Source organism: Rhinoraja longicauda, chromosome 12, assembly GCF_053455715.1.
Source record: "Rhinoraja longicauda isolate Sanriku21f chromosome 12, sRhiLon1.1, whole genome shotgun sequence".
NCBI lineage: Eukaryota > Metazoa > Chordata > Chondrichthyes > Rajiformes > Arhynchobatidae > Rhinoraja > Rhinoraja longicauda.
The window spans coordinates 36,866,677-36,938,765 of NC_135964.1; the positions used below are offsets into that span (position 1 = coordinate 36,866,677).

Sequence of the window (72,089 nt, forward strand, 5' to 3'; positions counted from 1 at the left end):
CTTCAATAGTGTGTTTTTGTTTTAAACATATTCTGCCCAATGCTTTGCATAACAGGGACTAATGTGGAGCGCAATTTTAAACTTTACCTGCCGATTATGATTGACTCAAACAACAGTCCCAGTGCCAAAATCATAAGATCAATAGATCATTAGTGAAAGGGACAGAATTAGGCCATTCGGCCCATCAAGTCTACTCCGCCATTCAATCATGGCTTATCTGTCTCTCCCTCCTTACCCCATTCTCCTGCCTTCTCCTCATAACCTCTGACACCCGTGCTAATCAAGAATCTATCTATCTCTGCCTAAAATATATCCATTGACGGCCTCCACAGCCTTCTGTGACAAAGAATTCCACAGATTCCACTACCAAAATGACAATAAAAAATGAAAACGAGACACGAAACCCTGGGTTCACGAAACCCAATAGATTGTGTGAGTGAACTTGGCCAAATGTAAACAAAGTTGAATGCTTTTATGCCAATACATTTCTTCAGAAGATTCTATTTAAGAGTTTTTTTTTTTTAAACTGCTGTCTTTGATATTTTTAGCATCTCCTTTGAAGCCAAAGAATGTATTGTCGTGGAGCACACTTCAGGACTGTAAACCAAGTATAAATTGGGGTTTTGTCTCTGATTACCCATCATTCAATCACACCTTAATTATATATTTAAGATTAAGGACAATTATGCATCTTTAGTCTTAATTTGCGTGAGTGGAGTAGGAAAATCATTTACCATTCTCCTGATATTTATTTTGACAAATAGCAATCAAATGTTGAAGGATCTCATTCCACAGGGCTTAATGCACCAAGCTCCCTTTGCAGATGAAATGTCATAGAATCATATATCATGGAATGAAGCCCTTCTGCCCAACTCATCCATGCTGACCACAATGCCCTTTCTAAGCTAGACACATTTGCTCCTGTTGGACTTATGTCACTCAAAACCTTTCTGATCCATGTAACTGTCCAAGTGTCTTATAAATGCTGTTATAGTACCTGCCTCAACTATCTCCTCTGGCAGCACGTACCATGTGCCCATTGATTGAAGAAGTTGCCCCTCAGGTTCCCTATTAACATCTTGGTGAACACAACTCTGTGGATTCATCTTATTTAGTTGGCATAACAATTAATTGAACAAAGTGAAAGACTCGATTGGCAAAACCAGAATATTTAGCATGTCACCCCATTGATATTTAACTCTATATGTGAACATTCTGGTGTTTGCTGGAAGGCTTTACACCCATTTTCCTCCACACATTCGGCCTACCTGGACTGAGATTAATTCTCCAATGCAACACTATGAAATGGGTGTATCTTCATAGGCTTGTGTATCAGCACAAAACTGGGGTGTTGAGTGTTGCTATGAGTGGACAGGCCATGCATGTTGACTGGGATAAACATTAGTTTGGTTTCGAGATGCAGCATGGAAACAGGCCCTTCGGCCCACTGAATCTATACCCACCATAGATCAACTGTATACACTAGTTCCATGTTATCCCACTTTCATATCCATTCTCTACCCATTAAGGGCAATTTTACAGAGGCTAATTAACATGCACATCTGCAGGTTTGTGGGTTGTAGAAGGAAACCAGAGCACCTAGAAGAAACCCAAAGTTAGAGTTAGAGGGAGAACATGCAAACTTCACACAGGCAGCACCCGAGGTCAGGATGAAACTCAGTTCTCTGGCACAATCACCATCTAGACTGTAGAAACAAGGAACTGCAAATGCTAGTTATACCAAAGATGGACACAAGGTGCTGGAGTAATTCAACGGGTCAGGCAGCATCTTTGAAGAAAAAGGATGGGTGATGATTCATCCCGAATCTAGACTGTTGGCTTGTGCAGTGAATGCTGATTTACTGAATTATTTTGGCAATCTAATGGAGTATCTTGGATACCTCATTCTGAGCGGCTGGATCTATTGTGAATCTAAACAATTTAGCTCAGAGGTCATGCCACATATCACATTGCAGGTTGAGAGGGGCCAGGGGCAGTGTCCTTTTTGTGAAGGTACGTCACTTTACGTACACTGTCATGGACTGCTGAATGACAAATGACCAGGGGAGGATGAAGTTAAGTGAGTACTTTATCTGAAAATCAAAAAGCGGAAATAAAAACAGAAAATATTGGAAACACTCAGCAGGTCAAGCAACAGAGTTAACATTTCAGGTTTCAATTATTTAATCCATTGTTTCAGACCCAGTCTAGAAGTCTCCAGAGGACTTACTCTAATGCTCTAGAGTACTCGACCTACTCAATGCACCAACTAAGTGTTGCTCCATTTGCTGTCAAACCTTGCATTCTTCCACATAGTGCAGCACTGATTTATCGGATGAGGGAGAGTAATGGTAATCAAGAGGTTTCCTTAGCTACAGTATGCTTATCACTATGTCATGAGACATCCTGTCCTGAGATACTATGTTGGGTATTTTCAGACCAGTGGAAAAGGACTTATCCTTGGCTGCAGTGAGGAATATAACAATGTTGGCTAGAATAAAATCAGAAAACACCAGCAGTTTATTACAATTTTTTACATGCTACCAGGTCACAATTCTGAATTACATTCCAGGGGGTCAAACACAATTGCAATAGTCAGAAAGGGATTATGTTTATTTCCGTCAGCAGGCTTTCAAATGGGAAAACAACTTCAAGGGAAATGTACATGCACAATGCCCATGTTCCACTTCAGGGAAGTAAAAATGTAAAAAATCTTCCAAGCACCTGCTCACAGTTTATCCACTGCTCTGATGCTCTGAACCATCGATGCAGAACTCCATGTAGTTCCTTCGCCTCAGGTGTAACGTAAAAAGGGCGCAGCGGTAGAGTTGCTGCCTTACAGCGAATGCAGCGCCGGAGACTCAGGTTCGATCCTGACTACGGGCGCCGTCTGAACGGAGTTTGTACGTTCTCCCCGTGACGTGCGTGGGTTTTCTCCGAGATCTTCGGTTTCCTCCCACACTCCAAAGACGTACAGGTATGTAGGTTATTTGGCTGGGAAAATGTAAAAATTGTCCCTAGTGGGTGTAGGATAGTGTTAATGTGCGGGGATCGCTGGGCGGCGCGGACCCAGTGGGCCGAAGGGCCTGTTTCTGCGTTGTATCTCTAAATGTAAAAAATAAAATTTAAAATCTAAAAACACAGAATGAGAGCATATCATTTATCTGTTAGTGCTACTGAACTAAGCACAATTCATCCATGTTTACCATTTATCTAACCCCTTCTGAACTGTTCAACTAATCAGGTAGACTCTTCAGGACATCAGTATCCCAATGGACGTCTCTCCACTGTGACCAGGAATTGTGATCCACCTGTTTTATTCTCTATTTGATCCCCACAATGGATCAAGAATTTGCAGAGTGGTGGATGAGAGACTAGTCCATCACACACACTAGACTCCCCACCATTGACTCCCTCTGCACATCACGCTGCCTCCGAAGAGTGAACCAACATAATCAAAGACGTCCTATCCCGGTCATTCCTTCTATTCTTTGCTGCCGTCGAGCTTAAGATGCAGAAACTTAAAAGCGTGCACCACCAGACTCAGAAACAGTTCCTTCCTCTCTGTTATCAGGCTTCTGAATGGTCCTTCCAGACATTAGACTTTGTCTCTGGAACTGGTGCGTTATAATGCTGAGAACTATATTTTGCACTCTGTATCTTTCCTTTGTTCTGCATAATGTTCTTGAGTTTGGCTTAATTGTGTTTATGTATTGTATTATCTAATTTCATTCAACATGGTAAACGTGACAAACAATAAACTTTTGCGTAAAGAGGAAAAGCTGTTAAATGAGTTAAGGGTGTAAGACCCGTACCGTTGTGTTGACTGCTGTAGAATTTCATGTGCACATTTCTCTTTCAGTAGCACAATTTATCTAACTGGCCACCCTAAAAAATTATCTTTCTTAACGCACATCGTGAAGAGATCTGTAATTTATTTATTTTTCAAGAAAAGAATATACATTTATCTGCCATCATTCATATTGATTTCCTTTCCACCTACATTGGATCGACAATAATACAACTTAACACATCTGGTCAAGGATGAGATTTAAAGCAAGACCGAGCATCGAAGGATGCACTCGGTATATATGCTGTATCCAAATTTATGAATTAGCATGATCATCTTGAATTCACAAGGTCATTAAATATTACAAAACACCAAATAATATGATGTACAGGATGCTCATTTAAACGCAGTCTGGGACTGGTGGCACGGTGGTTGGCTTTGTTGCCTCATAGCTCCAGCGAGCCAGGTTCAATCCTGACCTCAGGTGCTGCCTGTGTGGAGCTTGGCTGTTCTCCTTTTGACTCTGCTTCCAGGTGCTCTGGTTTTCTCACACATCCCAAAGATGGGCAGCACAGCGGCGTAGCGGCAGAGCTACTGCCTTACAATAGACAATAGACAATAGACAATAGACAATAGACAATAGGTGCAGGAGTAGGCCATTCAGCCCTTCGAGCCAGCACCGCCATTCAATGCGATCATGGCTGATCACTCTCAATCAGTACCCCATTCCTGATTTCTCCCCATACCCCCTCACTCCGCTATCCTTAAGAGCTCTATCCAGCTCTCTCTTGAAAGCATCCAACGAACTGGCCTCCACTGCCTTCTGAGGCAGAGAATTCCACACCTTCACCACTCTCTGACTGAAAAAGTTCTTCCTCATCTCCGTTCTAAATGGCCTACCCCTTATTCTTAAACTGTGGCCCCTTGTTCTGGACTCCCCCAACATTGGGAACATGTTTCCTGCCTCTAATGTGTCCAATCCCCTAATTATCTTATATGTTTCAATAAGATCCCCCCTCATCCTTCTAAATTCCAGTGTATACAAGCCCAATCGCTCCAGCCTTTCAACATACGACAGTCCCGCCATTCCGGGAATTAACCTAGTGAACCTACGCTGCACGCCCTCCATAGCAAGACCCGGGTTCCATCCTGACTTGGGGTGCTGTCTGTATGGAATTTGTACATCCTCACCATGAACTATGTAGGTTTTCTCTGAGAATTTCTGTTTCCTCCCACACCCCAAAGATTTGTAGGCTAATAATAAACTTAAGCGTAAAGAGGAAAAGCTGTTAAATGAGTTAAGGGTGTAAGACCCGTACCGTTGTGTTGACTGCAGTAGAATTTCATGTGCACATGAAATGTAACTGAATGTAAAAATTGTCCTTAGTGCATGTTTGTGTCCTTAGTGTTAATGTTTGTGGATCGCTGGTCGGTGCCGACTCTTTGGGCCGAAGGACCTGTTTCCACGCTGTATCTTGAAACTAAACTAAACTAAACCCAAAGATATATGGGTAGTCATTAACTGTCCACTGTAAGTTACCCCTGGTGTTAATGGTGGCAGGAGAAACTTGATGGAGTTGATAAGCATGTCAGGGTGAGTGGATTACTACGAAATAGATGGAATGGGATTGGCTGAGCACCAGCATAGACTCGATGGGCCGAATAGCCTCTTGTACCATGAGAAGTATGAATATGAAAATAAGTGCAGGGAAGGTGACTCAGAATAGGTTGTAAATCTGCATTGATAAATCCTTTTCATCTTAAAAACTAAAATATTCACTTAACTTGCAAATATTCTGCTTATCAAATTAAAAACTACTTTTTGAGTAAGCTTTTACGTGACACTCTTTGCAGGTCATTTTGACTTTGTGTGAGTGTGTTGCACAGCTGATCCTGTGCAGTCCTGTTGCCTCTAATGCACTCTGCACACACTCTTAAATTTAAATTCCTGTTATTGCAATGGAAATCCAAACACGGGCAGGCACTGTCACCCAAAGTTAGGATGGTCTTCTTAAAGATCGTTTCATCTTTTTCTGCCCTCACTACTGTTATATATTTTTAAAATCTTTTAGTTTAGTATTTATTACCTTTTAGTATTTGCTCATCTTCCATTTGAACTGAACAGGGGTGCCAAGGTGGTATGTACAGTAGTGGAACAGATTATAATGTAGTGTTAATTGTTTTCAAATGCACAATTGCCAATTGGTCTTGCAGCTTGCAGTGTTTGAGCTGGCAACAAAATAGTGGGGCAGATCTCACTGAGTTTGTCAGTGGCCATAACTCCCAGTCTTCCCTGCAAGTTTCCTGACACCACACTGTGGCACAAACACACAGCCATGTGGCGCAGGAGAGGGGATCAGTCCCTGGCATAACTGACTGGCAGCTCTGAAGCATGTTGGGTGGCAGGGATGCACACAGGAATACAAATCTCTCAGCTTTAGAGGGTAATGCTCATTCATCCTTGAGGTTTGGGACAATGGATTTGAGACCTTCATCCCTAACGTTGTGCTATGTCTATTATTTTTTGGTCTGATCATTAACGGGGATGGGATGGGGGTGAGGAGTTGGTGTCCAAGAGAGTTAGGATCAATCTAAGATATTCTTTGGGTTAGAAATCTGTTTTTGATTGCTTGCAAAATGCATATTTTGAATGCATAATAATCTAGCAGCTCTGCGTTGTAATTCATTTCTGAAATTTCTGTGCGGTTCAATGCACAGTCTGGGCAATATTGTGACTTTAGAAAAGCAGCTGAGACTGAACTAGTGTCTGCTCCTGCTAAACATCACAAAAGCAACTAGCTGAAAATTTTACATGGCCACCTGAGATGCAGCGCTCTATTTAGTTCAGTTTCCTCCACGCTTATAAATCTGCTCAATATATTGCTGTACACATTGATAATTAACTAAGGGAACTGCAATCTCAGGGAAGAATAAATAGACTCAAAACAGTAATTAATTTGGGCAACCAGGCATGCACAACATTAGGAATGGATGGAATGAATGCAATGTTATTGAAAGCAACATACTTTATGGAGCAAAACTATGAGCTAATCCGTTGGTCTCTTGAACTACGAATATGTGGAAATTTAAAGTTAAATCTGTTTAATTGAAAGTTTAAGAATGAATGGGTGACAATACCATTGCTTCATTCATATATTGACATGGTGCAGACACGATAAATAACCCCAAACATTCCAAATAATCTAGCACATGGAAACTCATGAAAGACTTTAGGAAAGATGCAGCAGGGTTGGTTTTGCTAGTTTTATCCATATTGCTGGCCTAAGATTGTGTTGGAGGAACTCTGTAATAGGTACCATTGTCACAAAGGAATCCTGATGGACCTCACAGAGGCCTCCTGACTGATTCTGCTCTAGATAACTGCAAAGAAATGACATTATCAGGTGTAATGCATTCATTCTGATCAACTACCATCTGAAGTTATGAAAAAATAAATATTCAACCACACCACAAAACTAGTGTTGCAGTATCAACTTCATATATACATTTAAAACTCTGTGCAGTTTGTCAGCAATTGTGTCAAATCTCAACAACAGCCAGTGACTTCATAAACGGGCAATTTTCAACAAGGTTATCACAGTGATAAACACCAACTAATTGTCTTTTATCATTAAAATTAACAGCCACAAAATAACATAGAAAAGTTTGTCTTGTGCATAAAATCTCATTACAGCTAATAAGAACTGCACAATGTCACACTGTTTAAAACAGTTTTGCAGACACCATCCATTAATCTTTCATAGCCATAAAGATCTAAAGAAATGCAACAAAATGCAATCAAGTCTTTAGTTCAAACTTCTCTCTGGAATTGACTGCACCATACATTTCAACCTATATCCAGGAAGATCCAGTTTGTCATCTCTGTTATGTTGGGTACGCATTGGCATGTCATCTATGAAACTTTTGTTAAAAAATTATTTTGGGAACTTCTCATAGAAAGTTGGTTGGTTTCCACATTCATTCATGGTTCCTCAAATGCTGCCTTGTGCGAGGTCTATTTTGTAGTCCATGCCTCGCTTCAAGAACCACTTTTGTCTAGAAGTTCCTTGGCAAGTAGTGATGGGCATATTTTCTCAGTCACAGCAGCAAATTTCCTTAAATGAATCAGAGTAAAATCATTACATACAAACTGATGGTAGATTGCATCTGAATTTTTCATGCAGATATACACAAATCTGTAGACAAGCTGTGTGATTGATGCAATATATGTGCCTTTACTACTTAAAGGGCAAAATCCATTAAATAGTAGCATTTTGCTCCAGTTTAAATTACTGTAACTCGAAGATCTGAAATAAAAACAGAGTGAACATTTTGGGTCAAAGCCCCGTCTTCAAAACTGGGGAATGAGAGGTAGGAATAAGTTAGTTTTCAGTTGGAGAGAAGATGGGGGAAGGATGAATAGGAGAATAGTCATATACATTGGAAAGGTGCCTCAGGCTTGCCATAGAGATATGCTGCTTGAATAGTGTTAGGTTGGTAACTAACAGTAATATGTATTCCGGTTCATAGCATAATTACTATAATTAAGAAACACCAAGATAGACACAAAATGCTGGAGTAACTCAACAGGTCAGACAGCATCTCTGGAGAAAAGGAATATGTAATATTTCGGGTTAAGACCCTTGAAATAGTGGCATAATGCCCGGGTTCTTTTGCAATAGGATGGAGAACAACTGTTTGTGGGGAGGTAGTCATGAAATATTGCAAACAGAGATATTGCTGCATTTATTGAAAGAACTATACTGTATTGTCTTTTCTTTTACTATGTCTTTTAGACAAAAGACAGGCTCGGTGTCTGGCCATTAGTCGAGCTGGAGAGCCTAAGGTGAAAGTCCAAAGATGGAGACGATGAAGACAATGCCTGGCAACTGGGTCCCGTTGCAGGATGTTGGGGGTCATGATGATGAATTGGGGTATGAAGGGGGGAGTACAGGAACAAATTAAAAGTCAGGAGGATGGCGAGATCATGGATTTGTGAGGATTGGGGAGAATTTTCCCACTTGCAATAGCTGATTGGCTCCTCCTTGTCCACAAGCAGTGACTTCCATAGTAGTTGGACTTCCCTAGTTTAGTTTAGAGTTTAGACCTTAGAGATACAGTGCGGAAACAGGCCCTTCGTCCCACTGAGTCTGTGCCATCCAGTGATCACCCCGTACACTAGCACACACACTAGGGCCAATTTACCATTTTTTTAACAAAGCCAATTAACCTACTCTTTGGAGTGTGGGAGGAAACCGGAGCTCCAGGAGAAAACCCATGGGGTCACGTGGAGAATGTCCAAACACCGTACAGACAGGAACTCTATTGCTGCTCCATCATGCCACCCAAATGGGAAACTGGTTGGGGTTGCATTCAAACCTTTGAGAAAGTTTAAGGAAAGGGGAACTTTAAAACAATTATTCCCCTCCCTCTTCCCTCACTCACCACCACTCAAAATGGATTGATGATTTGTGTATGCATCCACAAATCCTCCATTGTCACCATACACTCAGATAAATATTGGATAAAGTAGTTCAGAAGGCACTGTAATTGAATTTTCCCTCATTCAAAGACACTGAGGAAGCAGCAAGATGCTGATCCAGCACGCTGAGTGGTGTGCCAATTACTGCAGAACTAAACCCTTGTTGTACTGTAATGTTCAGTGCCGCACATGGATTCCAACTGAGTACTGACAGGGTAAACAGGCTCTACGCCTTCTATACTGAATGAAATTCTTAGATCTTCCACTATTGCTTTCTCCAGTAAAAATCAAATTTAACAAAAGCTTCCTGAAGTCCTCACATGTTACTGACAACCCTTATCATTTCTTAATTCTCTCTCCTTCCTGTATCACGCTCCAGGTTTAATCACAGGTTTTTGTAAAACCCCATCCACTGAGCTACGGCCTTCCTAACCATGTTTTATTGGATACTTGAGTATTAAGATATGAATCTAATAAATCCAAGCAATTGTTTCAGTACATCTCAACCAGAATGAACTTACATGCTTGAGGCACTGTGAGTTGACTGCTTTAAAACTTAGCACCTGCGGAACACAACCAGAAAATCAAATCACTCATTGTTCAAATGTTGTTTCCTTACACACAGTACACATCTTCCCCAGTTTAAGATTGCCCGATTTATGTACACACATAGACACTCAGATTATTCATTCTCATGTAAATAACCTCAATACAGGTCCATCACCTTCCAGGTTCATAATTTTCCAGCACCTTTGGTTCCAGAGGCTTGCTGGATTATCAGTTTTGCTAGACCAATAGAGATCACGGGCTCCGAGAGGAGTCGAACAGTACCGGAACTGTATGCCTGGGCCATAAGGGTGGGGGGTGCCAGATACCGGCCCGCAAAGCTGGCCTCAGAAGTCGCCTATGAGAATGGATCTGCCAAAGTTCCAGAACCCCAAGCCGCAGAGGAATAGATTCGAACCTCCAATCAGCCACGGAAGTCCTGATGAGGTCTAGATCGGCCTCCTGACCCAGTCTAGCTGCCACATTTTCGGGGGAACCTGGTGGGGGGGGTTCAAGTGCACTCTCGTGATTTTCTCAGGATTAAAGGAGGTGCCGGACCACAAGTTGCTGGAAAATCGGTGGTGGGCCTGTACTAGATTAATGTGGTATGTATTGAACTGCAGCAAAGATGTTGAGAACCCCAATGGGTGTGTTGCATGCAAGAGGGGCCAACGGGAGAGGAAAGGTCAGACCAAATGACTTTCCCACACAATAGGCCCACTGACCAGGGTGTCACAGGGAGACTGCAACATGAGATGGAGTATGTGTAAGGACAAGAAGCAATAAAGAAAAAAAATTATGATGTTATTATAATTGGGCTTATGATTCTTGGAAATACCTTAAAACAATATATAATTTCAATCATTATAATAGTTAATAAACGTGGTTGTATGTGATAGAGCAAAAAAAAGAGTTCAGAGGAACTCAAGGGGTTAGGCAGCATCTGTGGAGGGAAATGGACAGACAACATTTTGGGTCAGGATCCTTCTTCAGACTGATGGGGTAAAAGTGAGAAAGCTGGTACAGGGAATGAGTGAGGAAAAACTGGCAAGTGCTGGGCGGATACGGGTGAGGCAGGATAATTGGCAGATGGGTGGAGAATATGTGATAAATGTGGGGTTTATGGTGGAAATTTATAAATAAGTGATTTGCATGTTCTTGGCTATATACTTTATTGCCTTCCATCACAATGAGGAATGTGGAGGAGCGCTGTGATGGATGTTTATGTTAAATTTTTATATGGTTGTGTGTTTTTTTGCTTTTTTGGTATGACTGTATGGCAAATCAAATTCCTCGTATGATTTACATACTTGGTTTTTTTCATACTTGGCAAATAAAATCAATAAAATCAATTACAATATACATTTAAAGGAGCTTTTTTACTTCAAAATGTAAGATTGAAACATCTTCAACATGTCATTTATTGGGTTTATCAGTGTTGGGGTAATACAGTAGAATTGTTAAATTTGTAGCTGAAAAGATCCAAAATGAATATAATTACATTTAACTAAATATAGTGTTGCTACCTATATATGCGTTTTAGTGTTTAGCCATTAATTATACATGATGTGGAAACAGTTAATTTATTAAAATAATATTTGTGGAGTTTTTTGTTGCAATGGGGTTGTTATGGTGTTGTGTACATTATGTGTAATTATACTTTTGAGAACCATGCATACTATGCGGTAACGATGTTATTGTAGCTGCAACTACTGTTAGCTGGGTGTTGTTCACCATCATTAAACACTGCTTGATGGCCAGCGTGTTAATTTGCAATACTGAACAGCAATATTAAGATAAAACCCACAGGCAACAATATCATTGATCTCATAGTTACATATCTGCAGGAAATCTAAACTAAAAATAGGGTTGTGTTCTATTCACATATTTCCGTTTCCAAAGAACATATATTCGGAATGACAAAAAATGTTAATTTGCGCAGCCTTCCTTTCACTAAATTTGTTCCATTAGATATAATTACCCTTACTCGCAGAAGGAACACCGAACCATGACTTGGCTGTGTTAATGCTCATTAATACCTACTCTACCAGTCCAAGTGAACTCAAATTCTAATAAGAGCAGTGAATTAAGCAGAGCATAAATTTATATAGCCCAGTTCATTGGCATGGCTGCCTTATAATCAAGTCAATGGAACCAGAGTATTTCCATTTGTTTCCAATTAACATCTGGGCTTTGACATAAACAAACCTTCAACTTTAAAAAGCATTTGAACACGGTATGGTCTGTCTGCATGGTGATGAGAAAATGGGACTTAACTTGGGAGTTATTTGTTTACTTTTGATGCTGCTTCTATGAATGTTAAATTTCAAGCATGGGATTTTTAATGTCCCTTGAGAAAAATAAAATGAAGCAGAGCAGCATCTTGTTTCTTTAACAAATGAACTGTAAACTGTTTATAGGCGCTGACACGCACAGGTGCCTTTTCTCACCCATGAGAGCATAGGATCACTGTATATAAACTGCAGCATATCCACGATGATCAGACTGGCAAAGTGCTTTGCAGCCCTTTTATTAAGCATTGCGTTCTATAGAAGGGAAGAATTGCCAGACCAGCTCTTTCTCTGTGTTAAATATATTTAGTTTATGTTACCTATGTAGACAATGTTTCTCAGTTGAAAGACCAGGTTTATGTTTTATGTGTTGGAGCAAACTGGGAATAAGAGTACAATTGAACTGACTGTTTATATTCCTTAGAACTAAGTGGCTCTTTCTCAGTTTAGTTTGGTTTAGACTAGTTTCGCTTAGAGGTACAGTGCGGAAACTGGGCCTTTGGCCCACCAAGTCCGGGTCGACTAGCGATCTCTGCACCCTAACACGACCCTGCAACCCAGGGATAATTTACAATTTACCAAAGCCAATTAACCTACAAACATCATTGGAGTGTGGGAGGAAACCATAGGACCCAGAGTAAACCCACACAGGACACGTGGAGAACGTACAAACTCCATAGAGACACACACACGCAGTCAGGATCAAAACTGGATCTCTGGCGCTGTAAGGTAGCAACTATACCGCTGCGCCACTGTGCTGCCCCATTTGATTTTTTTAAATTCTTAAAATCAATGAAAACTTTGTCTCTTAAGATTCATCAATAAGTCTTCTGTTGCTAACAAGTGACATCTAATTCATTTGCCCCTTTTTTGGGTGATACTGGAGAAAAGGAAAATATAATGTTCTAGGCTTAACCCCAGGAATTCTATCAGCTATAATATTCACCCCTAATATTGTTGGAGTCAGCAATAGAAAGTATCACCTCAGCATCATCACTGGAATACACCTGTCAAGGCCAATCATCCCATCATATCCATGTCAGCTCTCCAAAAGAGCTCCCGTCTGTTCCAATGATACTTCTATGTTAATTATCTTTCTACAATTGTATCCAATTCTCCTTTGAAAAGTAATTCTTGACTCATCTGCCATCATTTTAAATTTCTGCAAACAGATTTTTCCTCCCCTTTTGACAATTATCTTAAAGCTGTGTTCACATTCCCTCCAAAGCAGACAGGTCACCATGTTTCAAGCTATCAGAATGCATCATAATTCGTAGCATTTAGGTTAAATCATCGCTTTGTGCTTTCTACTTTAAGGGGAACAAAACAAATGTCTGTAGTTGCTTCGCCTAATGCGATTTTCACTGGACTGCCCTTTCTTAAAATAACATTTTCTGGCCGCACTTTAAGAATCACACATACTGAGTAGTATTAATCTTTCTCACATTAGTTCCAAAATTAAATACAAACCCATCATGTTTCCTAGCATTGTTATCGAACAGATTTGACACTGAGATTAATCTGGAAACAATCCAGGGCCCATTATTCTATTTAATCCACATAAACCCCAGGCCTACATAGTCAACCATACGCACCGTTCATTTTGGGGTGTTTGGCGTACTCTTGAACTAGAAATATGGAGGAGTTAGACTGTAAGGAGTTATTGGAAGTTGAGGACAATGACACGGCTTGGACCAGGGGCTGCAGCTTCTTTGTATTATTCGTTGCCGTTCTGCTCCAATCTACAAAACAAACCAGAGTATTTTAAAACAATTGATCAATGTATTGCTGCTCAACTTTACCAACTAAAAATTCCCACCTTTTCTGTTTTACCTATGTTCATTGGGGTATTTTAAACTCAGGGGGTTAGTTAATGTTAGATCAGTGCCTGAGTCTGCATCTCTCTCCTTTATTCCTTCTGTCAGAGAGACATGTTACAAGTGGGAGAATCACTGTTTGATTGTATTATACTCAAAGATCAAAACTACTCAACTGACTTCAAGAAATGAGCTTGAAAAAATTAGCTGAAGATCCAGGCCTCTGAAAATCGGACAGGAAATGCTTTGAAAGCCTTGGTGGCAATTTTGATTTATTCTAGCAGAGGTTCCTGTAATTTAGTTTGGACTTGACCTCATTTAAATTTGACGTGGAACCTGAAGGATGCTAAAATGAAAAGAAATATTGGTCGCATTAACAGTTTCACAGTTGAGATTGGACAGAAACAGTCACCACCAAGGCGTATCCTAAAGCGGATACCTATTAGTCTTATGCCAGATAACCCAATTAAAAGGGCTTATCTCCTGAAACAAGCTGGTGCTTTGGGCAGCCAGGGCTGTATCATTGCCACAGCAGCTCCAGACCTCATTTTGAGGCCAATACAAAACCAAAAAGACAAGCAAATCAACCCAAAGGATATGGAAGCAGCTCTCAATGCTCAATAACCATTTGTGAAATTTGTGGTCTTTCTTCCTTACCAGATTTTCAAAACAACTTTTACACTCTATTTTTGATTGATTGGTTGGTTGATTGAAAAATACAGTCTGAAAATAAGCCCTTTGGCCCACAGAGTATCATTTTTACAACTCTGAAACAGCTTCAGCCATTTTACTTCAGAGGTACAAAATGGAAGCAGGCACTTCAGCCCAATGAGTACATGCTGAGCATTGATCACCCATTCACACCAGTTCTATGTTATTCCACCTTTTTATCCACTCCCTACACATTAGTGCCATTTACAGAGGCCAATTAACATACCAACTCGCACATCTTTGGAATATGGAGGAGACCGGACACCTGGAGGAAATCCAGGAGCTCACTGGGAGAATGTGCAAACTCCACACACACAGCACCTGAGGTCAGTATTGAACCAGGGTCTCTGTCGCTGTGTGACAGCATCTTTACCAATCATGCTATTGTGCTGCCTAATAAAATATAACCTTTTCATTTAGAAGGCAGAGTACTGATATCAGTGAAGAATACCTCACAATCAGGGCTGCCGTTCACAAGAAATAATTAATCCATGCTCAACATGCTTTCTAGGATTAGCTTTCTATTTAGCTTTCTATTCGCTTTCTAGCCTTTATTGTTGTACAAAGGCAGGAATTAGCTAAATAATTGATGGCACCCTTAAAATTGCTTCACAGTATAAATTCAGGTGTTGATCCAGGTGTGAGGAATGCTTATCATGAAGTAGTTCTTCGTATTTACATGTAGTTAATAGTTAATAAGAATTATTTCACTGGTTAATTTTGATGCACAATATTTTCTTTACAGTGACTGCAAAGTTCACCTGATGAACTAATGGGCTTGGCTTGTTAAGCCTGCTACATAATTACATAAAGAGCAAGCATTTTCTGGAAGTGATAAGTATGATTTTTGGTGACAGGAATACAGATCTTGACATCACTGGTAATTATAAAAATGATGCCAAGCTTGAAGCTGAGCTTTGTCTGTGTGCCTGAAGATATTAAGTTCAAGATTTTTCAGCAATTAATTTGAAATCTGTGACAATACAGCCTTCAAAAATATTAGTGAACAAACCATGAATTAAAAATGCATGGGATAAGTTTTGAATAATTTATATCCAGTGTCACACACACACGCGTGCAAGCACACACACATACACACACACACATACATGCACACATACATGCGCACAAACACAAACATACGCATACATACACACACAAACACATACACACACAAACACATACACACGCACACAGACATGCATACGCATGCACACAGGCACAACCACACAAACACACTCCCATTGTAGGTGGTACAAGGTAGTTGTTGAACACTAATCGATGTGACCACTCTCTGAGTTTATGATCTGAGTTGCTTTTGTACCTGAATTTTCAGCCAACCTCAGCTTGCCGCAGCATAGATACCTCCTCCACTGTTTCTGAACATTTTCTTTGGCCAGGCAGTGAAAAACAAAGATAAAAGTTCCTGTGCAAAAATAAAACGTAAGGTAGTGAGCCTCTTGTCTGGAGACCAGCCGTGACTGACTTGATAGCATTCTTTCTGCCAAGTGACGAGATTCCCACTCTGGAGATGTGACCTCAAGAGCCTAAGTTGTCGAACCAGTGCAGTACCGAGGGAGGTCTGCAGGTTCAATATCATCACCTTTCAGGTGAGGCATAAACCCCACTCTCTTAAGTAATGTAAAAGCTTCCATGGCAATCTTTCAGAGAGCAGGAGTTGACATTCATAATATTTATCATCCTGTCAGCATTTACAAAAAAACAAATCCTGTTGGTATCAAGCTGCGTTCTTTGGAGTTTTCCTATGCTCGATTAGACTCCACCTCTGTCTCTTGTAAGGACACAACATCCCTTTCTCTAAGTTTATTTCATTCCCCAACCCGTTTCTGTTTTCAAGATGAGACACTTCCCTTCAGCTGTCAGAGGTGTAACACCCATCCCCACATTTCATCCCTCAGCTCCATAAGGAACCTGAATAGCCCTTCCAGGTGAGACAGAGAGTCAACTGCACCTCCTCCAACCTCATCTATTGCATTCAGTGCTCTCGAGATGACTTCCTCTACATCGGTCAGACCAAATGAGGCGATTGCTTCCCTGAGTATCTAGGTCTGTTGTGGCCACTTGGGTCTCCCGGTTGCCAACAAATTTAATTCCTCTTTCCACTCCCACACCAACATGCCTATCCTTAGCCTCCTCCACCGCCAGACCAATTAACCTGGTGAATTGGTTGTGGACTGCCTCTGACTTAAAAAAAATATTCTTAATGTTTTTTAATCTTCTTATCCTTTATTTATCTTTTATTAACGGTGGCATTGCGGTAGAGCTACTGGCTTACAACGCCAAAGACCCGGGTTCAATCCTGACTATGAGTGCTTGTCTGTATGGACTTTGTATGTTCTCCCCATGACCTGCGTTGGTTTTCGCCGAGATCTTCGGTTTCTTCCCGCACTCCAAAGATGTACAGGTTTGTAGGTTAACTGGCTTGGTGTAAATGTAAAATTGCCCCTAGTGTGTGTAGGGTGGTACTAATGTGCGGGGTTCACTGATCGGCGAGGATTTGGTGGGCCGAAGGGCCTGTTTCCATGCTGTATCTCTGAACTAAACTAAACTAATTAAATATGGTGACCAAAACTGCACAGACTCCACATGTGATCTCATCAAAACCTTGTACAATTCCAACATTAATTGGCTATTTTACCATCTCTAAACTGCTGGCAATAAAGGTCAATATTCCACTTCTCTTTATAATTACTTGTTACAACTGTTTGCTAACATTGTGTTCATTGCACAAGAACATTTGAGAACCCCCATCCTCCACTCATTACATTATCACAGTGGCTCTGCTTTTAAAGTTCTTCATTGGCCATCAAGTGCTTTGAAGCATTGGCAAAGGGATGAGAAAAATGGCACACATGCACAATAATTGGCACACATGCATAATAAATTCATGTTCATAAGTCGTAGAAGCAGAATTATGCCATTCATCCCATTGAGTCTACTCCTCCGTTCAATCATGGCTGATCTATCTTTCCCTCTCCCGGCACGGTAGCGCAGCGGTAGAGTTGCTGCTTTACAGCGAATGCAGCGCCGGAGACTCAGGTTCGATCCTGACTACGGGTGCTGCACTGTAAGGAGTTTGTACGTTCTCCCCGTGACCTGCGTGGGTTTTCTCCGAGATCTTCGGTTTCCTCCCACACTCCAAAGACGTACAGGTATGTAGGTTAATTGGCTGGGTAAATGTAAAAATTGTCCCTAGTGGGGTGTAGGATAGTGTTAATGTATGGGGATCGCTGGGCGGCACGGACTTGGAGGGCCGAAAAGGCCTGTTTCCGGCTGTATATATATGATATGATATGATAACCCCCATTCTCCTGCCTTCTCCCCATAACCCTTGACACCCTTACTAATCCAGAATCTGTGAATCTCCACCTTAAAAATATCCAATGACTTGGCCTCCACAGCCTTCTGTGGCAATGAATTCCACAGACTCACCACCCTCTGACAAAAGAAAATCCCCTTCTTCTCCTTTCAAAAGGTATGTTGTTTGATTCTGAAATAATGTTATCTACGCTGCATCAGCCCAACCTTGAATATCCCCAGCATTGATACATAGAAACATAGATTACTAATTAATCTCTGGAGTTACAAATAGAACTGAAAACTTTGCAGGGTTCAATGCATTAATTTCATCAATTATTTTAATTTTTACTGATGAGACAAGGTGGGGTTGAAGGGGAGGTTGTGGGCATAGAGACAGTACAAGTAATATTTGGAACAATAATATGTGGAGTGGCAAACATTATTGAGGTGCAGTGGATTGACTTGAGGACGAAGAAACATGTCCTTCAAGGATAATTCTGCCCAAAGGGAAATTGCACAGAGGACTAAACTTAGCGGACCCGATCAAAATTATAAGATACTTTGCTAACATGATCAGTATTGTGGTGCTGTCCTTTAAAACCCAGACTTCCCCCTCCAGGAACCAATGGGTCATTGAGACTACCAAATGGTTGTTGTTTTGATGAATCATATCATCTTGATAACAGAATTGGGTCCAATTCACAGTTAGTCACAGTTATTGATGAATGAAGATGAATACATATTAATACATACCTTGCAATGTATTGAAGATGGCAAAGAGATACATAAATGGAATGTTAACTTGTCCCCATGCAAAGAAGGCAAATCCCCAGGTTATGCCCAGCAAGAAGGTGAGGCCCGCCACACTTTTCATGTCCTGAATCACGGTCCTCTCTGCATTTTTATGCTGCTTCTGGTTTTTGATTCGGCAAAATTGAATCAACACGACAATAAATATACTAACGTTCAGGAGGAACATGACACAGAAATAACCGACTGCAGAAACATAGAACGCGGTGTCATCATTGATCCAACAGCTGAAACACAGAAAAGCACACCTTGCATATTAGAAAACAAGGTTTCAAAACTGTCAAAGATCCCCTTCATTTGATCAATCAATAAAAATATGTCTTTATACAGTAAAATGACCTAACCATCTTCAGAGCAACTTTATTTCACACTGAGCTACATATATTAGGATAAGGAAAGTTTTGGTAGAAAGATTTTAAAGAACTTCTAAAGAATGTACTGTAGAAAGGAGAGTCAAGCATGGTCTAATATGGTCAAGATGGATGAACTTACAATGTGGAGTAAAGAAATGGCAGAATAGCTAAATCAAGAATTTCTATCTGAATACATAATATCATAAGTGATAGGCCATTTGGCCCATCATGTCTACTCCGCCATTCAATCATGGCTGATCTATCTCTCCCTCCTAACCCTATTCTCCTGCCTTCTCGCTATAACCTCTGACACCTTCATAGAATTCATAGAAGGCACAAAAAAGCATTTGGAAATATTAGAAAACTAGTGGTCCAGAGAGAGTGAGGAACAGAGGGAAATAAATATTAGCAAAAAAAAGTGCAAGAGACTTTGGTGAGGTTCAACACCCTAGTATCTGATGAACTGTGCCCCTGAGAACCAAAAGCCTTCTTTCCTACTATCTCTCTCTGCAATATCACTTTCAGGAGAGTCAAGAGTCAGGAGTGTTTTATTGTATTATGTACTTTGTACTTGTACTCCTTGAACCCTCTGTTCTACACACTCGCATGATTACTTGTTAGTTTAGTTTATTGTCACGTGTACCAAGATACAGTGAAAAGCTTTTTTAGTGAGAACGTACAAACTCCTTACAGGCAGCACCATAGTCAAAATTGAACCTGAGCCTTTGGCACTATAAGGCGGCAGCTCTACGCCACTCTTACAATATATATTGGCAAGAAATCAGGTTCTCGGGCTTGGTTGCATTCTTTACTCTTTCTTGCTCAGGTCACTGGTGCCAATAGGTTAACCAATATTAGGTTTGCCTCTCCCCATTCCAGTCTATTTTCCAGGCAAGGTGCTCTGTTGCCTTCCTGGATTGCACCTTGTTAAATTGTAAATGGGTGTTTAATAAATGTGCTCATGAGGACATTGCATGTGGTAGAGAGAGGAAACATTTCACAAGAAAGGGCATAATGAATGGATAGAAATAATATTTCCAACACAAATTAATTGGACTGTCCAGACTGCAATCGTTGGGAGTGGCAAAGGAAGGTAATGTGTTTCCTTCCTCAGGCAGAGCCACTTACAATTCGTCGTAGGTGTAGTTGGTGAATTTGTCATAATTTCCATACCCATAGTTCTCTGGGCAAATGATGAGAACAATGGCAATCACTATAATGGGAGTACCTATTTCAAACAGAAAAAAAAATACAGTCATAAAGGTGCTTATAAAAACCAGTTGTCCAGCTGTAACTTACACCATGAATACTTCCTCAATTCAGTTTAGAAACAAACTATGAAAAAAGTCTGGAACATTTACTATTTAATTTATTAAATCATTATAGGGCAGTGCAATGGCATAAGAATTGGTGTTACTGACTCTTGTCTATGTGTCTGCTGCTTCTCCCTGTGAATGGCTGTTCCCGTTTCCTCCTACATTCCCAATGTTGCACTGGTGAGTAGGTTTATTCACGACTGTGAATCATCTCTAGTATAGGGGTGGAATCAGCTTGGACTTGATGGGCATGTGAGACAGAATAGGTTGCAGAGAAATAAGTGTGGGTAATGGGATTGATGGGACTGCTCCGAGAACTGGCATAGACTCAATAGGTCAAATGGCCTCCTTCTAACACAAAGGGTCATAGAAACATACACCATGGAAACAGGACCTTTGGCTCACCAAGTATACACTGACCTACTTATCATTTATACTAATCATAAACTAATCCCATTATTTTATTCTTCCCACATTCTCATCAACACTCCCCAGACTATACCACTTCCCCAGACACGAGGGGCAATTTACAATGGACAAGTAACCTGCCTACCAGAACAACTGTGGAAGTGAAAGGAAATTAGGGAATCTGGAGGAAGCCCATGCGGGCTTCACAGAGGGAACGTGTACATTATTATGGACAGCGTTTGAGTTCAGGAATGAACCTGGGTCTCCAGCATTGTGAAGTAGCAGCACTACAAGCTGTGCCACTGTGCCGCCCATTCTATCTTTATTTTAGATAATATGTTGAAAGAAATGGCAGAGTTATCTGGCAACTGAATTGTTCCTTACTATGCAAAGCCATTTTAAAGTTTGGTAAATGTCACCTTTAAAAAATATAAATACATTAGCAGTGAATGTTGGCACTAGCAGTTGTGTGCTCATCCGAATGGCTGCATCATCATCTTCAGAGAACAGACACTACAGAGCATCAGGTTGAAAGGTTTTGTCAAGTGGAACGTGTGTGAGGGTGTAGTGAGAAATGAAGATTGATCAGTCTCAATGAAGCTGAATCCAATCTTGTCAGGTCTGACAGCAGCTCTTCAAAGGACAAACGATACTAAAGGATACAGTGGTCATGGTGATTTTAGCTGTGTCTTGCCCAGAAAGATGTCAGTAGCACAGCAGAGAAAAATACACTGAGCAGGTTTTCCAGCACAATTGGTTATTCAATGTGCCCCACACAACATATACAATCAGACCATTCATTGATGAGAAGAATATTCTTCAACTATATGATTGTGAGGCTTTGAAATTCTTTCCCGACAGATGATTCTGGTAACCAATTGGTGACTATCTTCAAAGCTGAGTAGTGGATTATCTAATATTTAGTGAATTATATGGGAATGGGAAAAAATGAACTGTCCTCCAAGATTAGCCATACCTTGCTGAATGGTGGAACAGATAAAGGGGACCAAAGGCCGACATCTGTTTCTACTGCTTTTGTTCCATCAATCTTTTGCACATCATACGGAGTGTAGGAATTAACTTCTTTGTAACACGAACTAACATTTTTTTGCAAGATAAATAGAATGACTTTGAAGTGTCATGAGAAGAAATCGTAACTTGTCATGGACTCTAAGTGTTATATATGTTAAGCACTTATTCAAAGAGATGCAAGACAGCAATGACGTCAGCAATGAATGATTAAGATCTGACTTTACAAGCCCAGTGAAGGATTTGCTGATTGCAGCATGCAAGACAAACTAGTAATAGAGTCTGCTCCTCAAAAAACTTTTGTGGTAAGAAGCCAGTTTGAAAGTATTAGTTGTGGGTTGAACAATTGCAACTGCTTCCACTGGTAGATGTCTCAACTTGAAAAGACGTGAAGGTCTTATCTGTGACATGTAACTTTGACCTTGAATAAATATGGGCTCAGAAAATTAGTGCCCTGAAATAGCAGTGTTTGATGATTGCTGTAGCAGGGCACTTGCAATGGTTTTTGTCACATTTTCCATAATACAAATTTCACTCACAATCCTTAGATGTCTCTCCAAGGTAGAAAATGTGAAAAGACATCAAGGCCTGGTCTGAGATTTGGAAGGGAGGCTGGATCTGCAGTCAGAGAAGATGGGTTGTAACCTGGGATTTGGTCATCGATGGAAGTAGGTTTTATCCAGGTGGTGGAAGTTGAAGATGGAGGTCTTTGAAAAGGAAGAGGGCAAGGGGCTAGATAAGGACTGGCACCTGGGATGGTCGACATGAGGAGAAATATTGTGCAGACTAAACGGAGGGAGAAGCCAGAAGCCTGAACTCCCACACACTAGGTTCAAGAACAGCGACTTTCCTACATCTACCAGGTTCTTGAACTCAACAGCACAATCCTAATCCTATTTTGACAATGGAACACTGTGGACCATCTCTTGCATCCCCATGGATGGACTTTGTTCATTTTCCAATTGAGTTTTCCACTATTGTCTTTTTTTTTTGTTGCACAATAAGCTCTCTGGGAACCTGTCACCCACAACATAAAAGGGGTCAATTTTGTGCTTGGCATTTTCTTTTTCACAACAAAAACTTTGGAACTTACTTACCCCAGCCAATGATGCTGAATTTCAACATGTATTTTTGCACATACGTATTAAATACTTTAACAAGAGCCAGATACATGTGGAAGGCTTCAAGGCTCATCCATGTGAAGGAGACCAGCAGGAAGTAATGGAGGAGCACAGCCACTGCAATACATAGACCCTTGATATTGTAGACCGAGATCCAGGAATCAATGAGGAACGTCATGTTGAGCAGCAACAGAGCGGCACAGAGATTTATTAGGATTTTTGAGGGATAGTCCCTGCGGAGTTTGCTGAAAGAAGAATGAACTCAGTAAATAATCATTCATTCGTTTGCAATCACATTTCCATGATGCCACATTACATAAATCTAAACGAGAGGAAGGAAAAGGCAGAAATAGTTGAATTATGGCACTTCCAAATAAATAAATCTCAGTAATGGGAATTTATTTGTCAAGTAAAAGAACAATATAAACACTACACTAAATTCTGCAGTCACTGCAAAATTCAGTTGGCAAAATTCGTTGAGTGTGTTGTTTATGAAGTGACGTGATGAATTTGATGCCAGACAAATATCATTGATCTGAATTAATATGCAGAGGAGTAGATATGTTTTAACAGTAAAATGTTTGTGGTTTGGGCTTTAGGCAAATTGTTAACAGACATGAAAAGGAGAGCAAGTCTCGGGACTCTTGTTACTTCTCAGAGGGTTTTATGTTTTAATGCATGTATGTATTCACTTTGGAGGCAAGGCTCGCTGGTTACCATACATAGGGAATGCGATGGGAAGGTAGCAGCTTTGAGGCCATTACTGGGTCAGCTATGATCTTATTGAATGGTAAAGAAGGTTCGAGAGAGGCATTGACCTGCTTCTGCTTCTTGACACTTTGGTTCATATGAGAGTGCCACTTGGAATATCAATCTAACATGACATCTATAGGTGTACGAAGGAACTGCAGATGCTGGTTTAAACCAAAGATAGACACACAATGCTGGAATAACGCAGGCAGCATCTCTGGAGAGAAGGAATAGGTAATGGTTCGGGTCGAGACCCTTCTTCAGACTGATGTCAGGGGGGAGGGAGATAGATAGACAAGGAAGTGTGAAGGTGTAAAAACAGGGCAAAGGGAATGGAGATCAAGGAAAATGTAGAATAGATCATTGTTAGCTGGGAGAAGGTAACAACAAAGCAAATAGAGACAGAATGTAGTCGGAGATAGTTAGACTGGTCTAGGGGGAGGGATGGAGAGAGAACAGAGACAAATTGTAGTCGGAGACAGTAAGAACAGAGACAAAATGTAGTTGGACAGTAAGAAGAGACAAAATGTATAGGTCTCCTGTGCTTCCTGAGACCCAGCAATGAACCAACAGATTGGGAATATGTGAGGTTGAATGGAAGTCAGCTTATGAACACCACTAAACACTGAGCACTCACAGGAAAGGACTTGTTGGGAGCATTCACGTGAGAAGTTACTATGCATCAGAATTGGTAGCAAGCGACTACCTGAGATCAGCCCTCAGTTGGTGAAGTGCATTTGAAAGAAAGATTTCCCTCACTAGGGTTACATTCATCTACTGGAGGAGGCCTTTACCTGAACAGTCATGGAGAACATTGAAACCTAGGTGCCCAATGTGACAGGATTTGCCAGAGTATTTTAAAAAAAAGACAAGTAAAAATTGCACATTTTTAAATAGTAAAAATTATTTAAGTTTACAAAACATCGGGTAATAGGTCCCAAATTTTGATCAGAACAGTAGCTTTTAAGCAGCATCTTAGATGAAGAGCGAGGCATGGAGAGTACAAGAGGTTAGGGGTTAGCATCCTAGGTGGAAAGCAGAACATAGATAGGGTTATGCACCAGACTGTTGCTCAAAGCCATTTCTACTGCTTGTGTTTATGTTGAATCGACACAAATGAAACCCATTCCAAAGCTAATTAACTTAAATAATCTAAACAGAAAATGGCCTTTATATATTGCTGCAAGTTTTAATTTTGTCAGAGTCATTGAATCATACAGCATGGACCCAGGCCCCTCAGCCCTACTTGTCCATTCCGACCGAAATGTCCCATCTAAGTTAGTCCCATTGGCCCACGTTTAGCCCATATCCCTCCAAATGTTGTCTATTCATCTGTCGGTCTAAGAAAAAACAATTAAAATTTGTCAAACTTCTCATTCTAGCTAACACACTCGAATCACAGCAGTATTCTGATAGACTTTTTCCGCCCCCGTCCAAAGCCTCTACATCCTTCCTGTGATGGGGCACCCAGAAATACACACAATACTCCAAATGTGTTCTAACCAAAGTTTTATAAACTTGGGGTAAATGTGGGCAAATGGGACGAGCTTAGATGGGACAAGTTTTATAAACCTTCAACATGACTTCCTGACTCTTACATTCTATGCCCCGAATGATGAAGGTGAGGATATCATATGCCTTCTCGACCACTCTATCTACTTGTGTTGTCATTTTCAGGGAGCGGTGGACTTGGACTCCAAGATCACTAAGTGTATCAATACTGTTAAAGGTCTTACCGTTAACTGTATACTTTCCCCTTATATTTGACCTCCCAAAGTGCAACACCTCACACTTGCTCAGATTAAGCTAGATCTGTAATTTCTCCTCCCATATCTGTAACTGATTGATATCCCACTGTATCCTTGGACAGCCGTCCCCATTGTCTAAACTCCACCAATTTTGATCTGCAATATTACTGCCCAATATGCACGTCGTTTATATATATATATCACAAACAGCAGAGGTCCCAGCACAGATTCCTATTGAACACCACTAGTCACAGACAGGTTGACACCCTTCCACCACAATTCTTTGTCTTCAAGGGGCAATTCAATTATGAATCAAAGTTACCAAGTTACAGTGGATCCCATGCATCTTAGTCTTCTGGATTAGCCTACCATGAAGGACTTTATCAAATACCCGACTAAGATCCAAGGAGACACCATCCACTACCCTTCCCCATCAATCACCCTTGTCACCTCCTCGAAAAACTGAATCAAGTTACTAAGACATGACCCTGCCTTGAACAAAGCCATGCTGACTGTCCCTAATGATCTCATTCTCTTAAAAATGTTCTTTTCGTAAAGTTTTTACAACCTTATTGCACCCTGAAGCGCTTGGCTGTTCATGCATTACTTTTGGAGTGCTATTACTCAAGAGGATGGGGCCAATATTGCAGCCAATCTGTACACCACAAACAGAAATGGGCCATTTAAGATTGTGCAATGAATGTTGTCAAAGCCATTGGGAGGTTCCTTTTCCAACAGAAGTGTTTGGGCTGTTTAGTCAGCTTGTTTTAACTTGTGCAGAATCAAGAATTGATGTTTAAGAATGAAAATAAAGGATCAACATAAATGGACAATATATGGACAAGTAAATGACAACATAGTTAGAAACATAGAAACATAGAAAATAGGTGCAGGAGTAGGCCATTCGGCCCTTCGAGCCTGCACCGCCATTCAATATGATCATGGCTGATCATCCAGCTCAGTAACCTGTACCTGCCTTCTCTCCATACCCCCTGATCCCTTTAGCCACAAGGGCCACATCTAACTCCCTCTTAAATATAGCCAATGAACTGGCCTCAACTACCTTCTGTGGCAGAGAATTCCACAGACTCACCACTCTCTGTATGAAGAAATGTTTTCTCATCTCGGTCCTAAAAGACTTCCCCCTTATCCTTAAGCTGTGACCCCTGGTTCTGGACTTCCCCAACATCGGGAACAATCTTCCCGCATCTAGCACGGTAGCGCAGCGGTAGAGTTGCTGCTTTACAGCGAATGCAGCGCCGGAGACTCAGGTTCGATCCTGACTACGGGTGCTGCACTGTAAGGAGTTTGTACGTTCTCCCCGTGACCTGCGTGGGTTTTCTCCGAGATCTTCGGTTTCCTCCCACACTCCAAAGACGTACAGGTATGTAGGTTAATTGGCTGGGTAAATGTAAAAATTGTCCCTAGTGGGTGTAGGATAGTGTTAATGTACGGGGATCGCTGGGCGGCACGGACTTGGTGGGCCGAAAAGGCCTGTTTCCGGCTGTATATATATGATATGATATGATATGATAACCCCTTAAGAATTTTATATGTTTCTATAAGATCCCCCCTCAGTCTTCTAAATTCCAGCGAGTATAAGCCTAGTCTATCCAGTCTTTCTTCATATGAAAGTCCTGCCATCCCAGGGATCAATCTGGTGAACCTTCTCTGTACTCCCTCTAAGGCTAGTTGTCCTTTGAAGACAGAGATGCAATGATTTTTTTTCTCTAGAGGCGTATGAATCTTTGGAATGTTCTACCTCAAAGATCAGTGGAAATAGTCTTTTGAGTATTTTTATGGCAGAGGTAAATCAGTAAGCATTGAGATAAAAATTGCTGAAGCTAGGTAGGAAGGCAGAGTAAAGACAATATTCATATCAACCGTGATCTTATTAAAAGAAGCTGGTAGACAATAATCATATCAACTGTGATAGACAATAGACAATAGACAATAGACAATAGGTGCAGGAGGAGGCCATTCAGCCCTTTGAGCCAGCACCGCCATTCAATGTGATCATGGCTGATCATTCACAATCAGTACCCCGTTCCTGCCTTTTCCCCATACTGCATGATCTTATTAAAATGGCAGGGCAGGTTGATGGCCTCATCCTGCTCAAGTTATCTTGTTAGGAAATGGAGCTCTTCTGACAATGTTGCATTCCCTCCAACAACCTACTCAAGACCAGCAGGGGGCAACAGCAACCTCTCCTAACATTGAGATGCAAGCAGCATACTGCATTACACGTACCTTTGCAGTGGAGTGCTAGGCATGATACATACAATAACCAGACATGATTTCTTAAAAATATGTAAAATATCGAAATACAATGGGTTGGGGAGGAAATAACAGTGTTGGAAGTGTTAGAAGGTCTATGAGGAAAACCAAGACTTACTCAAAGGCAAGGTAGGTCACCAGTGTTACAGCGAGCAGAATTGATGACAGACCACAGCCTATATACGTAATGAAAGTAAGGATCTTCTCGTTCGTTTCATCGATGATAAAGTCTCTGGAAAGAGCCTATGGAAACAACAGCAAAGTTGAAATTACAGTAATGTTTCATTTCATGGAGTTCAGCTTGGTAGGTATTGGCAAAATAACTCCATGCTATACTTTTGGTTAAATCATTATTTGAGTTATTTGTGTTTAAACATTTAATTTCTCCATCCAACATTTCTCTAAGTTCTGTTTTAATGTGGGTATCTACCAGCTTCTTTTAAATAGGTATGCAGCTTGTCAACTATTTATCCACTGATGTCCTCAATGGTAAATAGATTTACAGTCTCTGGAAAAGGCATTTGAGAGGAGATGAGGAAAATAATCGTAATAGGAAGGAACTGCAGATGCAGGTTTATACCAAAGATAGACACAAAGGGCTGGAGTAACTCAGTGAGTCAGGCAGCATCTCGGGAGAAAAATGATAGGTGATGTTTTGCGTCGGGACCCTTCTTCAGACCGACCTGAAACGTCACCGATCCTTTTTCTCTAGAGATCTGGCCTGACCTGCTGAGTTACTCCAGCACTTTATTTCTATCTGAGGAAACGAATTGTCTACTTGAGGCTGTTAGTGATGTGGAATTCATTTTACCAAGAGGGATAGGAGGGGCAGAAAATCCTCATCATATTTAAACAGTACATGAAAAGCTGTGACTTGCAAGCACTGTAGATCCACTGCTGGGATGTGGAATTAGGATCAGAGACCTCTTTAGACTGTAGGTCACAATGAATTTTTTATGATTCTCTCCATGAGTGGTCCCCTTAGGCTTCTAAACCACAACCGTCAATCCTCTTTACAAGATCACAGTTCTGTAGCCACTCTAAAAATCTGCCTGGGAATGATTTCTTGCCATGATGCAAGTCATACCCAGGTTTCAACACCTGAGCAAATTACAGCCCATACACAAGAGCAAGCGTTTGGGATACGGGCTGCATGGATTTGTCGGCTGCTGCAAGCATCTTCTGCCAGGTGGGAACTCAGTCTGCAGCAATATCCGAGTGGTTGATATAGCTATGCTCTGCATTTGGCTGGCTTCTGGTTTGACTTCAATATCTTGTCAGGTGGCTGCATTTCTGATTTGCAAACAGTCTAGGACACATAAAGTTCCCAAGAAAGGGACTCTTGGGAGGACCTGTAATCTCAGTAAAATGCTCAATGTATAAATTGATGTTCCATGCTAGGATTCTCTCAAAATCTTCCTCTCCAGCCCTCCAAAAAATAATCAGTTTCAACATTCAAGAATCAGAGGGTATAGGTATAAGGGGAGAGGGGCAGGATTTAATAGGAGCCTAAAGGGCAACTTTTAAACTCAGAGGGTGGTGGGTATATGGAATGAGATGCCAGATGAAGTAGTTGAGGCAGGTTGTATAAAAGCATTTAAAAAATACTTGGATATGTACATGGATAGGAAAGGTTAAGAGGGATATGGGCCAAATCTGGGCAAATGGAACTAGTTTAAATGGAGTATCTTGTCGGCATAGACAAATTGTGCAAAGGGCCCACTTTTATGCTGTATGACTCTTTGACTATAGGACTAACTTTGTGAGTTCAGCAATTTGCTGGTTATGATATTAACCAGTCTCAAACCACAGGTTAAATATGGCTGAACATCCAAGCTGTAATAAACACCCAAGTTACTATTTTTGTTTGTCAGAGCTTGTTGTGTGGCATTTTGTGGCCAGTATCAAGTAGAATTATCCTGAAACCTGTATGTTTAGACTTTCATTGGTTATAAAGGTTCAAAATGCTGAGATCATAAAAGACCTTTTCCAAGTCAGGAAGAATAATAAGATATTTTTATTGGCTATCAAAATTCCAGGCATTACGCTAGTTAGAGTATAACCTATTTTATTTCTTTTTAATAATTGTACTTCGAAAATTGTGCAGGCATTTCAATCAGATTTGACAAGGGTTGAGTTCATGGCAAGAATGGCCTTTGTGATGCAGTTTAGCTCAATTTAGTTTAGTTTAGTTTAGTGTAGAGAGTCTGAATAGAAACAGGCCCTTCGGCACCCAAAGTCCACACCGACCAGTGATCCCCGCCCACTAACACTAACCTACACAATAGGAACAATTTACAATTTCTTCCAAAGCCAATTAACCGACAAAACCTGTACATCTTTGGAGTGTGGAAGGAAACTGGAGCACCCGGAGAAACCCCTCACAGGTCAATAGACAATGGACAATAGGTGCAGGAGTAGGCCATTCGGCCCCTCGAGCCAGCACCGCCATTCAATGTGATCATGGCTGATCATTCTCAATCAGTACCCCGTTCCTGCTTTCTCCCCATACCCCCTGACTCCGCTATCCTTAAGAGCTCTATCTAGCTCTCTCTTGAATGTATTCAGAGAATTGGCCTCCACTGCCCTCTGAGGCAGAGAATTCCACAGATTCACAACTCTCTGACTGAAAAAGTTTTTCCTCATCTCTGTTCTAAATGGCCTACTCCTTATTCTTAAACTGTGGCCCCTGGTTCTGGACTCCCCCAACATTGGGAACATATTTCCTGCCTCTAATGTGTCCAACCCCTTAATAATCTTATATGTTTCGATAAGATCCCCTCTCATCCTTCTAAATTCCAGTGTATACAAGCCTAGTCGCTCCAGTCTTTCAACATATGACAGTCCCGCCATTCCGGGGATTAACCTAGTAAACCTATGCTGCACGCCCTCAATAGCAATTGCAAGGTCACGGGGAGAACATACAAACATACATACAGACAGCACCAGTGGTCAGGATCAAACCCGCTTTAAGGCAGCAACTCTACCGCTGCACTACAGTGCCGCCCAAATTGTGAAGTCTTTACTCCTGTTCACATACCAGTAAGATTCCAAAGTGTGTGAGATGGTCACATTCACACATTGTCTCATGGGAACCATTCAATACTGTAGTATTGCAACCATCTGGATTCCATCCACCGCTACCATCTGCAAGTGTACAAAGGTACAGAATAACTATAACCATCTGAAAATAAATTCTGCCATTCAAGAAGCAAATTCTTTTGGCTCCTCTCCAGATATCATGTAGGCAGAATGGGTTGTATTAAAGCATACAGAATGAGTTTGATAAATTATGGAATTGGATTGAACAATAACAATGGAAAGTTAATGCAGGCAAGTAAAAGTACTGTTAATGGGCAAGTTAAACAAAATGCTATACATATGTGAATATGACATGAAGTACTTACTATTTTCACTGAAGTCCCAGAACACACACTGTACATAAGTATTATTCTGCAATCATAGAACACAATGTAGACAATAATTATTTATTTATTTGGTTCAGAATTAAAATGCAAAATAGGCATGACTTGTATAGAATTAATTATCTATTTTTCCAACTATGATCAACATATTGAATTTTCTTACAACAAATACCTGGATGTGTATCTCATAAAAAGGATTTGGATGAATCATTTATTTTCATCAACCTTTCAGACATCAGACCCTACACGTGCCAATTAAAGTGTGTTCAATGGTTCAGTCAGAGGATTGTGGGTTCAATTCCCAATGAAGGACAAAAATCAAGGCAAATCTCAGGACAATGCTGAGTGAGCATTGCCGAGGCTACCATTTTCTGGACTGACATACTTAACTGAGGCCCTGTTTGTTATTTTTTTAATAAGAGTCCAGGAATTACCCAGGTCAATATTTATTCCTCCATTAACATCATTAAAAACTAGCTGGTCTGGTCATTATTGCCTGTGGATGCATCTGTGCACAAATTGGCTTTTGTATTTCTTTAACAGCATTTGGGATATTTTGGTTTACTGCATAAAAACACATCCTTTTTTCACTTATTCCCTGGCAAAGAAATGTTTCCTATTTCATTTTCTCGAACAGCGTACCTGGTTTAGGTCATATAAGACAATAACTCCAGATGCTGGTACAAATCGAAGGTATTTATTCACAAAATGCTGGAGTAACTCAGCAGGTCAGGCAGCATCTCAGGAGAGAAGGAATGGTGACGTTTCGGGTCGAGACCCTTCTTCAGACTGATGTCAGGGGGCGGGACAAAGGAAGGATATAGGTGGAGACAGGAAGCTAGAGGGAGATCTGGGAAGGGGGTGGGGAAGAGAGGGACAGAGGAACTATCTAAAGTGGGAGAAGTCGATGTTCATACCACTGGGCTGCAAGCTGCCCAGGCAAAATGTGAGGTGCTGTTCCTCCAATTTCCAGTGGGCCTCACTATGGCACTGGAGGAGGCCCATGACAGAAAGGTCAGACTGGGAATGGGAGGGGAAGTTGAAGTGCTCGGCCACCGGGAGACCAGTTTGGCCAACGCGGACAGAGCGCAGGTGTTGAGCGAAGCGATCGCCGAACCTGCGCTTGGTTTCGCCGATGTAAATAAGTTGACATCTGGAGCAGCGGATGCAATAGATGAGGTTTAGGTCATGTTCTTGTTTGTATTTATTTTCTTTAACTCATCAATCGCTCTTAGGTCCTTTCAGGAATGCTTCTATTGAAGGGTGAAGAGCCCTTAAGAAACAGTGATATCTGTAGTCCTTCCGTCTGACACCATGTGTTATTATTCACTATCCTTCTTGATAGATTGCACAATTCCAATCATCAGAGCAATTAGAATGACATAAAATGCTTCAGAGCAGATTGGCAGCTGCACATTCAACCTTAATCAATTTGACATTTTACTCTTAATTATATTTGACCTGATTTTGTCTCAGCTTCATCGTAGACATAGTGAAGGACAGGTCAGCCTATTGCTGTAGATAACTGTCAACTATCCCCTTCTTCATTGTCAATACACAGCACTTGCACCCATGTTCAGAACATAGCACAGTACAGCACAGAAACAGACTCTTTGGCCCACTATATCTCTGCCAACCATTATACCAAATTAAACTAATCCTATGTGTTCTTTAACCTTCCTTTTCCTGCATACTCGTGCGCCTGCCAAAATGCATCTTTAAAATTGCTATTCTACTGTTTCCACCACCTCCCCGAGCGCATTTTATGCATCTGCCACTCTCTGTGTAAATCGCTTTTAAACTTTCCTCATACTTTAAAGCTATGCCTTCTGTGATTTGACATTTCCTTCCTGGTGTAAAAAAACCCTCTATCTACCATGATTATGACTCTCTTAACATTATAAACTTCTATCTGGCCTTTCGTCACTTCTGATGCCCCAGAGAAAAAATGCAAGTTTGTTCAACCTCTCCTTTTAGTTGAGATTCTCTAATCCATGCAATATCCTGGTGAATCCTTCTGCAGCCTCTACAAAGCTTCCTCATCCTTCCCATAATGGAGCAATTAAAACAACATGCTTCAAATGTAGCTGAACCAAAGTTTTATATAGCCACAAATTGACTTGTCAACTTTTATATGCAATAAAGGCAAGCATGTTGCATGCAATATTTAGGGATTTCTTTATTGAATTTAATTTACCAGAAATCAGTCCAAAATAAAAATATACTTTTATAGCTTGTGACATTACATTAAATATATATATTTTTAAATATGATTCTTATATTTTACTTTGTTATAGCCGCAGAAAATTGCCAGCGACCTCTGACTGGGAACCCAGTGCATATCATTTATGTGTATTAAAGAGCAATCATCGATCTTGGTAATACCTCAGTGGGTTCAATGTTCCTGAACATGATTCGGACTGGGTCCGTCAAGTTAGCGATGCTGAGGTTTGCAACGCTGGATCCAATGATGTAACTGTTCAAGATAGTTGTATTCTCCAAGCTGGGATCCTGATAACACATGGAACACATTGTTAAAATGATAAGAATAGTAAAGTCAGATACAAAGACTCACATTGTCCCCAACCAATAACTAGATCTCCCTGTTGCTAACTCTTTTCATTCCCCTTCCCATTCCCATGGCAATCTTTCCTTCCTAGGCCACCTCTGTTGCCAGACTTAGGCCACTTGCAAACTGGAAGAATAGCAACTCATATTATACCTGGGTAGCTTTCAATACAATTGTATGAACATTGATTTCTCCAAAGTTAAACTCTGCTACTTCCTCTCTTTCATATACTTATCTTTCCTTCATCTGGTAAAAAATAAACATAACACCACATATGGCGGTGTTTAGTGGAGCAAGTCTCAGAGAAATTCTGGTCCAATTTGACTGAAGCAGGCCATTAACTATCGGTAGTAAAGAAAGCAAACTCAATGTTAACATTTAGTTCAATGGGGCTTGTATACAAAAACAGGGATGTAATGCTGAGGCTCGATAAGGCACGAGTAAGGCAGCACTTGGAATATGGTGAAGAATTTTGGGCACCATTTGTGAGGAAGGATGTGCTAGCTCTGGAGATGGTCCAGAGGAGGTTTACAAGAATGATCCCAGGAATGAGTAGGTTAACCAATGATGAGTGTTTGTCAGCACTGGGCCTGTACTCGCTGGAGTTTAGAAGAATGAGGGGGGGACCTCATTAAAACGTAGAAAAGTGAAAGGCTTGGATAGAGTGGATATGGAGAGAGTTTCCACTAGTGGAATAGTCTAGAACTAGAGGTCATACCCTCAGAATTAAAGGACTTTCTTTTCGGAAGAAGATGAGGAGCAATTTCTTTTGTCAGAGGGTGGTGAATCTGTGGAATTCTTTGCCACAGAAGGCTGTGGAGGCCAAGTCAGTGGATATTTTTACGGCAGAGGTAGATAAATTCTTGATTAGAACAGCTGTCAGAGGATATGGGGAGAAGGCAGGAGAATGGGGTTAGGAGTGAGAGATAGATCAGCCATGATTGAATGGTGGAGTAGACGTGATGAGCCAAATGGCCTAATTCTACTCCTATCACTTATGACATAATTATTATTAATTAGTCCATTGTATCAGCTACCTGCATTTGGAAAGGCAAGGATTGATTAGGGATAATCAGCATAGTTTTGAGCATAGGGTATTATGACTCATGAATTTAATTAATTTTTTTGAAGAGGTTTCCAAGAATATTGATGTGGGAAATACAGAAATCATTATCTACACGGACTTCTGCAAGGCCTTTACAAGGTAGGCTGGTCTCGAAGGATGAATCACAAGGGATCCAGGGCAAGCTGGCCATTTGGATACAAAAGATAGACACAAGGTGCTGGAGTAACTCAGCGGGACAGGCAGCATCTCTGGAAAGAAGGAATGGGTGATGTTTCGGGTCAAGACCAAGTAAGTTGTTTTTCAGACTGGAGGCCTGTAACAATTAACGTGCCAGAGGGATTTTTCTGGGTCCATTGTTCTTCGTTATTTATATTAATTATTTAGATATGGATATAGGTGGCATTGTTAGTTGGTGGGCTGATGGCACTAAAACTGATGGGAGAGGGCCATAAATAAGATTATCCATGATTCAACAAGGCCGCAATCAACTTGGTCCATAAGTCAATAACCCCCCTTTCCCCCACTCTCTCCTCCCCCCACCCCCCCTTTCCCCCACTCCCTCCTCCTCCCATCCCCCACATTATCTCCTCCCCAGCCCCACTCTCACTCTCCCCAGCCCCACTCACTCTCCCCCACACCCTCTCTCCTCCACCCCTCCTCACCCACCCCCGCCTCCCCCATCTCTCCCCCCTCCCTCACCCCTCTCCCACCCCTACCCTCCACCCACTCGCATTCTCACTGTCCCCCTCCCCATTCTCCCCCACCCCTTCTTCCCCACCCCCACTATCCCCTGACCCCCACTGTCCCTCTTCCCCCCTACCCCCACTCTCTTCCCCCCACCACCATCCCCCTTCCCCCCACACCCCCTCTCTCCTCCCCCACCCTCCCCGTCCTTTCACTCTCACTGTCCGCTTCCACCCCACCCACCTTACCCCCTTTCCTTCCCCCCACTCTCCCCTCTTCCCTGACCCTCACTGTCCCCCTTCCCTCCCACCCCCTCTCTCTCTCCCCCGCACCACCACCAGCCCCCCCCCCGCTGTCCCCCTCCCCAGTCCCACTCTCCCTCCCACCCCCACTCTCTGCTCCTCCCAACCTCCCCCACTCTCCCCTCTTTTCTGACCCACACTGCCCCCCTTCTCCCCAGCACCACTCTCTCATCCCCCCACCACCATCCCCTCTCCTGCTGTCCCCTTCCCCCCACCCCTCCTCCTCCCCACCCGCACTCTGCCCTCCTCCCCAGTCCCACTCTCCCTCTCACCCCCACTCGCACTTTCCCCCACCCCCCCGTTTCCCCCACACTCCCTTCCCCACCATCCCCACATTCTCTCCTCCCCCAGCCCCACTCTCACTCTCCCTCTTCCCCACCCCCCCGCTCTCCTCCACCCCTCCTCCCCCACCCTCTCCTCCCCTCACCCCCCTCCTACCCCCACTCCACCCACTGCAGCTGGAGTTTAATTCTGAAAAATGTGATTGTTGCCTTTAATAAGGCAAACCAGCGCAGGACTTACTCAGTAAATGTTAGGGCTCTGGGGAGTGGAGTTGAACAGAGAAACGTAAGGTTTCCCTGCCAGAGCAAAAAATGTCATTAAATTGAAAAGAGTGCAAAAAAAGATGTTACTGATCTGAAAGGTTTGAGTTGTAAGTAGAGGTTGGATAGGCTGGGGTTTTTTTTTTTTCGGACCGTAGGAGGTTGAGAAGTCACCTTACAGAGATAGATATAATCACGAGGGGCATAGATAAGGTGAATAACCACAGTTTGTTCTCTAAAACTAGAATCTAAAACTAGAGGGATAGGTTTAAGATGAGAAGGGAAAGATTTAATATACATTTTTTCACCTACAGGATGGTGCATCAGATGCCAGTGGTACCTGATGGCATAAGTTTTAGGAACAGAATTAGTGCATTTGGCCCATCAAGTCTACTCCAGCATTCAATCATGGCTGATCTATGGCTGATCATGGCATCTACCATCAAATACCACTGAATCTGTATGTGGTGCCTCTGTACCACAAACAAAGGAGGTAGCAGAGGGGGGTATAATTACTGTATTTTAGACACTTGGCAGATACATGGATAGGAAAGGTTTGAAGATGTGGGCCAAGCACTGGCAAGTAGGACCAGCTCAGCTGGATATCTTGGTCGGCAGGGTTGAGTTGGGCCAAAGAACTTGTTTCCATGCTGTATAGTTCTATAACTCTAAAACCAAAGATAAACAAAAAGAGTCATTGGAATTCTACCTGGAAGAGTGTTGCTCTTTGATAGAAGGTGAATTGAACTCTTGAAGCTATCTCCTGATCCTCTGATGTCAGGTTGTTCAGTAATGAAGGTGGAAGTGTAATAACTGCAAAGTTTTCTTGAGGGATTCCTTCATCCAGGGAAACCTGCAAAATGAGACAAATATTTGCACAGATCATTGGGACTCAGGTAGCAAGAATCTGTTTCTTAAGAAGTGTTTGGAGGTTCTGGACAGCAAATTTCAAGTTTCTAAATTTAACAGATATCATTGTAGATTTACATTTCAAGAGATATATGTAGCTAAGGACCATTAAGTTCCAAGCAAACTTCTTTCTTTTTTTTCCTCAAACATTTATAAACAAGGTGGAAACTTTGACTGCACGGTACCTGCAGGTTGGTGATGTTACTGATGCGGAAATTGGCTCCACCGAAGCCTGTGCTGTTGACTTTGGACACAGCCAGTGCCAAGGAGGACGAGGTGATGTTTATTGATTCAGTTGTGAAGTTCAGCCTCAGCCCTATCGTGTCCACAATCTGTATCAGTCTAGTCAAGAACAATATCTGTTAGCAGCTGGCAGGATTTTAAGTGTGCAAATAAACAGGAAAAAGAAAGAGTTGGACATTGTTTTGAGTGGCTGTCTACCATTTGCAGCCTGATCTGCTCAAAGAAATGGTTTGAGATTTTTACCAATATTAATACCAACCCTTACTCCATCAAAAAATGCTACTTTTTAAAACATATAGAAGTAGATAGAGGAATGCACAGCAAATTATTGAATGCATAAGGTGCTTCCATTGGCATTAGACTTTTCCCCTTTGTTTGGCCTTCCAAAGTGCAACACCTGATCATACAAAAGTGGATGGTTTTGAAGATAGTGAAGATGGTTGTGAACGATTGCAGCAGGATCTTGATCGATTGGCCAGGTGGGCTGAGGAATGGTGGATGGCATTTAATACAGAGAAGTGTGAGGTGTTCCATTTTGGGACGTCTAACAAGGGCAGGCCCTACACATAGAATGGTCGGCCTCTGGCGAGTGTTGTAGAGCAGAGGGATAAGATCATGAGAGGAATAGATTGGGTGGATGCACAGAGTCTCTTGCCCAGAGTAGGGGAACCAAGAACCAGAGGACATAGATTCAAGATGAAGGGTAAAAAGATTTAATAGGAATCTGAGGGGTAACTTTTTCACACAAAGAGTGGTGGGTGTGTGGAACAAGCTGCCAGAGGAGGTAGTTGAGGCCGGGACTTAAACAACATTTAAGAAACAGTTAGACAGGTACATGGATAGGACAAGTTTGGAGGGATATGGACCAAGTGCAAGCAGATGGGACTAGTGTAGCTGGGACATGTTGGCCGGCATGGGCAAGTTGGCTGAAGGGCCTGTATCTGAAGGGCCTATGACTCTATGACCTCACACTTGCCCAGAATAAACTCCATCTACTATTTCTCTGTCTGTATTTGTAACTGATCTATATTCTGCTGTATCCTGTAACAGCCTTCTTCATTATTTACAACGCCACCAACGTTTGCCTACAATTGACAAATTCTGCATTTAAAAACATCAAATGCCTCATCTGGGAACACTTTGGAAGATACCTATATTTTTTAGCTTTCTTTGTGGATAAAAATCCATCAACCGTACAGATACTCAATATGATCTTATTTATTGTTCTGTAGATATCTAGGGCAAATGGCAACCCTGAACAATGTATGAGAAAGTTTCAAGAGGAGGGTGACTGACTTCTCTTCATATCATTTTGGGGGATTTGGATATCATTGACAAGTACCAGCTTCTACTGCTCACCCCTAATATTCATTGAGGTGGTGGTGAACCTCCACTTTGAACTATTGCAACCACTCTGGTGAAGGTGCTTAAAACAGTGCTGTCATGTACAATGTTTCATGTACAAATGAAGGGTTGATTATATATTTCCAAGTCAGGATGTTGGTGTGTAACATGGAAGAGAGCCTGCAGATGGTAGTGTTCTGCCAACGTGCGGCCCATATGCTTCTTGGTGTAGGACACATATCTGGTAGTTATTGTAAGAGGACTCTGCAAGGGTAACAACAGTGCATTTTGTAGATGGAATGCACCGCAACCAATGTGGACCTGTAGTGGAGGGATTTAATACTCAGAGTGGTGGGCAGGGCACCATTTTAGTGGGTTCCTCTGTCCTTGATGGAGTAGAATTTCTTGAGAGCTGCTTGAGCCACACTCACTCATGCGGGATCCCAGATCTGATCCCACACTATGTTTAAATGGAGTGAGGAATGAGAGCTAGATCACCAATGTTTGAATATTAATCAATCTATCACCCATGGATAGTTGTACCTATTTGAATGTACCTGTGTTGTCGCCGATCAACTGGACTCTGACAACTTGCATTGATTTCCAAACACACTTTGTTTACTAATGCACAAGGAGAGCAGCACAGCCCCAATTGGCGAAGTACTCTGAAATTCTACTCAGAACGATCACATTTTTATACAGATTTTGACCCTTGGAATTATGCACAATTTCTAATTTCTTATCATCAATTGTAATACGTTCTCAAAACACTAATACAAATGCAACAACACTAATGCAACTAAAACTACATGCTATTTAATCCTTTATTTAATTTTCTATATTAAGAACCTTGTAGTGTGCGTCAAGGAATACCCATTCCAAACATTGGAGTACATCGATGAATATCTATCAGGAACATTGGTGTGCATCAATGAATGCCTAAAGGTTGTTGTGCTGTACAGCTATCTTAATCTTGTCATACTGCAGTTTCCATATTGTGCTCTACAGCTCTCTTAGCCTTTGTCAAACTGCAGCTTCCACACCTGTAGGTGTTTTTCCAACAGGAAGTATGAGCCTGGATTGGTGGAAGATCTTCTCAATAGTCCCTCAAGCATTACACATCCTCTCCCTCATGCCTCAATCCCTTGCTCGCACCATGCTCATACCACTCCCACACCTCTCCGTCCCACTCAACCTTGAGTTTCTCCACTGCTCAGGTTCAACTCCTTGTGTTGGAGGCTATCCCGTCTCGTGGACAAGCAGCCTCTCAAGCTGGCTGCGAGCTGGTTGTGACGTGAATATAAGGCAATAAGATCATAAGTGATCGGAGCAGAATTCCGCCGTTCCGCCCATCATGTCTACTCCACTATTCAATCATGGCTGATCTATCTCTCCCTCCTAATCTCATTCTCCTGCCTTCTCCCCATAACCTCTGACACCTAATCTAATCAATATAAAAGCTGGTAACGATACCCTGCTGTTAAGTTTGACAGAAGCTCCATTTTCTTGATGTCTCAATTTCTGGTCTTTTGGCGATCCCTGTTTATCTTCCTTGACCATTGATGGCCGGTCCTTCTGTTCCTGAGATGCCACACCTGATCCCTAAACCTTTATGACTTACTCATCTTCTGATAAGTAATTTTCCCCGGGATCTTCAGTTTCCTCCCACACTCCAAAGACATACAGGTATGTGAGTTAATTGGCTTGGTAAATGTAAAAATTGTCCCTAGTGGGTGTAGGATAATGTTCATATGAGGGGATCGCTGGTCAGCGCGGACCCGGTGGGCCGAAGGGCCTGTTGCCACGCTGTATCTCTAAACTAAATTAAACTAAACTAATACCTTCTGCTACCAACAGAATTTTGGGCACCTGTCCATATTTCTGTGGTTCAATGCCAAAATGTTATAAAATGTGATGCAGCTTTTTCCCGGTTAAAAAATGTTACACAACTGTGAGTTGTTATTGCCATTGTACTATACCTTGTGGAAAATGAAGCAACAACATCAGGGGGGGCACTGAGGAGGGCGTCTATCGTGCCAATGAGTTTCATTGCAAGGTCTGTACCTATAACCTCCATTTGCAAATACTTGTCCAACTCGGATACGATTGCAGCCACTTCAGCTTCATTCAGTCCTGTGACGTTTAGGGTTGTTGTTGGCTCTGATGTTGTACTTTCTGAGGTTAAAAAGAGGATTAAAATTAAGAAAGGATGTCTGAAAGGATGATTCTGGCGAAAAATAATAACTGAAGAAGGGTCTCGACCCGAAATGTCACCTATTCCTCTTCTCCAGAGATGCTGCCTGACCCGCTGAGTTACTCCAACTTTTTGTGTCTATCTTCGAAGAATAATAAAACATAGATACAATAAACTATAGATGCATATAGGTTTGCAAAATAAAGTTACAAAATGCTGGAGTAACTCAGCATGTCAGGCAACATTTCTGAAGGACATGGATGGGTGATGTTTCGGGTATGGACCCTTCTTCAGAAGGTCTCCCAACTATTGAGATAGACTTTATTTTCAATTGAACAAGATAGAACTAAAAACACTCTTCATGAGCTTCTCAGAACATAAGAAAACAGGAGCAAGAGAAGGCCACTCAGCCCCTCAAGCCTTGCCTGCTATTCCCATTTTTTTTACGGTTGATCTGCTCCAGGCATCATCTCTTCTTCTGAGCCATTCCTCCATATCTCTCAATTACCTGATTTTTCAAAGATTTATTTACTTCCACTTTAAATACCTTCATTGATCTATCCTCCATAACCCAGGGTATTCCAGAGATTCACCGCCTTCTGTGTAAAATTCCCACACACATCAATTTTAAATGACCACCCTCTAATCTTGTATTGTTTGAGACTCTCTCACCAGAGCAACCATTTCAATGTCTACCCTGTCATTCCTAGATCCTATGTATTTAAAAATGATCACCTTCTGAGCTCCAAAGAATATAACTTGAATTTCCTTTAGCCGCTGTTGATATGAGCTCTCATCTCAGCAATTAGCAGTATTAAGTAAATAAATGTTAGTGCTCCAAAACTTGATGTAAGTAAAAATAATTAAATTAGCAAATCTCTTCCTCCACAGCATAAAACACAGAGTCACATGGCACAGAAACAGGCCCAATTCGTCCAGGCCGACCAAGAGGTGATTTGTCTGCATTTGGCCCATATCCCTCTCAAACTTTTAAATGTTGTTATTGCACCTGCATTGACTCCTTCCTCCATTAGCTCATTCTATATAATTACCGTTCTCTGTGTGAAAAAGTTGCCCCTTTGGTTCCGAGCAGATCTTTGCCCTCTTAACTTAAAACTCTGTCCCCTAGTTCCTAATTCCCCTTCCCTGGGAAAACATAGAACATAGAAACGTACAGCACAGCAACAGACCCTTCAGCTTATTTTCAGGGCCAATTACATCACGTGACTCCAGTTTATTAACTGCATGATTTAAGAAGTTTTTTGTAAATATTAATATTTTCGCAGACTACATTTTTCGTACCTGGCATATTATGTGGAGGTTCTGTCATGTTGATAATGATGACATCTGTAAATAAAACATAACATTTCAGAACAGGTAATACACCGCTAGCCATGAGCTATTGCATTCCTTCCAACAGTAGCAGAGATTATAATATAAAGGACCTGTGCTCGGATTGTATTGTAAAATGTTATGCTTTTCATTCTCTTAGTCGGCTCTCACAGTTCATTCCAGCACTTTACTTTACCAACTCATTAACACGTTCGCCGGGTCAATTTCAAATTTGTATTCATACTGACTTTGCTACGAAAATCATGACATAAGAAGAAATTTCAGGCTTAAATATGAATCTCAGATGATCATTTCCCACAACCTCCCAGATCTACCCTAACACAGTCCAATTTTGTTGTGCTTCTGATAGTGCTCATAACAACTAAGTTCAGGCTTAATTTCCAACAGTAGAATCATAATTTACAAAACATTCTTGAAACCTTTACAAATGTGTTTTTACATCTCACATGGAGTATATGCATACAATTCGAGGGAACAACTCAATAGGAAGGATGTCAGGCCCTTGGATTGGGTACAACCTGATTGATTGTCTTTAATTAATTTGGCGCAACTGGAGTGACTACTCCCTCAGAGCAAGGAGCAATTGAAAGAAATTTTCACAAGGAAGTGTCAAGTTAGGAACAGGGGACGTACAACGAGATCTGGGTGTCCTAGTGCATTAGTCACTGAAAGGAAGCATGCAGGTACAGCAGGCAGTGAAGAAAGCAGTGAAGAAAGCCAATGTTCCCCATGTTGGGGGAGTCCAGAACAAGGGGCCACAGTTTAAGAATAAGGGGTAGGCCATTTAGAACTGAGATGAGGAAAAACTTTTTCAGTCAGAGTTGTGAATCTGTGGAACTCTCTGCCTCAGAAGGCAGTGGAGGCCAATTCTCTGAATGCATTCAAGAGAGAGCTAGATAGAGCTCTTAAGGATAGCGGAGTCAGGGGGTATGGGGAGAAGGCAGGAACGGGGTACTGATTGAGAATGATCAGCCATGATCACATTGAATGGCGGTGCTGGCTCGAAGGGCCAAATGGCCTCCTCCTGCACCTATTGTCTATTGTCTATTGAAGTCTCAGGGAGGTCAGGTTGGGGAATCCTGGTTGACAAATGATATTGGGCTCTGATAAGGATGAAAAAGGAAGCATGTGTAAGATGTGTACGTTCTCCCCGTGACCTGCGTGGGTTTTCTCCGAGATCTTCGGTTTCCTCCCACACTCCAAAGACGTACAGGTATGTAGGTTAATTGGCTGGGTAAATGTAAAATGTAAAAAAAATTGTCCCTAGTGGGTGTAGGATAGTGTTAATTACGGGGATCACTGGGCGGCACGGACTTGGAGGGCCGAAAAGGCCTGTTTCCGGCTGTATATATATGATGATGATGATGATATAAGCAGCTCAGATCAACCAAATCTTTTCTGAAATATAAGGGCTGTACATATATTTCAGTGGTTAATCAGCAGGGCAAAAAGGGGAATGTAATAAAAAGGAACTGTAGATGTGGTTTATACCAAAGATAGACACAAAATGCTGAAGCAATTCAATGGTTGAGGCAAAATCTCTGGAGAAAATGGACAGGTGACATTACAGTTGGGACTCAGGGCCGTCTTAACGCATGGGCCTGATGGGCACTTGCCCGGGGCCCCACGAGCATAGGGGCCCCATGCTGATCTGTGTATGTTAAGTGACTTGCAATAAATAAATACTACTTTAAAAATGTAGGTTCAATAAGTGCTTTTTTCGCAACATTTTCGGTCCCTAAGTACTTCTCACAGCGATCTGTAAGTGCTTTTCGCAACAATGTAGCACCCTAAGTCCATCACTAAGTGCTTTTCGGTAAGTGCTTTTCGCCGGCACGACAGGGGGGGGCTGGTAGGGAAAGGGGGGTGGGGGAGAGTAACGGTAGGGGCCCCAGTACACTGCTTTGCCTGGGGGCCCATAATGCTGTAAAAACGGCCCTGTTGGGACTCTGAAACGTCACCTATCCATTTTCACCAGAAATGCTGCCTGACCCATTGAGATCCTCCAGCATTTTGTTTTTATATTGGGCAAAAAGAGGACATGAGATGGCTTTGGCAGAGAAGGTTAAAATGAATCCTTAGAGATTCTTATATTAAGTATATTAAGAACTAAAGGGCGACCAAGAGGATGGACAAGGACAAGCAAGTTGATTGGCATAGTCAGGGTGGGCTGAAGGGCCTGTTTCCATGCTGTAACTCTCTGACTCTACCTGAAGAAAGTAATGATCGGAGCAATAAGAAGAAAGGGACATTTTCTCAGATCTATTCAAAAATCTGAATAGTTTTGATTTAGTGTAAGTTAGTGGAATAGATTCCCAAGACAGACATAAGTGGCTACAATTGCTGGAATATGGAACAGAAAACTGGAGGTCAGTGCAGCATGGCCCATTGATTCCTCTGGCAGTTCAGTGGGTAATCAAATTCACAGATTCACTGTAAGAGGTTAAGGTGACAGATGAGAGTGAGGAGACATATGTTTATGGAAGTACTTTTAAGACCAAGATCTGACTAATAGAAGCTGTTTCAGAATTAATTTCATAATGGATTTGGGCATATTGCATAACAGGGCTCTGAAGGGAGAAAGGTACTGGACATATTCAGGGAACTATCTAAAGGAGAACATAGGAACAATGGAACAAATAGCCTTGTTCTGCCTTTTATTAAAGGGATGGGCATTAAACGTTGGCCTCATAGCTGTGGCCTCCACCTTGACATAGACAAAAATAAATCACGTGAACAGTCCTCACATTTCTGAACAACATATTTTCTGAATTAGGTTTGTAATATCACTAATATTGTCAAAGAAAAAAAATTGGCAATATCTCCGGTATACTGTGGATTAATGGCGTTGTTGCCTGCAATGAAAGGATAAAGTATCAAGAGATAAATAGCTGTCTGGTGTGTGATATTCTTTTACAATGTGTCTGGAGATTGTGACACTGGTGCGCAATGTAGGAATAACTATCTGCAAATAGGCATCTGCCAGCAAACTAACTTGGTCCCTTCACACTGATGACAAGATTATCAAAATTCCCATTTACTTTCTTAGGCCTCTGAGAAGATTCAGCATATTCACAAGGATTCTGTCAAACTTCTACAGATGCACCCTGACTGTATTCTAACAGGGTCATGTTCACAAGGTCATAAGTGTTAGGAGCAGAATTGAGCCATATGGCCCAGCGTCTACTCCGCCATTCAATTATGGCTAATCTATCTCCCTCTCCCAACCCCATTCTCCTGCCTTCTCCCCATAACCTCTGACAATCAAGAATCTATCTGTTTCTGCCTTAAATATATGCACTGATGGTCTCCGCTGTCTTCTGTGGCAAGAATTTCACGTATTCACCACCCTCTGACTAAAGAAATTCCTCCTAATCTCCTTCCTAAAAGAACGTCCTTTAATTCTGAGGCTATGACCTCTAGTCCTTGACTCTCCCACTAATGGAAACATCCTCTCCACATCCACTCTATCCAAACCAAGGTGCACCTTAAGCTGGTATGGTAACTCCTCTGCCTGAACCTGTGGATCCCGAAGTGTGATCAAGGATCCCTGACTCTCTCGCTGCTCCTCTGTCTGTCTTCTAGCTTTTGGGAGATACAGGAGTGTGAAAGCCTGGAAGCCCAGACTTACCAGCGAAAGGAGTCACATGGGTCAAAAATAATCTCGGATTTAAAAATACATCAAAGTTGTTCACTTCCCACCACAAATCCATCCCATCTTCCCCTGACCTGCACCTAGACATCTTATCTCATTACATTGAACCCCCAATTATGTCCAGAAACAGATCCGTTTTCATTCTGAATTTTCGATTATACTGGTGAAGTATTTTTCAGAGAAAGGATGTGGTATTCCAATATAGTCTTTTTTTCTCAACCACCTGATTGCAAGGAAATGTATTATGAATTGTCCACTCAACATCTGGACATCCTGTCCCATTATATTTTCCCTCTGAGAGTATTTAGTAAAATGGTATTTTTAAGTTTCTAGCAGATGCGATAAGATGTATTTCAGAGAAGGACTGCAACACTGTATTACAATCAAATTAACATTCCTGCATCCTTTATAATTTACTGGCTATATTTCCATATATATTTGCATACAATTAAGGAAAACCCACATCGGGGGAAAAAAACATTGTAATCTTGGATTTGAGAAATTAGAAGTTTACCTGGAAAATACTAAGGGCTACTGTCCTCATATATGTAATGATCAGAGACTCTACTCTCCTCAGAAGGTTCACAGAGATTTTAGAATATTGAAATTTATAGGTCAGGTAAATCAATGAAATTAATTCTCATAGCGGGTCATAGATACATAGATACGCTATAGACAATAGGTGCCGGAGTAGGCCATTCAGCTCTTCGAGACAGCTCTGCCATTCAATGTGATCATGGCTGATCATCTACCATCAATACCCGGTGTCTGCCTTCTCCCCATACCCCTTGATTCTGTTAGCCCTAAGAACTCTATCTAACTCTCTATCAGTCAGCAATCTGGGTTCATGGATTCAATGAAATGTATTGACAACCCAGAGAGGTAAAAAATATTAAAGTCTGTTTATTGAATCATGTTTAAGATTGGGACTGCACAATAGAAAGAGTGGTGGAAGATGATTCAGAATTAACTTCCAAAAAATAATTGGATACATTTCCCAAGAGAAGACATAGATTGCGCTAGAGGAAGGATGAGATTAAATCTCTTCAGCCAATGATTTTTAATAAGTCTGCACAGGCACAGTGGGACAAAAAATCTTGTTCTGCCTTTTATTCCACAATCATTAAGGATGGGAAAAAGATGCTACAAAACACAGCAACCGTCCTCATGTACCCCAACATCGCAGTTTTCTAATATTATTGCATTTTCAAAGAACAACTTTACGGTACCTATGGTATTTTGTAGTTGTGTTGTCGCAGTGTATGTGCTGTTCTCTGTAATTAAAGTATAAGGTTTTTAGTGAGGCCAAATGGAATGTCTGGTGGGTGATATTCCTTTATATACTGTCCACAGTTTCAACTAATGATGTACTATTGGAGAATAAAGTAGAATTAGATTAACATGTTAAGAATTTATTAGATATTAACATTTCCCTGCATTACAAAATGAAACAAAGTCAAATCTTTGCCTGATGTGAATAGACATGACATTGATCATCAACAAAGCACGTTATTTTGTCATTCACAATTCACACTTGTCATTGCAAGGTGAAGCAGATTGTCCACCCATCATCTGGACATCCTATCCCATTACAGATATGATAAGATGTATTTCAGAGAAGGACTGCAGTCCTATGATACAGTCAAATTAACATTCCTGCATTCTTTATAATTTACTGGGAGATTTCATGCATACTTCTATTCCATACAATACTTGAATTTCTATTTCATACAATTAAGGAAAGCACACCAGGTAAAAAAAAGTAATTTTGCATTGGGTACAGGAGAAATTTAACTGAAAAATACGAAGGACAACTATCTGCGAAATCATGGGTGACTGGAGACTCTAATCTCCTGAGGAGGTTTAGGAACAATATCGGCAGAGCTTTTAGAGTATTGAAATCTTTAAATCAGAAAAATAAATGGAATTAATTCTCATAGCACGTCAGTCAGCAAACTGGGTTCATGGATTCATTACAATTTATTATGAAACCAGGGGGGGAAATAATAAATTATATTTAGTGAATTCATTTTAAAATCTAGATTGCACCACTGAAAGTGTGGTGGAAGATATTTCTGAATTAACTTCCTTGACAGAATTGGATACATTTCACGAGAGGAGACATAGACAGGGCAGGAGGAAGGAAGGGTTTAAACTCTGCAGCCAATGATTTTTAATAAGTCTGCACAGACACAATGGGACAAATAATGTCCTGCCTTTTATTCCACAATTATTAGGGATGGGAAAAAGATGCAACTAAAACATGTCAACGGTCCTCATGTTCCTTGACAACACAATTTTTCGATCAGTTTTTTAATATTGTTGCATTTTCAAAGAACAACTTTATGGTACCTGTGGTATTTTGTGGTTGTGTTGTCGCAGTGTATGTGCTGTTCTCTGTAATTAAAGTTCAAGGTTTTTAGTGAGGCCAAATGGAATGTCTGGTGGGTGATATTCCTTTATATACTGTCCACAGTTTCAACTAATGATGTACTATTGGAGAATAAAGTAGAATTAGATTAACAGGTTAAGAATTTATTAGATATTAACATTTCCCTGCATTACAAAATGAAACAAAGTCAAATCTTTGCCTGATGTGAATAGACAATAGACAATAGACAATAGACAATAGACAATAGGTGCAGGAGTAGGCCATTCAGCCCTTCGAGCCAGCACCTCCATTCAATGCGATCATGGCTGATCACTCTCAGACATGGCATTGATCATCAACAAAGCACGTTATTTTGTTATTCACAATTCACCCTTGTCATTGCAAGGTGAAGCAGATTGTCCACCCATCATCTGGACATCCTATCCCATTACAGATATGATAAGATGTATTTCAGAGAAGGACTGCAGTCCTATGATATAGTCAAATTAACATTCCTGCATCCTTTATAATTTACTGGGAGATTTTCATGCATACTTCTATTCCATACAATACTTGCATTTCCATTCCATACAATTAAGGAAAGCGTACCAGGAAAAAAAAAGTTATTTTGCATTGGGTACAAGAGAAATTTAACTGAAAAATACGAAGGGCAACTATCTGCGAATACATGGGTGACTGGAGACTCTAATCTCCTGAGGAGGTTTAGGAACAATATCTGCAGAGATTTTAGAGTATTGAAATCTTTAAATCAGAAAAATAAATGGAATTAATTCTCATAGCACATCAGTCAGCAAACTGGGTTCATGGATTCAGTACAATTTATTTTGAAACCAAGGGGGAAAATAATAAATTATATTTAGTGAATTCATTTTAAAATCTAGATTGCACCACTGAAAGTGTGGTGGAAGATATTTCTGAATTAACTTCCTTGACAGAATTGGATACATTTCACGAGAGGAGACATAGACAGGGCAGGAGGAAGGAAGGGTTTAAACTCTGCAGCCAACGATTTTTAATAAGTCTGCACAGACACAATGGGACAAATAATGTCCTGCCTTTTATTCCACAATTATTAGGGATAGGAAAAAGATGCAACCAAAACACGTCAACGGTCCTCATGTTCCTTAACAACACAATTTTTCGATCAGTTTTGTAATATTGTTGCATTTTCAAAGAACAACTTTACGGTACCTGTGGTATTTTGTAGTTGTGTTGTCGCAGTGTATGTGCTGTTCTCTGTAATTAAAGTACAAGGTTTTTAGTGAGGCCAAATGGAATGGCTGGTGGGTAATATTCCTTTATATACTGTCCACAGTTTCAACTAATGATGTACTATTGGAGAATAAAGTAGAATTAGATTAACATGTTAAGAATTTATTAGATATTAACATTTCCCTGCATTACAAAATGAAACAAAGTCAAATCTTTGCCTGATGTGAATAGACATGACATTGATCATCAACAAAGCACGTTATTTTGTTATTCACAATTCACCCTTGTCATTGCAAGGTGAAGCAGATTGTCCACCCATCATCTGGACATCCTATCCCATTACAGATATGATAAGATGTATTTCAGAGAAGGACTGCAGTCCTATGATACAGTCAAATTAACATTCCTGCATTCGTTATAATTTACTGGGAGATTTCATGCATACTTCTATTCCATACAATACTTGCATTTCCATTTCATACAATTAAGGAAAGCGCACCAGGAAAAAAAAAGTAATTTTGCATTGGGTACAGGAGAAATTTAACTGAAAAATACGAAGGGCAACTATCTGCGAAATCATAGGTGACTGGAGACTCTAATCTCCTGAGGAGGTTTAGGAAGAATATCGGCAGAGCTTTTAGAGTATTGAAATCTTTAAATCAGAAAAATAAATGGAATTAATTCTCATAGCACGTCAGTCAGCAAACTGGGTTCATGTATTCATTACCATTTTTTATGAAACCAGGGGGGAAAATAATAAATTATATTTAGTGAATTCATTTTAAAATCTAGATTGCACCACTGAAAGTGTGGTGGAAGATATTTCTGAATTAACTTCCTTGACAGAATTGGATACATTTCACGAGAGGAGACATAGACAGGGCAGGAGGAAGGAAGGGATTAAATCACTTCAGCCAACGATTTTTAATAAGTCTGCACAGACACAATGGGACAAATAATCTTGTCCTGCCTTTTATTCCACAATTATTAGGGATGGGAAAAAGATGCAACCAAAACATGTCAACGGTCCTCATGTTCCTCAACAACACAATTTCTGGATCAGTTTTCTAATATTGCTGCATTTTCAAAGAACAACTTTACTGTACCTGTGGTATTTTGTGATTGTGGTGTCGCAGTGTATGTGCTGCTCTCTGTAATTAAAGCACAAGGTTTTTAGTGAGACCAAATGGAATGCCTGGTGGGAGATATTCCTTTATATGCTGACCACAGTTTCAACTAATGATGTACTATTAGAAAATATAGTAGGTTAAGATTAACATGTTAATAGTTTATTAGATATTACCATTTCTCTGTATTACATAATGAAACAAATTCAAATCGTTGCCTGATGTGAACAGACATAACATTAATCATCAGCGAAACATGTTATTTTGTTATTCAAAATTCACCCTCATCATTGCAAGGTGAAGCAGATTGTCCACCCATCATCTGGACATCCTATCCCATTACAGATATGATAAGATGTATTTCAGAGAAGGACTGCAGTCCTATGATACAGTCAAATTAACATTCCTGCATTCGTTATAATTTACTGGGAGATTTCATGCATACTTCTATTCCATACAATACTTGCATTTCCATTTCATACAATTAAGGAAAGCGCACCAGGAAAAAAAAAGTAATTTTGCATTGGGTACAGGAGAAATTTAACTGAAAAATACGAAGGGCAACTATCTGCGAAATCATAGGTGACTGGAGACTCTAATCTCCTGAGGAGGTTTAGGAAGAATATCGGCAGAGCTTTTAGAGTATTGAAATCTTTAAATCAGAAAAATAAATGGAATTAATTCTCATAGCACGTCAGTCAGCAAACTGGGTTCATGTATTCATTACAATTTATTATGAAACCAGGGGGGAAAATAATAAATTATATTTAGTGAATTCATTTTAAAATCTAGATTGCACCACTGAAAGTGTGGTGGAAGATATTTCTGAATTAACTTCCTTGACAGAATTGGATACATTTCACGAGAGGAGACATAGACAGGGCAGGAGGAAGGAAGGGATTAAATCACTTCAGCCAACGATTTTTAATAAGTCTGCACAGACACAATGGGACAAATAATCTTGTCCTGCCTTTTATTCCACAATTATTAGGGATGGGAAAAAGATGCAACCAAAACATGTCAACGGTCCTCATGTTCCTCAACAACACAATTTCTGGATCAGTTTTCTAATATTGCTGCATTTTCAAAGAACAACTTTACTGTACCTGTGGTATTTTGTGATTGTGGTGTCGCAGTGTATGTGCTGCTCTCTGTAATTAAAGCACAAGGTTTTTAGTGAGACCAAATGGAATGCCTGGTGGGAGATATTCCTTTATATGCTGACCACAGTTTCAACTAATGGTGTACTATTAGAAAATATAGTAGGTTAAGATTAACATGTTAATAGTTTATTAGATATTACCATTTCTCTGTATTACATAATGAAACAAATTCAAATCGTTGCCTGATGTGAACAGACATAACATTAATCATCAGCGAAACATGTTATTTTGTTATTCAAAATTCACCCTCATCATTGCAAGGTGAAGCAGATTGTCCACCCATCATCTGGACATCCTATCCCATTACAGATATGATAAGATGTATTTCAGAGAAGGACTGCAGTCCTATGATACAGTCAAATTAACATTCCTGCATTCGTTATAATTTACTGGGAGATTTCATGCATACTTCTATTCCATACAATACTTGCATTTCCATTTCATACAATTAAGGAAAGCGCACCAGGAAAAAAAAAGTAATTTTGCATTGGGTACAGGAGAAATTTAACTGAAAAATACGAAGGGCAACTATCTGCGAAATCATAGGTGACTGGAGACTCTAATCTCCTGAGGAGGTTTAGGAAGAATATCGGCAGAGCTTTTAGAGTATTGAAATCTTTAAATCAGAAAAATAAATGGAATTAATTCTCATAGCACGTCAGTCAGCAAACTGGGTTCATGTATTCATTACAATTTATTATGAAACCAGGGGGGAAAATAATAAATTATATTTAGTGAATTCATTTTAAAATCTAGATTGCACCACTGAAAGTGTGGTGGAAGATATTTCTGAATTAACTTCCTTGACAGAATTGGATACATTTCACGAGAGGAGACATAGACAGGGCAGGAGGAAGGAAGGGATTAAATCACTTCAGCCAACGATTTTTAATAAGTCTGCACAGACACAATGGGACAAATAATCTTGTCCTGCCTTTTATTCCACAATTATTAGGGATGGGAAAAAGATGCAACCAAAACATGTCAACGGTCCTCATGTTCCTCAACAACACAATTTCTGGATCAGTTTTCTAATATTGCTGCATTTTCAAAGAACAACTTTACTGTACCTGTGGTATTTTGTGATTGTGGTGTCGCAGTGTATGTGCTGCTCTCTGTAATTAAAGCACAAGGTTTTTAGTGAGACCAAATGGAATGCCTGGTGGGAGATATTCCTTTATATGCTGTCCACAGTTTCAACTAATGATGTACTATTAGAAAATATAGTAGGTTAAGATTAACATGTTAATAGTTTATTAGATATTACCATTTCTCTGTATTACATAATGAAACAAATTCAAATCGTTGCCTGATGTGAACAGACATAACATTAATCATCAGCGAAACATGTTATTTTGTTATTCAAAATTCACCCTCATCATTGCAAGGTGAAGCAGATTGTTCACCCTTCATCTGGACATCCTACCCATTACAGATGGTATAAGATGTATCTCAGAGAAGGACTGAGATACTATAATACATTCAAATTACCATTGCTGCATCCTTTATAATTTACTGGTGAAATTTCCATGCATACTTGTATTCCATACAATACTTGCATTTCCGTTCCATACAATTAAGGAAAACGCACTTCAAGGGAAAAAACCCAATAGCAATCTTGCAATGGGGACAGGAGAAATTTGCCTGAAAAATACGAAGAGCAACTACAAGTACATGGATGACTGGAGTCTCTAATCTCCTGAGGAGGTTTAGGAACAATATTCATAGAGTATTGAAATCTTTAAATCAGGAAATTAAATGGAATTAATTCTCATAGCATGTCAGCAATTTGAGTTCATGGATTCAATGCAATTTATTATCAAACCCAGAGGGGAAAATAATAAATTATATTTATTGAATTAAGATCTAGATTGCACCACTGAAAGTGTGGTGGAAGATATTTCAGAATTAACTTCCTTGACTGAATTGGATACGTCTCATGAGAGGAGACATAGAGGGGGCTGAAGGAAGGAGGGGATTAAATCTCTTCAGCCAGTAATTTTTAATGTCTGCACAGGCACAGTGGGACAAATAATCTTGTTCTGCCTTTTATTCCACAATTATTAGGGATGGGAAAAAGAAGCTACAAAACATGGCAACAGTCCTCATGTTCCTCAACAACACAATTTCTGGATTCGTTTTCTAATATTGCTGCATTTTCAAAGAACAACTTTACGGTTCCTGTGGTATAATGTAGTTGTGTCGTTGCAGTGTATATGCTGCTCCCTGTAATTAATGCACAAGGACTTTTAGTGAGACTAACTGGAATGCCTGGTGGGTGATGTTCCTTTATATACTGTCCACGGTTGAAACTAATGATGTACTATTAGAGAATATAGCAGATTAAGTTTAACATGTTAAGTTTATCAGATATAAACATCTCCCTGCATTTCATAATGAAACAAAGTCAAATCCTTGCCCGATGTGAATAGGCATGACATCAGTCATCAGCAAAACATGTTATTGTGGCGCCACCTGGGGGTCAAGCCACTTACTGATCGAACCTTCGTCACCAGAACTGGAACGATCACGTGACAGGGAGATGACAGTTGACAGTTGGAACTGAGAATTGACAGTTGGAGATGACAGTTGACAGTTGGAGATGAGAAGCTCAGCGTGAGCCCACGAGTTGACAGATGTGTGGTGCTCCTCTCAACAGTAACAAACACTTAACTGTTCTCCTAACTAAGCGCGCATGTGTTCAACCATTGTTTCATTAATAAAACCTGTTTGATTCACCACGCTTGGTTTACTACATTGGTGACCCATGACCATCTGAAACGACTTCTTTTGGATTTCGATAATGGGCGCAGATGTTAACCCGGTCCACCAGAATGCAGTCATTCTCAAACTGTCCATTTTCTGGACCGCACAGCCACACGTGAGGTTCCAACAGACCTAGGCCCAGTTCAATATTCGGCGCACTACCGCCGATGCAACCAAGTATTTCTACGTGGTCGCAGCGCTCAACCAAGACACCGACGGGCGCCTCATACATTACCTTCGCTAACCGACCGATGATGGCAAGTAAGAGGGCCTCAAAGCATTCCTGTTGTGCATTTCTGGGCTCAGCCGTCTTGAATGGGCCGCCTGGCTCCTTCACATGGATTGGCTCGGCGATCACAAGGCGGCAGTGCTGATGAGCGAGATGCTCTCCCTGATGGATGGACATCAGCCTTCCCTCCTATTCGAGCAAGCGTTTCTGGAGCAGATGCCAGATGACATCCGCCTGCTCCTCGCCGGTAGTGATTTCGGCGACCCCCAGCAGCTGGTTGAACGAGCGGTCGAGCTATGTCTGCTAAACAGCAGGATTATGTTTCCATCAGTCGGGTGTCGGCAGCTCCGTGGCAGACCTAGCGGCCATTTACAGCCCCCACTGACAGCACAGTGTCGTAGCCGGTCTCGGGCGACGCCGGCAAAGGTACATGGTGCTACTACCACCAATGCTGGGGTTCCGAGGCCTGGGGTGCCTTCTCCCTGCACGCATCCAGGAAAAGCTGCGGCCAGCGGCCAGTAGTGGCTGTCACGGTCGACCAGAAACATATCCTCTACATCTGGGATCGCCACGCTGGACATGGTTTTCTCATCGACACGGGAGCGCAGGACAGCATATTGCCCCTGTCGGTGGTCGACGCCCGTTCCGGGAGGGGAGGGCCTCCCCTGTCTGCCGTCAACAGCAGCTCCATCCAGACGTATGGTGTCCGCACGGTTCCTCTTATTTTCGGCTCCTGCACTTGGCCTTTCACTGTCGCAGACGTCTCCCAACCATTGTTGGGCGCCGATTTCCTCTGGGCACATTCTCTGCTGGTCGATATGAAGGGACAACGCCTCATCCACTCTGAGACTTTCCCACCCATCTCTTTGTGTCCCGCCGTTCCCGCTCCCCCACACCTCGACTCAGTATCTTCCGCTCAGATACCAGCATATTTCCCCAACATCCTGAATCCTCAGTTCCAATCCGCCCGCGTGCTGCACCATATCCCGACCGCCAGACCGCCGTTCCACGCACGGGCACGCAGGCTTCCCCCTGATAAACTGCAGCTTGCCAAGGATAAGTTCCAACAAATGGAGGACATGGGCATTGTGCGCTGGTCCAACAGTCCATGGGCTTCTCCCCTGCACATGGTCCCTAAAGCATCTGGAGGCTGGAGGCCTTGTGGGGACTAACGCCATGACAGCCGATCGGTATCCTGTTCCCCACATTCAAGATTTCACGGCCCATTTGGAAGGCACAAAATTCTTTTCACAAATTGACCTGGTCCGCAGTTACCATCATATTCCTGTGCACTTGGACGACGTGCCCAAGACCGCAATCATCACACTTTTTGGCCTGTTTGAGTTCCTCAGGATGCCTTACGGCCTCAAGAACGGCGCTCAGGCTTTCCAACGCCTTATGGACATGGTAGGCCGTGGGTTGGACTTTCTGTTCATTTACCTAGATGACATTCTTGTCGACAGTCGCTCTCGTCAAGAGCACTGCGTACACCTCCGGCTCCTTTGCCAGCGGCTCAGCATACAACGCCTGGCCATTAATCTGGCTAGTGTCAGTTTGGCCTTAATTCAATTAATTTCCTTGGCCATCACATCACCCAACATTTCAGTCTGAAGAAGGGTCTCGACCCGAAGCATCACCCATTCCTTCTCTCCCGAGATGCTGCCTGACCTGCTGAGTTACTCCAGCATTTTGTGAATAAACATCACCCAACATGGTGCGGTCCCGCTCCCGGCCAAGGTTGAGACCATTCGGCAGTTTCCTCAGCCTTCCACGGTGAAAGGTCTTCAGGAATTCGTTGGTATGGTAAACTTCTACCATTGGTTCGTGCCAGCATTATGCGGCCATTGCTCAAGTTCCTGGCCAGCGAACAGCAAGACCTTGAGTGGAATGATGAGGCCACAGCCTCTTTCAACGGCGCAAAGGAGGTGCTAGCACAGGCAACGATGCTGGTTCATCTGTGGGCTGAGGCTCCGACCGCCCTGACTGTGTATGCATCTGACGCTCCTGTAGGTGGAGTACTCGAACAGCTGATCGATGGCCGCTGGCAATCACTCGCTTTTTTCAGCTGTCCCCCCCGGAAAACAGAAATACAGCGCTTTCGACCATGAGCTCCTGGCGCTCTACCTGGCCGTCTTTGAGGGCAGACCTTTCACGGCCTTTACCGACCACAATCCCCTCACATTTGCTTTTGCGAAGGTCTCCGATCCCTGGTCCGCACGGCAGCAGCGTCACTTGGCTTACATCTCCAAGTACATGACCTGTGTCCAGCACATTGAGGGTAAAAGCAACCAGGCCGCCGACGCGTTGACCCTCACTACCATCAATGCCGTCCTCACTTTAGCCCAGGGCATCGACTACTCGGCCCTAGCAGCTGCGCAGCAGGATGATGAGGAGATGCATGCCTACCGCACCGCCATTCCCGGCCTGTCCTTGGAGGGTGTACCGCTGGGACCCGCTGGCATCATGGTCATTTGTGACGTCTCTACTGGCCAGCCTCGGCCCATCGTCCCTGCGGCTTGGTGTCGCCGATTTCCAATTCTGTCGATGGTTTGGCCCACCCTTCCATCTGGGCAACGACGGCGCTGGTAGCCGCAAGGTTTATGTGGCATGGGTTGCGGAAGCATGTTGCCACTGGGCCAGGGCATGCATTCCCTGCCAGATATCTAAGGTCCAGCATCACATCAAGGCGCCCCTGCAGGATTTCGCTTTGCCGCGCCGTCGCTTTGACCATATCCACGTTGATCTCGTGGGCCCGCTATCACCATCCAGGGATGTCACCCACCTTCTCACCATGGTAGACTGATTCACGCGATAGCCAGAGGCTGTTCTGCTCATCGACACCTCTGCCGCAACATGTGCCCGTGCCCTCACTGCTCACTGGATCGCCCGTTTTGGTGTGCTGGTCGTCACACCACGTCGCACAGTTCACCTTTGCGTTGTGGTCCGCTATGGCCCAGCTGTTCGGCGCGCAGCTGCACCACACTACAGCTTACCATCGACAATCCAATGGGCTGGTGGAACATTTCCATCTGCACCTGAAGTCCTCCCTGAAGGCGTGGCTCGGGCCCGGACTGGTTAGATGAGTTGCTTTGGGTTTTGTTGGGGATCCGTAACGCCCCGAAAGAGGGTTTGGCTACTTCATCCGCTGAGTTGGTGTACGGCACCCCGCTTACGGTCCCAGGGGACTTCATTCCAGCAGCACCTGGGCTGCAAGAGCCGCCTTCAGCTGTGCTGGAGCGTCTCCGCGAGCAGGTGGGCCAGCTGGCCCCTGTACCGCGTCTCGTCATGGACTTGTGCCGGACATGGGGGGCAGACGGGAGTTTGTTTCGGTGTCCCGACTTAAGCCTGCTCATGTCGACATTGATCAGCCGGTGCGGGTAGCACAGCCCCATCGTAGGGGTCGGCCGCTTGGCCACCCGCACCCACCCTTGTCTCTGCTGGTGGTGCCTCCGAGCACGGACCATGTGCACACGCGATCTAGACACCTTACTCGGGCCCCTGCTCGTTTTCATTCCTCCGGTTCTGGGGGGGTCATGTGACGTCACATTGGGGTCAAGCCACTTACTGATCGTACCTTCGTCACCAGAACTGGAACGATCACGTGACAGGGAGATGACAGTTGACAGTTGGAGATGAGAGTTGACAGTTGGAGATGACAGTTGACAGTTGGAGATGAGAAGCTCACCTTGAGCCCATGAGTTGACAGACGTGTGGTGCTCCTCTCAACAGCAACAAGCACCTAACTGTTCTCCGAACTAAGCGCGCATGTGTTCAACCACTGTTTCGTTAATAAAACCCATTTGTTTCACAACGTTTGGTTTACTACGTCACTTTATTATTCAGAATTCACCCTTGTCATTGCAAGGTGAAGCAGATTTTCCACCCATCATCTGGACATCCTATCCCATTACAGATGTATTTCAGATAAGGACTGTGATACTATAATACAGTCAAATTAACATTCCTGCATCCTTTGTAATTTACAGGTGAAATTTCCAAGCATACTTGCATTCCATACAATATTTGCATTTCCATTCCATACAATTAAGAAAAACACACTTCAGGAGAAAAAACGATAGCAATCTTGCAATGGGTACAGGAGAAATTTACCTGAAAAATACAAAGGGCACTGTCTGCAAATACATGGATGACAGTAGACTCTAATCTCCTGAGAAAGCCTAGTAGGTGATGAAATGCCTAGTGGGTGATATTCCTTGATATACCAGCCGCAATTTAAAGTAATTATATAGTATTAAAGAATATAGTGGATTAAGATGAACATTTTAAGAGTTTATAAGCTATTAGCATCTCCCTATAATGCATTCGGAGGAAACCCAGGCTTTCACGGGAAGAACGTACAAACTCCGTACTGCCAGTAACCGTCGTCTAAGTTCGTCTAGTAATGTGTAATTGAGTCAAACACACGTTAGGAAAACCATAGAGACATTTAATTGGTCACGGGTGTGATTTACCTGAAGGGTGGGAAATTTGATTGCCTTCAATTAATGTGCTCTTCAGTGTAATGAACGTATAACATTTCACATGAGACCAACTGGAATGCTTGTTTTGTTAAATTCCTTTGCAAATCATCTGCAGTTTATAGTAATGGGGTAGAATTTGAGAATATCGGAGATTAAGAGGAAGTTTAATAGATTTTAACATCTCCCTCCAATACGCAATGAAGCAAAGTCACATCCTTGTCAGAAATGAACAGGAATGACACCAATCATCAGTAAAGTGTTCATAAGTTCATGTCATAGGAGCAGAATTAGGCCATTCGGCCCCACCAGTCCACTCCTCCATTCAATCATGGCTGATCTATCTTTCCCTCTCCCAATCCCATTCTCATGCCTTCTCCCAATAACTTTTGAAAGCTCGTCTCTGAGGCTGAAGTTGTGCAAACAGAAACTGTTTCAGATTTTAATACCAATAAAAGTTGTTCAGTTCCAAACAAAATCCATGCCATGTCTGCATAATCTATACAAGAACTGAAGGGGACATGAAAGGAATTTTTTTTTTTCAGTTTTATAAAATCTGTCACTAACTCCTTGAAAAGGTGCCAGAAGCTCTTCATTATCACCTATCAAATTTTTGAAGGGAGCAGATAAAAATCTGTGTTGAGGAATACAGAATTGAAATGACAATTGAAAAGCCCAGGCAGAGGCACGATAGACTGAACAGTATTGGGGTCTTTATTTTATATTGCTAGGGATGGGTAATAAATGTTGGCTCACCAGCTAAACTTACGAACTGTAAACTAGCAAAGACACCATCACATTAGAAGTTCCCTTCTTTTATAATAACAATATTTCTGCAACAGGTTTCTATCATTATTAATCTTTTTTAAACAGATTTACAGCACCTGTAGTCGTTTGATGTGGCGACTTTCCTTTTCCTGTAATGAGAGTGTGAGGTTTCAAATTAGACAAACAGTCAGATTACTTTAGTTTAGTTTAGTTTAGTTTAGTTTAGTTTAGTTTAGTTTAGTTTAGTTTAGTGATACAGCACAGAAACATGCCCTTCGGCCCACTGACACCAGCGATCGCCACACACTAACACTATCCTATACACACTAGGGCCAATTTACAATTTTTACCAAGCCAATTAGCCTACAAACCTGTACGTCTTTGGAGTGTGGGTGGAAACCGGAGCACCCAGAGAAAACCCCACGCAGGTCATGGGAAGAACGTACAAACTCCGTTCAGACACCGCTCATATTCAGGATTGAACCCGGGACTCTGGGGCTATAAGGTAGAAACTCCACCGCTGCGCCACTGTGATGCCCCTGAGATATTCCTTTGTAACATGTCTGCAGATTACGGCACCAGTATAGTATTGGATGCTGACAGTGCATAGGATTTTCTTCTTAAGAGTTGAATAAGTATTAACAAGTGCTGACAAGTCTTCATGGAACCAAAGTGTATCATTTTCCAAGCTCAATAAAATAATGTTTATCATGACATGGTATGTAATTTTTGATGGTTAATGTTCTTCATTGGTTTACAGTCAGTTCCACAGAAAAAAAATCATATTTTATATTAGTCAAGCTTGTTTATTTCCCAGCATCAACCATTCCATTTTCCCACAACTTCCTCACCCTGCAACTGGACATCTTGTCCCATTATACTGTGCTACGGATGTTGCTCAGAAAAACAACTGTCTTTTTCCAACTTTTCATCATCTGCGAAAAGGTTTTTCGCAAGGAAGGGCTGTTGAATTGTGATAACGCCTTATACACAATAGCTCAACCCTTTTAAGGTGCTAAAAACAAACTGCTGGAGGGACTCTGCAAGTCAGGCAGCATCTGTGGAGAGGTGTGAGACAGGTGACGTCTCTGGTCAGGTCTCTTCTTCAGAGTGTTGGCACTTTATAACGTGCGGGTTATTACTCAGCTGGTTCATTGATGTACAATTAAGGGAAACAGTCGATGAAACGGAAATAAGATGGAGGCATATGATTGGGAACAGGAGAGATTTACCAAATCGCTCTCGTCAGATACATGGAATTACTGGCGAATCTAATCATCTGTGAACTGGGAGGTTCATGAGAAATATTCATATCAGGGTTCAGAATTTTGAATGATTTTGATCAAGTAACAAGGAGAAATTGGTAGCAACTGTCAGGTTGCCAGGTAATCACATTTTATGGATTCCAGGCAGCTTTTACCGGGATAAGAGAGAAAGGAATAACATTTACTTTTTAAAATTATTTTAAACCTCCATTACTCACACACTGAAAAGACGACAGAAGCACTTTCATTATGATTAGCAAAAGACAACTAGATTTATTTTTGAAGGGAACAGGCAAATACTGTGTTCAAAAAAATAGTATGGAAGCTAATGAGTTAACAGTTTCAATGCCCATGCAAAGGCATGGTGAACTGAGCAGCATTTGGCCGTTTAATTTAGGTTGCTAGGGATAGAAATAAATGTTGGCACACCACAAACTGTGAGCTAACAAAGACCTAATCACATGAGAAGTTCCCATCTTTTATAACAACAAAATCTTTGCAACAGGTTTCCAACATTATTAATCATTTTTAAAGAATACATTTACAGTACCTGTCCTCTTTGTAGGTTTAGTCTTCCTTGGTGATTTAGGTCCCTTTCCTGTAATGGGAGTGGAAGGTTTCACATGAGACAAACTGTCATGTCAGATGTGAGATATTCCTTTGAAACCTGTCTGCAGAATATAGCACCGGTGTAGTATTGGACGAAAAGATTTTCTTCTTAAGAGCTGAATAAATATTGACAGGTCCTTGCAACATTTCATAGTATTAAGTTGACCATTGTCTAGCTACGGGAACCAAGATCGCCCCATCAATGGAAGGCTCGAGGCCTCCAACCGTGGGAGAACAAAGAAGGGAAGAGATTGAACTTTTTTCCACCTTCCATCACAGTGAGGAATGTGGAGGAGTCGCTGTGGTGGATGTTCATGTTAAAATGTATTTTGTGTGTTCTGTTGCTTTATATTGGCGTAACTATACAGCAAATCAAATCCCTCGTATGTTACAAAACATACTTGGCTAATAAAGTATGATTATGATTATTATTATGATTATCAAAAGATAATTAGATTTATTTTTGAAGGGAACAGGCAAATACTGTGTTCAAAAAAATAGTATGGAAGCTAATGAGGTAACAGTTTCAATGCCCGTGCAAAGGCATGGTGAACTGAGCAGCATTTGGCCGTTTAATTTAGGTTGCGAGGAATAGAAATAAATGTTGGCATCTTTTACAACAACAAAATATTTGCAACAGGTTGCCAACATTATTAATCATTTTTAAAGAATAAATTTACAGTACCTGTAGCCTTTGTAGGTTTAGCCTTCGTTGGTAACTTAGATTGGCCCTTTCCTGTAGGTTTCACATGAGACAACCTGTCATGTCAGATGTGAGATATTCCTTTGCAACCTGTCTGCAGATTGTGATCATGACAAAATTTGCAGGTTTTTTTTGTGATTTTTTAAGTTCATCTTTGACTTTCAGTCATTTCCCACAGAAACAACATTATATTTTAACACTAATCAAGCTTGCTTAGTTCTCAGCACCAATCCATTCCATTTTCACACAACTTCCCGGTTTTTCCCAGTTCTCCTTGCAACCAGACACAATGTCTCGTTGTACTGTGCTCAGAAAATTAACTCGCTTCTTTCAACCTTCCACCAGCAGTGAAATGGTGTTTCTCAGGGTGACACTGTGGTATTGTGATAATACCTCATAAACAATAGCTCCAACCTTTACAATGTGCTGGTCATAGACTCGTAGAATCAAAGAGTTGTGCAACATAGAAACGGGCCCCTTGTCCCAACTCCATCCTGCCTGTAGTGTGGTTATCTTGGCAGGGAAGCGGTGTTTAAAAACAACATGGGGACATTGGGTACAAGGACGATTTACCTGATTCATCTCCCGAACAACACCCTCCACCCGTCAACTGGACTAACAACCCTATCAATTTGTGCTCCTGAATAAGCTAAAAAAAATCTCTCTTTTGCTGAATTTTCATAAGCAGCGATGAGATGTTTCTGTGAGAAGGACTCCAGGATTGTGATACAATATTTGAAACATTCATTTTCATATATATATATATATTTATTTTTTTCATATTTCAGATACAGCGCGGAAACAGGCCTTTTCGGCCCACCAAGTCCGCGCCGCCCAGCGATCCACGCACATTAACACTATCCTACACACACTAGGGACAATTTTTACATTTACCCAGTCAAATTAACCTACATACCTGTACGTCTTTGGAGTGTGGGAGGAAACTGAAGATCTCGGAGAAAACCCACGCAGGTCACAGGGAGAACGTACAAACTCCTTACAGTACAGCACCCGTAGTCAGGATCGAACCTGAGTCTCCGGCGCTGCATTCGCTGTAAAGCAGCAACTCTACCGTTGCGCCACCGTACCGCCCTTTTTACATTTTTACATTTTATTTAATTATATCTCAACTGACATGTAATACAATCAAGGGAAACACTCCTTGAATGAAGATGAAGGCCTTGTAGGGGAATTTAACAATTTAACAGAATGGGACAAAGAATGATTTTCTGCAAACATGAGAGGAGACCTGAGAACATAATCTCCTGGGGAAATGAAGGGTTAATAGCAATCAATGCTGCCCTCACCGCAAAGCCAAAACATCTACACAGATAAAAATAAGTTATTTCAGATGTCATTATGTTTCTTCACAGCACAATTTCTGCAACAAACTTATAACGTTACCTGTTACACTCTGTTTACACCTGTTACCTGTTGCACTCTGGGTAAAAAATGTCTTCCTCAGATTCTCTCTAAATCTCTTAACACTTACTTTAAATTTATGTCCCCTAGTTTTATTCACCTCCGATGTGGGGAAACATTTCATGCAATCTCCCCTATATATACCCCTCTTAATTTCCCTCTCAACATTCTCCACTCCAGGAACAACAAATCTGGTCATTCCAGTTTCTCCTCACAAATGAAACTTCATCCCATCCTGGTGTATCTCCTCTGCACCTTCTCCAGACATCCTTCCTATCGTGTTGATACCTGAACTTCATGCAATATTCCAACTGGGATCTGACAAGCATTTTTAAAAGCCTTCCTATTCCTATTCAAAGCCCTGACTAATAAAGGCCAAAATACCAAGTTCCTTAACTACATTTTCTTCAAGGAACTTTGGGCTTGCATTACAAGGTTCCTCTGTTCCTGAATACTCTTTTGGACATTACCATTCATGGTGTATGCTTAGCCTCGTCAGCACTCTCAAAGTGTATCACCTTATGTTGATTGGGATTAAACTCCATGTGTCATTTCTCAGTGCATTTCACCAATAAAATAATATCCCCTGTAGCCTAAGACCAGTTCATCAGCACCTCCAGCAGTGGCATTTGTAAACTTACAGATTATGCCTCCTACATCCACATCCAGATTGTTCATGTATCTTACAAACAGCAAGCGGTCCAGCACTGACCACTCATCACAGACATTCAATCACAACAAAATCCCTCTACTACCACCCTCCATCTCCCATAGCAAAGTCAATTTTTATATCCTATTTGCCAACTGCCTTGGATCCCTGCTGGACCAGCCTCCCATGTGAGACCTTGTCAAAGATCTTATTGAACTCCATGCACTTCCATTGCACTGTCCTCACCAATATCCTTCATCGCTTTCACCATAGAATTCAAACAGATTGGTCTGTCCTCGACAAACTCATATTGACTATGCCTGATCAACCTCTGCCTTTCCATGTAATCATTAATTCTATTCCTCAGTTGTTATGTCAAGAGGCGCAAGAAATAGGTGAGGCCCACTCATAGCAGAAAACAGTGAGTTTAAAATTGAATGAATGAATGAATGAATGAATGAATAAGTTTATTGGCCAAGTATGTGCATATACAAGGAATGTGCCTTGGTGCTCTGCTCACAAATGACAACACAAACATATAAATAACAATTAAGAATAAAGCATAACCACAGCAAAACAATAAGGATACAACATTACGGTCTAAACATGTGGGTGAAAATAAACCAGAGCAAAAAAGAGACTACAGACTTTGGTTTTTGAGTAGAACTATCACTGAAGGAAAAAAAGCTGTTTTTATGCCTGGCTGTGGTTGCTTTGACAGTCCGGAGTCGCCTTCCAGAGGGAAGTGCTTCGAAGAGTTTGTGGCCAGGGTGAGAGGGGTCAGAGATGATCTTGCCCGCTCGCTTCCTGGCCCTTGCAGTTTACAGTTCGTCAATGGGGGGAAGGTTGCAATCAACAACCTTCTCAGCTGTGCGAACGATCCGTTGCAGCCTCCGGATGTCATGCTTGGTGGCTGAGCCAAACCAGACCATGATGGAGAAGGTGAGGACGGATTCAATGATAGCAGTATAGAATTGGACCATCATTGCCTGTGGCAGTTTGTGTTTCTTCTGTTGCCGCAAGAAGTACATCCTCTGTTGGGCCTTTTTGACTGTGGAGTCGATGGTGGCCCCTCATTTAAGGTCCCTGGAGATGATGGTTCCAAGGAACTTAAATGACTCCACAGATGTGACTATGGTGTTGTTGATGGTGAGTGGGGGGAGGGGAGGGGGATCTCTTCGAATGTCTACAATTAGTTCCACTGTCTTGAGAGCATTGAGCTCCAGGTTGTTGGGATGGCACCAGGATGCCAGCTGTGTCACTTCCCCTCTGTAGGCAGATTCTTCTCTATCCTGGATCAGTCCAATCAGGATAGTGTCATCCGCAAACTTGAGGAGCTTGACAGAGGAGTCTGTGGAGGTGCAGTCGTTGGTGTAGAGAGTAAAGGAGAGGGGAGAGTACGCAGCCTTGCGGAGCTCCTATGCTGAGGGTCTGCGGGTCCGAGATGTGCTTTCCCAGCCTCACATGCAGCTTCCTGTCCATCAGGAAGTTGATGATCCACTGACAGAGGGGTTCAGGCACAGTCAGCTGGGAGAGTTTGGTGTGTAGTAGCTCTGGCACAATGGTGTTAAAAGCAGAGCTAAAGTCCACAAACAGAATCCTGGCATAGGTCCCTTGTGGTCTAGGTGCTGGAGGATGAAGCACAGGCCTAGATTGACTGCGTCGTCCACCGATCTATTGGCCCTGTATGCAAAATGCAGAGGGTCCAGCAGGGGGTTTGTGATGTTTTTCAGCTGGGCCAGCACAAGTCTTTCAAAGGTCTTCATGACTACAGAGGTAAGTGCGACAGGCCTGTAGTCATTAAGACCAGTGATCCTTGTCTTTTTGCGTACAGGGACAATAGTGGAGAGCTTGAAGCAGGCAGGGACAATGCAGGTTTGCAGGGACTGGTTGAAAATGTTTGTGTAGATCGGTGCCAGTTGTTCGGCACAGAGCTTGAGGGTGGAGGGGAAAACATTGTCCGGTCCTGGAGATTTCCAGGCCAGTCTCTGAGTAGGTGTGAATTGCTGCTTGGGGAGGAGTGGGTGGGGACGGATCCAGTCTTTGCAAACTGGAGTCAGTCTTTGAGTATGTGTGAAGTGGTGATTGGGGGTGGGGGGAGGGGGTCCCAGGGTTATGTTTCTGTTTCTCGAACCTGCAGTAAAACTCGTTCAAGTCGTTGGTCAGCTGACGATTGTCCAAGGAGCGTGGGGTTTTCCTCGTACCTGGTGATTTCTTGCAAGCCCTTCCAAACTGAAGAAGCGTCATTAACTGAGAACTTGCTCCTCAGCTTCTCAGAGTACCTTTCTTTGGCAGCTCTGATTCCTCTTCTCAGCTTGTACTTGGCCTGCCTGTGGAGGTCTGTATCCCCACTCCTGTAGGCCTCATCTTTTGACTAGCAGGAGCTGTCTGAGTTCTGCTGTGAACCAGGGCTTGTTGTTGTTGAACCAGATCCAGGTCTTCGTGGGAATGCAACTGTCCTCGCAAAAGCTGACATAGGATGTCACAATGTCTGTGTACTCATCGAGGCTTGTGGTTGCTTCCCTGAATACATTCCAATCAGTGCAATTTGGCAATCATTATTTTGTTCTTTCAAAAATACATTAATGCTAGGGTTGGCCAGAGTGGGGTTATTGTTTTCTGATAAGTTGCAGCATCTTTGTCTTATGGATTGTAATGACTCAATTTCATCAATATTCCCAGCATTTTCAATGTATTGGGAAATATCTTGAAGGAAGCATGTGTAGGATGGAACATCCTTATGGCCATAACATTATCTGGTCGAATTACTCCTACATTGCCAGAGCTGGTCTCTGTATGGGTAGGAAAGAGTTCAGTCCAAACTATGAGCTGCCATACCTTCTCTCACTCCTGCTTTTTTGGGGGTAGCTGATAGAAGCATATGTGAAAAGAACCAGAGAAGATTTGGAAACATAAAGCGTATCGCAAACCTCTGCAGATATCCTGGTTCCCGCTCTGGGAGGCAGACTTTTTATGTTTGGTTCACTTAAATTAGATTTAAATACAGAGATACAGCGCTGAAACAGGCCCTTTGGCCCACCGAGTCCGCGCCGCCCAGCGATCCCCGCACATTAACACTATCCTACACACACTAGGGACATTTTTGTAACATTTGCCCAGCCAATTAACCTACATACCTGTACGTCTTTGGAATGTGGGAGGAAACCGAAGATTTCGGAGAAAACCCACGCAGGTCACGGGGAGAACGTACAAACTCCGTACAGACGGCGCCCGTAGTCAGGATCGAACCTGAATCTCCGGCGCTGCATTCACTGTAAGGCAGCAACTCTACCGCTACGCCACCGTGCCGCCCATTAGTTTAAAAATATTTAGTTCCTTTAAAAGGTGTGTGAGTGGTTGGCTATGTTTTACTTTGAAAGAATATAATTTTGAAAGGGATCAGTTTATTTGTAAACATTCAATTTTAGTGGTGGCTTTGACAGTCCATGTGGTTGAAATGGTTAAATAGTTTAATGGTTCTCTATTGTCACGTGTGCATTGCACAGTGAAATTCTTTTTGCACAGATCACACATGCACGAGTCACCATATTTTGGCGCCATTTACAAGAAGTCCAAAGTACCCGGGGAAGGAGTATCATTGAGAATCATAGCCACTCCTGCAGGTAGTAATGGGGACTGGGGGAGGCCTGCATTGCATTAGGATGCACTGGGCCACGTTAGTGAACCTGGAGCTGGACGAAGTGCCCTCAGCCCAACATTGTGGTCCAAGGGCAGGTGGCCAGTGATTGTAAAGCCATATGGAGTTGAACATTGCAGTCGGTCTTATCAATCAGGCATTGAGATTAGTAGCCATTGACTGACTTTTTGAATGCCCAGTACAGAACCTACACCTGCCCTCAGATGCACTCGGCTTAATATGTGCACGATGTATGAAATCCCCAGAAGCAACTGTGTACTTCTAGTAACATATGGACCAACTTTAAGTAATTTACCCATGTGGATCGGTTAAATTATTAAACAGACAATGCCTATAAAACAATCACAATATAATTATATATTGGTATTCCCACTCTTAAGTGGATTAAAAGATTCCACGGCTGCTTGGTAAAATGTCCATAAATGTATTAAAAGTCACTGGTTAGGCCACAGCTGGTGTACTTTGTATACTTCTGGGTAACAAATGTTACAATTGGTTTATGGAGGGTGCAATGATTTATTTCCACAGCTTGAAGAAGGAGTAACTATCATTATAGTATGAGACGAAGAAAGATTTTCTTAGTGCAGAGAAAGATAAGTTTATAAGATTCAACAAACCACTCAAATCTCTGCATGGTTTAGAGTAAAGAACCACTTTGCATTGGCATTAGAGAAAGTATAGGTTAAAGTATTCACAAAATAAAATAAATCTGGAAAAACTGGGAATAGTTCTGATAGGTATTTGATGGCCAGCACAGGTATGTATGGTGGACCAAAAGGTGTATTCTTGTGCAGTACGACTCTATGACTTTAAATTACTTTGACATAGGACATTACTGTGGTGTAGAACAAGGCATATGGTTGTTGAAGTGGACTCGATATTGGCATTCAAAAGTAAGTTAACTATAAGGTTATAAAGAAGGTGACTGCAGCACTGAGGGAAAAGGATGGGGTGGTGGAATTAAATGTTTCTTCGTTCTATTAGCCAGTATACGAATATGTGCTTATTCTGCCCGATACAATTTTTCCATTAAACCATATGAAAATTTTCCAAAGGATCTGAAATACTTAATTTTGCTAAGCAAGGTGTTCAATACTGAGGTGTTTTTAAAGATCACATTTTCAGTACCTGTTATGTTTGTTGGAGCTGACGTCATGCTCAGAGTTCGGTTATCTGTAAAGATAGTGGAAGTTATGAGATTAATGTTGCTATGCTTGGTTTCAGAAATTTCTTTGTAAAGTCAGGTTGTGGCACAAGTCAACAAGGATTGACTTGTGACACACATCAACAAGGGATCAACCCATATTGCAAAATGGGTTGAATGGAAACAGGCCACACTCCATCCAAAAAAACACAATGATGCCATGGTCAAGAAAGCACCCCAATGCCCCAAAAGACTTCCTCAAAAGACTAAAGAAATGTGGGTTGTCTCCAACACCTCTTTGCAATTTCTGTAGACGCAACATAGGAAGCAGCCTATCTGAATGTATAACAGTTTTGTTTGGCAATTACTCTTCTCCAGACCATAGGAAATTGCAGAGTGGTGGATGTAGCCCACCCCATCACACAAATCAGCCTCTGCCCCATCGACTCCACCTACACTTCACTCTGCCTGGGGAAAGAATCCAACATATTCAAGGAGGACAACACTCATCCCACTCATTCCCTCTTCTCCCCTTTCCCATTGGCAAAGATGCCAAAGCATGAAAGATTCAGATTCAGAAAGAGCTTTTTCCAGGCTGTTGTCAGAATACAGAAAGGAACGCTCATAAGATAACCATGTAGTTTCTATTGTATTAAAGAATTTAATTAATCCATCATATTATCAGAAGGCACATTCTCAGTGCCTGTTGTATCTATTGGAGATGAAATATCTGTGGAAGAGTTTGCATCTGTCAAAAATGTAGAATATACTGTATTAGATTAGGAAATCATCACATTTAACAAAATGATCATTTAGACTTATACATGAAATATATACGTAAAACAATGAATAAAAATGTTGACAAAACTTTTAGAAACGTGAAATAAAAACAGAAAATGCTGGGTACACTCAGCAAATCAGGCAGCATCCGTGGAAAGAGAGTAGTTAACTTTTCAAGCATGGGCCAAGTTCTGATGAAGGCTTTTGGACCTGAAACATTAACTGTTTTGTTTTTTCCACACCTTTTAAAATTTCTGTAAAATGTTTCCAACATTGTTTCTGCAGAAACACTTCACACTAATATCCTGTTTGACTTCACTGATCTGTTCTTTAAATCCATTATATTGCCCTACATTTTGTGATATCGCGACCCAAAACATCGTTTGACCATTCCTTCCTCAGAAGCCACCTGACCTACTGACTTCCTCCTGGACTTTGTATTTGTGCTCAAGATTCCAGCATCTGCAATTTCTAGCATCTCTTAATTTGCACAAAGTCCGCATACACAAACAATAAACTTCTGCTCCAAAAGTAACAGATAATACCATTCTTCTCCTATGTTAATTTCCACCACATTCATGTGAAAATACTCTAGCAACGATCCTCCTTGTGAATAACAGCAATAACACTGCGCTGAGGTTTGGATGTGTGATGTAATTACAGCTTGCTGCCTTGTTAGATCAGTCTGTGGTCAGTAATGTTCATGTCAAGTCCAAGATCCCAGTAGTCACTTACCCATTTTGCCTTCAGTACTATTGCCGCTGAGAGTGGTGGTGGACTCAGTAGCTGCAAACAGATTGAAGATTTTGGCATTAGTTCCTGATGCACGAACTTCATTGTTACCAAGTTTTTAATGAAAAGATGAACTCAATTAATATCACGTCCATTACATTCATCGCAGAACATCTAAAAAATAAACAACAATGTACTTCTGCAGTGCAGACACTGTTGCAATGGAGAAAAAGCTGTAGCTATTTGGACAAAGTCATGGCAATGAGATGCTGATTTCAGAGAAACTGTTTCAGTTGAGAGGAGGTAAATATCTTTGCATTATTCTGTTTTAGGCTTTTGTCGTTCCATGAATGTGGATGTTGCTGGCAGGGCAAGTGGTGGAGAGAAAGTGGCGGAGATTCACCTTCCTTGCGTTGAAAAAGCCCCTACGGTGCTGTTAGGTAGAGAGCTCCAGAAATCGATATTCAATGATGGAACTGCAATACATTTGCAAATGTGTGACTTTGAAGGAAGTCCACATGTGGTGGTGTTTCCAAGCCCCCACTGCTTTCCTCCTTCAAGATGGTAGAGAATGTGAGACCGGGAGGTGTTCGTGGATAAAAGATTTGTTGTGGTCCATTTTGGAATGCTCTCCAGAGGAAATGAAAGTTCCAACTGGTGGATGGGACACCAGGCAAGGGGCTGCTTCGTCTTGGATGCTGTCAAGCTTCTTGAAGGTTGTTCAAGTTGTACCCCTCCTGGCAAGTGGAGAGTATTCCAACACTCTTGACTTATGCAGTGAGATGGTGTGAGAGCTTTGGTGTGTCAGGACGGGTCATTTGCAGAATGCCATTAACCTTGACTGGCAGCCTGGATATTCAAGCTATTTTTGCCTAATATTACCCATCATTTATAAACGCTAATATTTTGATGATGGGGGGGGGTCCAGTGAGAGTA

The 72,089-nt window shown here is 41.7% G+C and overlaps 1 protein-coding gene across 1 annotated transcript; it reads right to left on the minus strand.

The window, feature by feature from the left end:
- Positions 1-7,520: 7,520 nt before the first annotated feature.
- LOC144598450 (adhesion G-protein coupled receptor G2-like) lies at positions 7,521-54,948 on the minus strand. Its single transcript, XM_078408591.1, has 16 exons — positions 54,723-54,948; positions 42,351-42,395; positions 40,834-41,029; positions 37,453-37,609; positions 37,068-37,211; positions 33,581-33,706; positions 31,178-31,223; positions 30,811-30,917; positions 27,889-28,013; positions 22,972-23,240; positions 20,250-20,349; positions 18,712-18,995; positions 15,962-16,063; positions 13,705-13,851; positions 9,794-9,835; positions 7,521-7,905 (listed from the first exon to the last, which is right to left on the minus strand). Exons 1-15 carry the CDS (start codon positions 54,946-54,948, stop codon positions 9,822-9,824), a joined length of 2,088 nt encoding a protein of 695 aa, XP_078264717.1. The 3' UTR covers positions 7,521-7,905; positions 9,794-9,821.
- Between the last annotated feature and the right edge of the window lie 17,141 nt (positions 54,949-72,089).

Coding starts and splice junctions, on each gene's coding strand:
- LOC144598450 (XM_078408591.1), bottom strand. CDS start 54,948: ATGTATGAGGCGCCCGTCGGTGTCTTGGTTGAGCGCTGCGACCACGTA. Junction 37,610..40,833: donor GTTGCTTCATTTTCCACAAG/GTATAGTACAAT, acceptor GTTCTTGACTAG/ACTGATACAGATTGTGGACA. Junction 16,064..18,711: donor CATCTTCAATACATTGCAAG/GTATGTATTAAT, acceptor ATTTTTGCACAG/GAACTTTTATCTTTGTTTTT.